Here is a 72089-nt window from a genome sequence, read left to right on the forward strand (position 1 = left end):
AAGGCCTATTCTACCCCGGACCTTCACGGATCCATAAGTACAGAAACACCTTTTTGTGTATGCATTGTAAACCAAAATATTATAAGAGCAACAGATACATATTTCACTGTGATTTAAGCAAGAAAATATGAAATTGTAATTTACTTGCGTGCTGAGTGAGTGAGTTAATATTTAACGTCATGTCGGCAATATTTCAACCATGTCGTGACGAGATGATATGTGCCAATGAAATTGAAAGCATGAAGAACGCGAAACAACATGCGAGCCACTCACTGACAGTGAGATCATCAACATGGTGCAGCCGACTGAAGATGGACAGGAAGAAGAGGAGGATTCCGAGGAAAGTGAACAAGCCCCAGTGCCACCAACTTCGACGGAGGCATCGAAATATCTGGACAGTCTGGTGACTTATTTTGAGACTATTGGTGATGAGGTGGCGCTTGGCAAAATCATCGATGTAAAGAACTCAATGAAAAAGGTAAACAGAACTCAAACAACAATGAAAGACTTTTTGTTATGAACCCTGTGACATTGTCATTGTGACATTGGACATTGGACATGATTGGTGAAAATGCGAACATTTATTGATGTGATGAGAAAACCATGAACATAACCAAGAAAGACTGCAATGTGTTTATTATTTATTGTTATCCTTGCATTAAATATACATATATACATTAAATGCTTATTTGTTTTATTCAGTGTCGTGTCTTGTTTGATATAGTAAAGGGAAGCAACTCTTGCTGAAATTCAGTAGTCCGGATGATCCGCAATACGGACGAATTTGCTGAAAAACACAACTGTCCGGATTATCGAGGCTTCACTGTATATTATAAAGACCTGTCGACGAAGGACAGTAAAACAACTAGAATATCACTATTAGGTTTAAAACTAGCGTACAAAGTTAAATGTACTACCACTATTTGGAGTATAGATCGCCAACGGGTAGATCGCCATTCTAGTGACACTTGCGAGCAGAGAGGAAAACGGAAAAAATGCCGAAATCGTCAGCATGACAATTGCGCCTGTCTGTGACACAGTGATCAAATAATAATTGTTGTGATTGTATGAACCACCACTGGCGGCCACATTAGTTCTTGGTGCAGGCACCCTTTGCACAGATAACATCTGCTAGTTTTACACTGGCCATCAAGAGTCGAAATGACAGTATCTGAATTCTCTGCCATGCCTCATGAGCCGAGTTTGCACAGTGCGATCTCTAATTCGATCATGCTCGATTGGGTTCACAGGGACCTTTGCGGGACATCGGAATGATTCGATGACACTGTCCTGCAAACTGACAATAACCGCAAACTGTGAAGTCTAGCCGTGTCAGCCCTGACTGATGAACGACTGGTAAGGGGATAATCAACGAAATGTGGCACGACGATGGTATTCACTACTAACCGTTGATAATGGTGACAGCCTACTGTCATGAGAACGCGCGAGTAGTCCTGTGGAACACCTCGTACGGTAAATGGGACCTCATATCCCTGCATCAAGCATACCAACAACCTAACAATTTTCTAAAAGTGTTGTCAATGTCAAGAATACTATTTTCGTTTTTAAATCAGTTCAGAAAACTGTAGTGCACATACTGCGTTCAGGAAACTTGTGTCCCCACGTGCTTAGCGATTCAACAGCACGTGAATATGCGACTCACATCATTTGAGATATCTTGTGAAGCACGTGCTTTACATGTACACTAACGTATGATAGGATATGATTATCGAACGTTAACCTCGGACTGAGGAGTTGCGAAATGCACGTTGTATTCTGGCTAATACTCTTCAGTAAAGTACCTGTTGACGATTAGAACCCATGTTCGCAGAGTAAGGTACCAGATCTTTAGCACACAAAGTACACGTAGACCCCTAAAACATAGAATTGTCATAATAGTATTTCATGGACTTGACTGCCAGATGTAATGGGAAAGACTAGGTGGCTAGGAGGATTAGATTGCTAACTTTGTGCTGGCTGTTCCATTCCGTGCATCCTCGCACGCGCATCTCGTCCACTGACACTGTGTCGCTTATAAGAATGAGATTCTAAGTGGTTTATTCGCAAAGAGATATTATAACCAATTATACGCATGTGGAATAAATCTGGACAAAGTATAAACTAGTGCAACATCTAGTATCGAGCATTTGCTCTAAAACGATTGAGATACGTACCTCAGTCGGAAAAACTTCTACAAAGTATTGCTAGAAAAATAGATTGTTTTCATGTGTTCAAAACAGAAGACTTTCTTCGAGATATCATTTAAAGCTATGACACTGCTGGGGTTACATATGTATCTATGGAGACTTAAGTTCCTTTTTCAATTTTGTTTCCGAAGTGCACGCTTATCCTTCTTGATACTAACACTTTGAGCCAGCATAGGTACTTCCGGGCCTTGCGACCCTTTTCCTGCTCCTCTGCTACGTTTTGAGAACGACACAGGGGAACGGGTCTGTTCTGAACAGTAGGACTGGTAAATAAAGTGGGTACCGATCCCCTACACTTCAACGTTACTGCCCCAGCTTGGGGGGTGGGGGGTGGGGGGTGCAGTGTGAATTCATAGGTAGAAGTACTACCAACGAACATTCCTAGCTCAGGCTTGATGAACAGTTGATACAGAGTTACCTCCCCTTACAGTGGTCACAGGGTTTGATTATAACTTGGATAAGTGAATCGTTAGCATACATTTTCGGTCTGTTCACCAACCAGCTTAATTCACAAAACGTCCTCTAACAGACAAGGAACTTATCTTTATTGATAATGAAACTTCCGATTAAAGTCCTTGAGGAGGCTATAAAACATGGAGTGGTGACGCATGAGGAAGCGTTTGATTATGAGTTGGCCATGTCATTTGATTGACAATCTAACACCTTGTCCAGTAGTAATCGTTGGTGTACTGTATGAAGTGTTTCTTGCACAATGATCTGATATATTCAACATAAGTGGAGGCAAAGCAATGTAATCACGAGTTTTTCGTTTAAACTGGTTGATCTCAGGAAGTAGAACCGACCATACTGAAATGTTAACTGCTATAAAATAAAACACGGAATAGTTAGAACCTGACAGATTGAAATACATGGAGGGTCATTTATATATATATATATATATATATATATATATATATATATATATATATATATATATATATATATATATATATTTGCAGAAAGTGGTTGCTACTGTGGCAGTGACATCAGAATGCCTGAAATCAGAAACATGCATTATGTAAACTGCGACAGGCTAACCGAGTGAGTGAGTGAGTGATGAGATTTTGCTTTATGACTGTTTTGTGACATGAACAATAAATTACGTCACAAAGCAGAATCTGAATTTGGGAAAATGCGCAACAGGTGAATATAGAAAAAAATTCTGTAACTAGGATAACAATAACTTAAAGTTTGGCAGTATCAGAGGGTTTTTTTATTATTATTATCATTTACTTATAGAAGCATAAACATTTATATATTTGTAATGCTGCTGTCACTAGATTATGTCAACCTTGGTTTGCTCTCTGGTGTATTACATCGGAATATATGCTGATTATCATGTACTGTATTTCCGCCTACTTTGTTATGTATTTAGATAGATGACATCTCCGTCTTGTGTGCCATTGCTGTTCAATCACATTCTAATCGTCTGCAGATTATGAGTGTTATTTATTTTCATTAAACCCTTGTCAGGCAGTTTCAATCACTCGCTCATGTGTGACTACAGTAAGCTGTGATATGATCTGGCACGCCAATCTTCACTCAGGTCTTGTGTTAATGGCTGGTAGATATACCTCTACGCAGTGGCTTGATTCGAAATGGTGTACATAACGATCTTGCTACAGGCCATGTTTCAATTTCTGGCAACGCGATGGTCGTGTCTGCTGCCGAGGCAGCACGCAAAAGATTTGTGACATCATACTACAGTTCTGAGTAAAAGAATTGAGTAACGAATTTAATATTTAGATCACAAGTACCTCTGTATAACCATAACAATGTATATTCGTTTAAACGAATAACAATTTGCACAAACATTGAAGTGTACCCCCGGTTATGCGAGATTTAAAGGACAAATGGCGGTGAGATTATGGTCAGTGCCGATATATAAATGAATGCACCAGTTCAATGACGAATTCAGCACAGATCACTGTTTGTATCTCTATAAATCCATACATTTATGGATGTGAAACCTTCAATCCGTATTTTGGGAACTATGGTCTTTGGATACTCTACCACTGACAATTTGCACAGCCTACCTTCTGCTATGCTATTCATCAATGGCACATGTCAGGCCACCCACGTGACACATGAGTGTACGTGTCTAATGGCTTCCGCATACATTGATTCATCTATACAACTGGGCTTTTGATCCTCACTGACAACCTCGACCATGACATTCCTTTCATTGAAAACAACTAGACACCCGACTGACCGTACAAGGAAGTGACGTCAAGAAGATGTAAACCAGTATGGACAGGGCACGGACTGGGAGATATACGGGGAGAAGCCCCTGAAAGAGCTTTAACTCAAAATGCACGTTCTTATTTCTTCTAAATCATCAAGGAAAGGATGAAAGAATGCAGTTTCCAAGCTGCTTTGTCGCAAAACCTTGACTTTATTTTGCTAATGAAACTGTATTTACACTGTTCACATTCTTACACAGATGACCTCCCAATACAGAAACTGTACTTTTAGTGGGTCTATTGCATAATAAAGATATTAAACCCGGCTTTCAACACATGTTTATGAGTCGATTCAGTCAAAATTAACACGTTGTCTCTGTACATTATTTGGACAGTTTGTAAAATACCTGATTGAGCTGATAGTAACTGGGAAAATATTTCTCCCTCTTGGTTTAATAATCATATCAAATTGCCGCTTTAGGTATACATTGTATATATGAAACAGGAAAGAATGCATGTCATCACATGTGACTGGCATGGCGTCCATTGGTGGACAGCATATCAACCACGGGACTGTCTGGCTTAGTTATTTACAATATGGAGTTACATGAGCTGGAAATTTCTAGGGAAAGCATTTAACATCAATCAAGAAAAATATTTGATTGTGATAGATAGTTGCTGACATCACAGTTGCCGCACTGAGTGGTGTGTAGTCTTAATGCTGTGTCATCGTTGGGGGTTAACTTTGTAGCTCAAACTGTAACATCAGAAGGACAGAAAAATTATCAGTGGCAGATTATGTCAGAAACATGTAACCGTGCTTGTTTATGGGAAGTACAGAGAAAACAACGTCTTTGGGAAGCATTTTTAACATTCATACATGTGCACACGGAAGGACGTTTCATTTATTTATAGTGGAGGTCCTCAAAGATGAACGTCTGAAGTAGGTCGATATATTTTAATTCTATACTCCATGCTCAGCTTAATTCTATACTAGACCTTCAGCAGTATAATTTGGATCTGGACCGTTCTCTACCAGAATCATGCCATAATAATTTCTTTGGAAAAGAGAATAGAGAAAGGACAACACACTAAGCAAGGGTCCTAGACAAAAATGTGGGATTTGGCGTGGTAAAAGCCATTGGTCATGAAACCAACACTTGTCGGTTGAAACACCTTTTGATGTGTGAGGTGTTATGTTAGCTGTTTCCTATATCCAGTTTCAGGTGGTTCTAGATGTGGTTCTATCAGAATACGTGTGTAGCTGTGTGAACTGATGACCTAATTGAGAACTCATAGCAGCCGGTTTGAAGAAAGACAGCGGATGTCTGATGTTTTGTTATAGTTGGTCAACGTTTTGTGTCAATGGTGCGACAACTAGACCGCCGTGATTTGTATTCCGACATGCATTTAGCCTACAAGTCGATTTGAGGTGTATGTGCCACTTCCCTTGAGGCAATGTTTTGTTTTTTCAGTGGCATTCTAGAAGTTGAAGAGATGACACAACTTTATGGACGATCAACTTCTGTATTTTAGCAATTGTGACGTTTCGGTATAGATGCTTATACCGTGTTCAAGCACGATGGCAATTGTTAAAATGTAGAAGCTGATCATCCATGAAGTTGTGTCACCTGCATGGCAATGTGATTTTAATCTGCATGGCAATATTACTTTAATGACATTACGAATTTTCACTTTGTAGAAATTCTGAATCTTGTACATGGACGAGTAAAGTGTAACGCAGTTTAGTATATGGGAATTGTCCACAATTACACTACTCAAATTATTGGGGCTATTTAATGCATACAACTAACCCATGTTACATCTTTGATGAGAAAAACAGTTACATAGTGTAGCTTAGACAACTATCTCATACTTGCATCAGTCGTTGAATAGATTTTGTCAGAATATTGGCGACGGAGCTCTACTGTCAAGTTTAGTCCAACTCATTATGTCTCTTTGTTCCAGACAATCTACGATTCGATAAGGCACACTCCTAATCGAACATCCAGTGTTAACCTTGCTAATTCCATATCATTCCTAGTTCATTTCAAAAACCTATTAGAGTTGCCCTCTCTGTAAACGAACCACTTGTTGAAAGTACTGACGAACATAGTTACTTAAGAAAAAGATAGTTGATCCAGCCACAGAAGTTAATATCCCTTTCTCTTATGACACACTGCGATGTCACATTTGTTTTTTGGAAGGTATGATGAAACCAGTTTTACTTTAGGGCTCGGAAACACGGAGCATCTGTAGCAATTGCACCGGATGTCTTCCCCGTCCGTTGCCAGGTACATACACAACTATATATGCCTATCCTAACATGGCGTGGCCATGGTCTAAATACATTTTTATTTCTGTTCTGCTACCAGCTGTACCATTTTCGTCAAAAACCGGTTACTATCACCTGCCCTGTGTAGTTTTCTGTAATGTCAGGATGAGTATATGACAGCGGACTTAGTTATCCTACATAATATCGACCCAAGTGCAGATACCCTGAACAGGAGCGATCGACTATGGCCTCTGTTTCTCAATAAAAATCTTAAGCATAAACTCGACATATATCTACCTTGTCTAGTGTTTTCATTCTTTTGAAGCCAAATATACCCATCAAAACTATAACTTGAGTATTTTGTTGCGTTTGGAAATTGTTCGTGCTCATGTGTACACAAGCAAAACAAAGACTATCCTATAATGGGGGTTTATTGTGTCTATTTTACAGATATAAGCATCAGATATAGAGCAGGGATCGCCGATATTATCAACTTTGCTTTCCTGTTCCAGTATCACGAAAGCATGTTCTTGGCGTTAGATTTGTACATGTGCACACATAAAACGTGAGAGTATGTAAACAAGCATACACCGTAGCAATAATCATGCATACACTATCTATTGCAGTTAAATTGAAGCGCTCAGAAGGTTTAAGCATGAGGATACACTCAGAACGGTCGATTTGTCTGATGAAACACCAAACGCAGATATATGTATGAGGGAATAAAACAATATTACGACACATACAAGAGATATTGAGAAGGAGATATTGCTGAAAACAGCATCGTCTTTCATGAAACGACGCACCAGATGCAACAATAGAGATCTGCAAACAAGTTGCTGTGTCTTGAATCTGGACTTTGGCTTCCATCCTTATACTGGAGTACCAAAGTAATAGTCCCCGGTTTGGTGGTACTTCGACGATCCTCCCCCCAAAGACTGGCTTCTATTGCGTCGATTGTCAATATGCAACGCTTTCAGAACCCGTGGATTGTAGGACTTGGGATCAGAAACCATTTTGAGAAATAAGCTCCTGCGAAGTCGTGCTCTCTGCATGTTGCATCTCTGATTGTCGAAAATAAGCTCGCTGTCAAATTCCGGAAACACTTCGTCATCGTCTTCACTGATGCTTTCCGAGCTTTCCTTCTCCGTATCTCGGTTGCTGTCGCGTTGATACACCAGAATCTCTGAAGCAAAGCTCCGTATCACGTCCCACGCAAAGTATATGTCCTTGTCATCAGCCTTCTCTGCGCAAATGGCGAATCGGATGACATAATGCTCATTGATGAGGGCGGGCACCATGTGCAGCTTACCAGAGTCATTCACAACCTTTAGTAGCTTCTGTGTCACGGCGTTGGGGCCCTGCAGCGAAGTTATCAAATGTAAGAGACAAAGTATTAAACGGTTTGATTGTTCTATATATTGTGTGATTGAAAGCAGTTGACAGCACTATTTCAGCTGTGCCGTCCGGAAGGAATGGAACCGGGAACACAAAGCGAACTTGTAGTTGAGCAGTGACTAATGTCCAAACAAAACTGGCCGTTCTATAAACAGTATCCTCGTTACAGGTTACGAAGACTTCTACCAGTACTGGTTACATATGCGTCGACATTATGTAGACTAGTATAGGGATTGCATAAGTATTCTGTCGAGATTATGTAGACTAGTATAGGGATTGCATAAGTATTCTGTCGAGATTATGTAGACTAGTATAGGGATTGCATAAGTATTCTGTCGAGATTATGTAGACTAGTATAGGGATTGCATAAGTATTCTGTCGACATTATGTAGACTAGTATAGGGATTGCATAAGTATTCTGTCGAGATTATGTAGACTAGCATCGAGAATGCGTATGTATTCAGTCGAGGTTGTGTAGACTACAACTTCGTCATGAGGAGGAAACTAACTACTCATTTTAAGTTGATTTTCTGTATTCTTACAAAAGTCGTACGCATACCGAAACAAACCTATTCAGACAATGACCTACCTTTCAGCCGATCAGAATTTCCTCGTGTGAAATGAAAATACCCACCACAAACAACTCCAGTTACAATGAAATCAAATTGCTTGTTTCATAAGAAAATTGTAACACCGTATTTCTACATTTTATGTGAAGGTTTAGGCAGCATACCCTGACTAAGAAATCACAGATGATGATGATGATGAGGTCGTAAAATGATTCACAATGAATCTGGCATACTGGTTACACCTGATTTGTGTGTTTTGTCTTATTTGGTGTAGTTCTGTCACGCACAATCTGTGAAGATCTGTGCTAGAATTGGTCTTAAGCAACCCATTCTTGTCGAATAAAAAACACTGGTTGAATTTCCTTTTCACTACGCTAAGTAAGACGTATGGGTGGGAGAAAAAGCACAATGAGTAACACACAAACACAACAGTACCTGTAACCGAAAACAAACCAAACCCATCGTCACTTCACCCATGATTTCAAAGCGATCGTCAGTCTCCACCAACTTCTTAAACAGCTTTGCAAGACGCACATGCTACAAGAAATAAATGTCAAATAACATTTTTTTAACAATCTAGGAAAACGTCAAAGCGGAACTGTGTCTCTCACCAGGATACACAGTTAACAGATTCGGGAGGTGGGGTAGCCTAGTGGTTAAAGCGTTCGCCCTTCACGCCGAAGACCCGGGTTCGATTCCCCACATGGATACAATGTGTGAAGCCCATTTTCTGGTGTCGCCCGCCGAGATATTGCTGGAATATTGCTAAAAAGCGGCGTAAAAATAAACTCACTCACCCACTCACTCACTCACTAGTTAACAGATTCAAATGTCGACAAAGACTGTCAGACACAAAAAGTCATCACTAAATACTCGTAACAGTAATTGGGTAAGGTCCATATATACCTTTGCAGTTTGTTTTTCAAGTGGGCAATACGTAGATTCTACATGAACGAGATAAAGTTTAAATGGTCAACACTTAACATTCAGCGAAAAGCTTGTCATGTTTGAGGAACCCAGTAAAATGTTATGTATTTTGTTCAAAACCGCGCGAAAAGATAAGCTGCCATTGTTGACGTTTTCTGATGAACGACCATTACTGACGTCGGGTCATCTGATATATGCAGCCAGGTGAGATAAGAAATCAATATTACCTGTCATTAACACGGGCATCGATACAAATCGCATTCATTTCTATATTTGTTGTCGATAAACCTGCAATATATCCTGTAACAACGGCATCGATACAAATCACATTCCATATATCCTGTAAATCAAATTTCCCTCATATCCTGAACGGAATCGAGGCATATCCATTTTAGCGTCACGCCCCTGCATACTAAAGAAAAGAAAAGTACGACTGTTGCACGCTTGAAACGTTTGATTATGACACAATCTCAAATGACATGTCAGTTCACATGAGATGCAATGAAAAGGGAAGTGTTAAGATCAGTGACAAATTTGAAGGTGTATGGGTAAGGGATCTTACAGTTTACTTGTATGGAGGCGCACCATACATACTTTATTTTCTGTGTATATGAATGGGCATACATATTTATATGGTATATGTTATGCTTAATCTACCCATCCATATACAGGCACTTCGCGAGACCTTAGCGCTACACATGTACGATGTCAAACGTTTCATAACTTCTCGAATGATCTCATGATTGTCAGTTGACAAGCGATACTCCTAGCAGGAAAAACAACCAGATTTGGCCATCCCCAAAGTAGCTATCTATTACGATTGCCGAGCATGTTTGTACACTTCGTCCGATCTAGTATTCATATTTGGCGGTCGGACAAATTGGCACCAGAACTAGTTCTTGGGTAAACGCTTGCTACATTCGTGGCCCACTCGTGTTATTCCGGAACAAGGCGAATAACGACTCCTACCCATCAGGAATCATCGGCGCATTAACATCAGAGCTACTTTAAACAGAAAGTCTAATTCCGATTGATGCCAATGGTACTAAATATCACCAGTGCCCTTATGTATTGTATGGCTGTTTTCCTTTTCGTTCCTATTTATGTACTTTAAAGACTTTAACACCTATCACTAAACGGGGGATGAAAATATTTGTTAAAACACATTGTTACGCAATTATTATAAGCTGTTCAAATTAAATTTACAATTGTTTATTTCTAGATAGGATTAAGCATTACAAATATGCAAATAAAATAATCCTTTCTTCAACAGCATTGAATCCAAAAGAAGATACTCCAAATTTATAAAAATATTTCTCAAACTGAACATTCACCATATTGCCTGGTGGATTTTAATATGAAGACACAGGAAAAGATATGATTGACCCCAAAAAAGTCAGACTGAAAATATCCCCAGAGTTCATAAGCCCAATGTTAAAGATTAAAGTTGATTAGTCATATATAGATATAATATTACTGTTTTGAAACTCGTAGCGATTTATAACCACATTTTCTCCAAATGTTGGAAAGCACACATTCGGTCTCCACATGAATCGTACAAGATAATTAAAATACATTCAACTGGACCCACCAGAGCCATTTTGTGTGTGCCAGCAAACGCACGTGCATTTATTTGAATCTTTCACCGTCAATCGCATCAATCTTATCAAAAACTTCACATGGGGCAACTCACTCCTGTTAGCTATGTTACTTGTTCTTTTAACATGACGATATACAATTTTCACGATTGTCTAAACAATGGCATAATGCCAAAAACGATTTATACACTCGGGATTGTTCTGATTAAAACACCGCAATCATTACCGCGTTTTGATTGGTTTGTCGTATTTTTGCACATCGAGACGGGGACACGTCTTCTTGGAGGTTACGAAAAGGGGCATAAGGGCATGAATGCGGTTGTCACTAGAAAACTGGTACCTGAGTCTGGTGAGTGAGTCTGTTTGTACGTCGCACTCAGCAATATTCAAGCTATATGGCGACAGTCTGTAAATAAGCGAGTATAGATCAGCAAATCCAGTGATCAACAGTATGAGCATCGATCTATACAACTGGGAAACGATGACATATGTCAACCAATTCAGCGAGTCTGACCAACCGATCCCGATAGTCGGTCAAGATACTTGAGATCAATTCTAACCCGCATCTTCACGGATAATCTGGAACCGGAAGTAAACTAGGTCCTGTCTCCCATATTGCATGTTGGGGCGCGCAAAGGGAGTCATGAACCAGCTTAGTAACGAAAGTAGCGCCTCGCGAGGTTTATTTGTCCTACCTTACGACACAGTGGAAGGGGGGAAGGTGGGTTGTCAGAAGACTGGTCAACCTACCTCTCTGATACGATGTTGGAGCCCCTCTAATCCATAGGTTCGAATAACGAACCACAGTTTTATGGCCCGGAATCGTCGACTCAGAGGAATGCCCCAGTGCTGTGGACATAAATAGTAAGAATACTCTAACTCGGCCATGATGTCAGTAAACAAACTGAATGCTTTTGGTCTCATCAATATCAAACAGTTAGTTGCAGCGGATGATGATAATCATAGGATGATGTCGAAATGGGAAGATGTATTTGCAAGGCAGCACAGCAACAATTTGGAAATGACAACAGATATGAGAAAAAATAGATGTGAAAATGATACGGATATATCAATGAAAATCAGTGATTACACCAAGCCCCAATTTCTCGAAACAAACTTAAGCCTGAATTTAGACAAGTTAGAGTTTTTACTCAAATTTGAGAACAAAAAATTTCTCAGAATGTTCTGAAATTGGTATTAAATTTAAAAATGTAGACAGTTTTTGCGAACAAAAATGTTTGGGTTTTGCGAACAAAATGTTTAAGTTGTAAGGGCTGTTTTATTCTAAAAATACAATTGAGTTAATATTTCAGCTGGTTCAAATTGTCGGTCTCAGTTTGATATTTTAGTACAGACTTATGTTTCTTTTGAGAAATAGGGCCCAGGTGTTCCTGCAAGAGGTAAACATGTCCTGTCTTAACGGTAGTACCCGCCATTAACGTTTTTTTTAAAAAAAAAGAAATGGAAACACTGTTTTGCTGGCACTGGACAGTTGTTCGGCGATGAGGCCTGTAAACACATTCCAGACAAGTATCTGCATATCACGTGCATATTGCGTGAGTCGTTACTTTACGGGTGGCAGCAGCATATCGGTTAGCGAAAGATACAAGGTAAAATAAGGGATGGTACTCAGAAAAAGGTGTCTTGTATTTTGCGTATGGTTTTGTTCTGTTCGCCTGCACACAGTCTGAAAGGGTGTACAAAGGCATTGAACAAGCAATAAAGAAACGAATTTTTAAAAAGAAGTAAAGACAAAGGCATTGAACAAGCAATAGAGAAAGGAATTTGAAAAAAGAAGGAAATGCAGACTCTGAAATCGATTGCCTTGTCCCCATGTTTATGTTGCAGGTAAAGAGGGTCCACGGTCAGAGCAGTTGTGAGTGCCTCGTTGTCCTTCACCCTGGGGATGATTGAAATAAACATAGATTACATCCACACATTCAGGATAAAATACAAGCATGAATAGTTCATGTCTCTTCACCAGACCTACGATTTCCAAATAAGTGTAAATTATACTGTTCAATGGGTGGAAAGCAATAATTATGCCTTAGCAAGTTCTACATATGATATAATTAGAGATGGCCAAACAATAATTATAATGACACACTATGTGCTGTTCATATCAGTATGAAAACCATTGAAGTGTGTTGACAAATCCAGGATACGTGAAATGTACTACACATTCTAAATATCCAAATGGACCTAGACTATGTACCGCGAGTACAAACACATTGGTACATAAAACATTAGTCCAAACTACAACGGTGGTACATGGGTCTCAATAAGATTGGTGAGTATATGTAGTTAGAGTTTTACAAGTAATGCATCGGTTCATGTTGACAACTGATGTACAAGTGATCAGATCAGTGCTTCGTGGCATCACACAGTGCATAGCTTTCAGAAAAGACAAGAGGAATCCGTCTTTCAGAGCGTTTCAAGTCAGTGAGTAATGTGTTATTTGTATAATTTCTATTTCCAGAGGTTTGGGACAATTTGCCCAAAACGAAAGTAAATACCATCTGAATAATGTGTCAGATGCGGGACTTCCTCATTGATACCATCGATATCTTTGTACACTACGGGGATCAAAGCTATGAGGTATACCTGCCCATGGGCATCTAGTGTGCACCTCTCTTTGCAGATCTGATTTTAAACATGTGAATTTGAATTTCTGTTTGAAAATTGGGTGCATCAATGACAAATATGACCTACGTTATAATTCCTTATTTTGACGTTTACAATAAGTTTCTGATTGTTTCAGGTGATCGGTTACCAAGCTGTTGCAGACATTTATGATGGGTGCCTCACATGTCGTGAATACCAGATGCTATCAGTATTTGATAGTGATTTCATAAACACATGCTTAATCATCATATCTCAAAGTGTCAGTCACTGGGTTTTCTGGTCCAGGCATCTGCTGGCATACCGACAGCTGTAATACTGCGGCGTCAAACAAACATATACTCATCATACAATTACAATTATAAAAGAGACTCCGACTTTTTAGCCGAAGTTGGAACCGTTTCGTTGTTTCTATTTTAACATTCGTTTCATTCTTCCTTTTACAGCGGTCGCATTTAAGTTGACAGTTTGTGAGTCTATCATCCATACAGGAGACATATGATTCTGTATTAGTGGACATGGTACGCGGTGTATTTGGTATACTGTAGTTGTGCTTCCGACGAATGTGGCCATTATACTAAAGCGCCTTAAAATAGTAACTGCCGTCGGTATAGTTACCTCCCTTCGTCCAGCTCTTGCCGTTAAATGGCCTCACGACCATTGGCCTTATCCAGTTAGCACTTCCTGACGTATTTCTTCCTTACACTTGTTTCTAAGTCTGTTATGCGTTTTGGTTAACGCCACACTCAACAACTTAAATACACATCATGACGGCAGTTTGTAAATAGATTCTGGACCAGTTAAATCAATGATTAACATCATGAGCACGGATTTACGTGATTGAGATATCACGATCTACCAAGTGTGCGAGGCCGAGTGTCAGACGCCTTTACAGCAAGCATGTTTTGCCACGACCAATCTTAAACCGGATCTTCACCTGCTTCTACTTACAGCGCACTCTGCAAAGCCAAGTGTACGCTGCACAGATGTTGGAGCGAGTGAAGACACATACTACACAATTACTACACTACACTACTTGCCGGGCGAAACTACTCGCTCATCATCGACAAGTTACTACGGGAAAACATGACGTTTACATCCGGTTTACCATTAAAACATTCGGACCTCGTGCTGTATCGAAGCCGTGCCAGAATTACGTTATGAAATACATGTGCTTTAACCTTTGACATCAAACCACACAACATCACCTAATGTCATGGCGTTAATAATTCGATGTTCTCGGCCATGGCAGCTTTGTAGTCAAAATCAATAAATGATGTGATCAGGTTTTTTATTTATGCTTATTCATTGAACAAGGATTCATTATAGAGAACTCTCCTGTTCATGAGTCTTCTCAGTTACTTGGCATTTTAGAAGAAGGTGATTTAAGCCACAGAGTTATCAAAGCGATACGAGATGGAAGACAGGGTTGAACTAATCAAGAATAAAAATGCACCTTCGGCTGATGGGATGAAATATCCTTGGTATTCGGCGGTAATGTTGTTTTTGTTTGTTTGTTTTTAAGTTGACGGATGGTAATGACGTCGGTGACAAGTTTACTAACGTCAGTTTGGTTGTTCAACTGTATAAGAATATGAATCAGTTCGTCAAATTTACTGCAACACGTAAATACATCCCGTTAGTGGCGTTACCTGATGTCTAAGTTCCACATTTTTAAGCCCACTTTTTGTATTCTGCTCCAAGTTTGTCGTTTATAAGTGCTCCCTGCACAGTCTGTATTCCTGAGTAAGTGCAGATCTGGGATAAACGAGATGTTTTACGTCCTCCTGGTAAACTGGCTCATCCTTCTTCTATCAACGAGGAATATATTTGTCGAACCCAAAGGGCATGGCACTTAATGTCACTGGAAAATGACTCGACAAGCAGAATCTTTTTTACAGTGTGGGTTCTACTTTGGCAATATGGGGAAGGTCATCCATGTAATGGAGGTGAGCAAGAGGCGTTGACGATTTATGTTGAGAAGATGCACGAAGATAGCCTACCTCGTGCTAGGCAAATGGCGTAATGGATATAGCAACAGTCAAATTGGTACATGAATCCCCTTGAAATATTCCTCTTCTAATAGAAATAACTTCTGGCGTGAGCACCTGACCTTGAGAATACACCTAAAGTTGAGTTAACCTGCAAGACTTCAGTCAAACAAGTAATCGATACCGCGTCGATATAGATCCGAATGATGTAAAATACTGACTTTGTGTAGAACAGACTGGGCAAGTAGGTTAATTAAAATCACTATCATCTCATCTTGGCGAGCCTTGCTTACGTCCATTCATTATAGTATATTACACTGCACTGTTGATACAATGTTTCTGTTTGGAAATAGGCGAATGTATTTCCTTGTCAAAATAATTTCGTTTTTAATGAATATATGTGTCACTTCAATAGATGTATACTATGTCATAAGTGCCACTTGTCAATTAAACACACACTGCACTGGTTTTGCATGCGACACTTTGCCTCTATATTCAAATACACAGCATTTGTACCACAAAAATAGTTTTGTTTTCCACTGTTTTAGAATGTCTGCTTTCATGCGCACAACGTATATGATCTACCAAAATAACAGAATAAACTCCAAATCAGCAATTCTGAATATATTATCCACTTGATAATGGTATGTGTCCATTTGAATCACTTCTGATCGAACTATTGTTTTCATCAGCGAAGCCATTAAGTGTCTGTAAACTGGCCCAGAGCTGTTTAGAAATCTGAATTAGCAAATAAACCTACCATAATAGGAAGCTAGTTATGTGCACACGTGCAAACAAAGATAGTCAGACTAGAACCCCTTCACAATTGTCAAAGAAACAGCTCAGGTGGTATCTGCCGGCATTTCTGGTCTTCACTAGAAAAGTGAATTGGACCTCACTGACAGTTCTAAAGATCTGCCACTACCTCTTCCCGTATCCTTCGCATCCTTTCCCCTCAGCAGTGGTCTTCATTTCCCAGACAATGGACATTCATAATCTCTTCTCACTATATAATCCAATTAGTGGACAAAGATGTGCGGTTCACAAACACCTGATACAGAAACTTTGCCGGGGACGTGAGGTTACTGACAATATTTGTGACTGTATTACACTTACCGTTAAGGTTCTGATTGGGAAACGAAGGGTAACCGATATGTGCAAGCAGTACACTTTAAGTTACGTTCAAGGTACTGTTTGGGAAACAACGTTTAACCTATATGTCCAAGCACTACAATTACCTTCAAGGGTTACAGATATGTGCAAGCACTACAATTACCTTCAAGGCACTGTTTGGAAAAGGAAGGTTAACCGATGGGTGCAAGTATTTCACTTACCTTCGAGGTACTGTTTGTGAAACAAAGGGTAACCGATAGGTGCAAGTATTGCACTTACCTTCAAGGTACTGTTTGGGAAACAAAGGGTAACCGATATGTGCAAACACTACAATTACCTTCAAGGTACTGTTTGGGAAACGAAGGGTAACCGATAGGTGCAAGTATTTCACTTACCTTCAAGGTACTGTTTGTGAAACAAAGGGTAACCGATATGTGCAAACACTACAATTACCTTCTAGGTACTGTTTGTGAAACGAAGGGTAACCGATAGGTGCAAGTATTTCACTTACCTTCTAGGTACTGTTTGTGAAACAAAGGGTAACCGATATGTGCAAACACTACAATTACCTTCTAGGTACTGTTTGTGAAACGAAGGGTAACCGATAGGTGCAAGTATTACACTTACCTTCAAGGTACTGTTTGGGAAACGAAGGGTAACCGATAGGTGCAAGTATTTCACTTACCTTCAAGGCACTGTTTGGGAAACGAAGGGTAACCGATAGGTGCAAGTATTACACTTACCTTCAAGGCACTGTTTGGGAAACAATGGGCCGGGTAAACGATATGTACAAGTACTACACTTACCTTCAAGGTACTGTTTGGGAAACAATGGGCCGGGTAAACGATATGTACAAGTACTACACTTACCTTCAAGGTACTGTTTGGGAAACAATGGGCCGGGTAAAGGATATGTACAAGTACTACACTTACCTTCAAGGTACTGTTTGGGAAACAATGGGCCAGGTAAACGATATGTACAAGTACTACACTTACCTTCAAGGTACTGTTTGGGAAACAATGGGCCGGGTAAACGATATGTACAAGTACTACACTTACCTTCAAGGTACTGTTTGGGAAACAATGGGCCAGGTAAACGATATGTACAAGTACTACACTTACCTTCGAAAGGTACGGTTTGGAAAACAAAGGGTAACCGATATGCGCACGCCGTGTTCGACCACGGTTAATTTGGGTGTTGGTTTATATGAGCTTCGGGTGTTGGTTTATATGAGCTCACCTTCTTCAAGAAGGTTTTTATTTTAGTCGAACACGAACGTTCCCAATCCAACGTGAATGTTCAGTCTATGGTTGTTTAAGGACTGTACTTCATATGCATCTTTGGCCACTAAGATATTTCGTCTGTGCCAGATGTTAAACGTTTGCTTCAGTTTAGAATTGCATCATTCTTTCCATGCTTGATGTCCCATAGGAATCTGGAGACAAGCTGATATTGCACCTACAACTGAGGCATATACTGGTCCTTGTAGCCGTTCTATCTGCTTCTGTCTGTACAAATAAACCAGTATTACTACTTTATTAAACGAGTTAACGACTTGGTATGAAACGAGTGAATGTGAGTTTGATACTTAATCTTCACGAATTTCATAAGCGAGTTTAGTATTCTGTTTAATATTCGCCAACTTCAATTGAGAGAAATAGCCTACAGTTTGGTGACTCAAAGCTTTCCGCGCGTCAAGCAAAGTCTAAAGTGCCCTACACACGACAAACTGAAAGTTTTGACAACGCATGTTGTGAAAACTTTATAACTTGTCATTCTCGCGTTTTCACACGTGTTGTCTCACTTTCGAGTCATGTAAGTGTGATGACTTCATAGATGTGACGTACATCATCATTCTTGCTCTGGCACTGCCTTGTGTTAACTTTGCTCTTCGTTCTAAAGTTGCTATTTCAAACACACGTCGTTTATGAACGTTGTGAATGACATACGTACGACTAAAATATATTCTTCCGTTATTATTTAAAACCAAGGTTGGCAAATAATTGCCGGTATAAAATATGCACTTGTTTTATATGCGAGTACGGTAACTGCTGCTAAGGTCTTCGCCGAAATACGTTGATATTTTCTTCCGCCTCTATTACAGGTGATGCGGCATTATGTAAGCAGACACTTCGTTTTGTGTATAAATGATACATATTCATTCGGTAATAAACAGAATATCATCTCCGTGTCCATGTCATGCCAAGTTAAGGACATTCGTATCTAAATGTCCCTATGTCCCTCGATCTCGTTCGGGAAATTCCAACAATCGTGTCGTAAACAATGTATGAAATGGTCGCTCATATAATACCCTCAAAATACCAGGGACATTAAAAGGGGATCTATCAGGACGCCTGTTTAAGGGACTGAGAAGACAGACAATTGCAAGGACGCGGAATCAACAGGTTAGCGGCTGAATTTGCCACCAAAAGAAAGCAACCCTATTCTAATTTGTTGTATTTCCCTGCGAAGGAACCTCAGCAAACGTGACGCCAGTTTGGTGACACCAGAGTTATTAAAAGCACAAGTGGCACCAAACCAACTGAAAACAATGCAGTTGTTAAGGGACCGGCACCAAGACGACATCCAGGAACTGGAATGCATTACCGACCATGGAGTGCAAGTATTAATATGCTCCTTGCTCAGGTCGGGTTCCTTTGTGTAGCTTTCATTACCATCATAAGAAATGTGACCCTAAAATTACACAATGCATTCGGGTACTTACCTCTGGATGATTAGATGACATGTGTCATATTCAGTACCTAACAAACAGCGGGGTGAATTAATACATAGTGCCGTTTAGGAAAGTTAGGAAGTTTAGGAAATTGTAGTATTTTCGTTGTGCTGAGTCCCATCCGGGATTCGAACCCAGGTCATTCCAGTCTGGTTTCTAATCGCCAGCACACACAGCCCGCGTAAAGTGTAGTGAGTGAAACCGCTACCAACCACAAAACAAAACTTGTTAAAAAGCTCCCTACAATAACTGTTTTATGTCAAAGGCACGCCATCATAGATGGAAATTTTACCATACATATTTTTAGCACTCTTGGTATGGAAAAAGATATAGTGTGTTCAGCGTTCTCATTCCAAAACAACCTCATCATTCCCTAACGTAAACGCGCCATAATATGGCACCCAACTGACAATGCCAGACCTCTACCGAATGCCTCAGAATTACGGCGCTAGTCACCAGCAACGTGTGAGCAGGGCTTTATATCAGCGATCAATAATAACCTGTGCACATATTCTCTTAAGGGGCATTCTCAGCCTCTGTGCTGTAGTGTTTGTAAGTGGTCCTAACATGCAAAATGAAAAAGCACTGGTCTGTGTAGGCATGTCATGTATTGTCTGGCAAAACGAATCAAGTGACTGTTGTGAGCACGCTGTCTGGCCACGTGACCATGGTCATCTCCATTTGTTACACACACGTATGGCCATGTTGGCTCCGCTTGGCCGAAACCAGTGTTCGCTTATTCAGACGATGGACATTTCATAGTATTATGTCATTTGGCTGTCACTGGATTTGAGGGAATTCATTATGTTCACTGGTATAAATCTGTCATCAAACTTGGTCGAAATGGGCATAATTTGTACAAAGAGCCAGCTCATTGCCACAAGAGATGGCATAAACCTATCATCAACTTTGGTCGATTGTAAATGCAGATATGGGTATACGTTGTACAAAGAGACAGCTTATTGCCACATGAGATGGTATAAATATACAGTCAACCTTAGTCGATTGTAAATGCAGAAATAGGTCTAATTTGTACAAAGAGCCAGCCTATTGCCACAAGAGATGGCATAAACCTATCATCAACTTTGGTCGATTGGAAATGCAGAAATAGGCCTAATTTGTACAAAGAGCCAGCTCATTGCCACAAGAGATGGCATAAACCTATCATCAACTTTGGTCGATTGTAAATACAGAAATAGGCCTAATTTGTCAAAAGAGCCAGCTTATTGCTACAAAAGATCCATTCCAGTCGTGCTGCAATACAATGTCATGTACATAGATACACTAAATGTTCACTCAGCGATAACCACAGTCTACCTTGGGCATTGATCTAGTGACATTGTTTTAGTGACAAATTAATATAGAATATATAAAATGTATGGAAACTTCATTTTTTATTCGCGATTAAAATATGTAGGAGATTTATCGGAGTCAAACAATGTTGATACGATAATATTGAATGTTTTGAGAGTGCATCACCATTTGCACTTCCTTATAACCATAGGTATTTGGAATGTAGTCGATTTTGAAAGGTGGTTTTTGTATGGCATGTAATGTGCATGTGTACGATTTTTATTTATAAAACAAACGATTAGAGACAAACACTACCAAATGTGTGATGCATGACAAGTGTCAAAATTAATGTTCTAAGTGATTTCCCGGCCTTCTTGAAAACTGTCAAAATCAAGAATGTACCTACTGTGTTGTGAACCTGCATATCATGAGTTATGTTTAGGGGTGGTAATGGAGGGAAATAGTGGTGCTTTCATAAGATGTCTGTCCTTGAAACGTTTGTCAACGTTTGCACTTCCTTTCAAATTGGAAGTCCAGGTTCCCCTCATTTTTAAGAGTATAGTTTACTCATACCTACCACATCAGTGAACAATCAAAGTTGACTTGCAGCCATTTGTTGGTGTTGAAATTAAGAGAGTTTGCATTCTGAAAAAAAAAAGTTTACTGGTTGTATGGAGATATATATAAAAAGGCCACTGATAGTGGCATATAATATATATATAATATATATAATTTCACACAACAGACAGATCTTATTGTAGCTCATGTCGTTTCTCACAGCTATCAATGCTTAAATATTAGTCACATACATACGCAACACCGATGTTTTTCGTTTTCAGAAATGGGTTGAAAGAGGGCACCCTGTGAGTGAATGGGTGATTTACAATTTTACTAGTGTGTCATGAAACAAATATATAAAAGAGAGCCCACACAAGTCTATAACATGTGGCAAGTCTAGATATCCATACCTTCAGGCAATGAAGACAGCGGCTCATTACATTCTATGTGTGTTTACTAGGCAATGCTTTTTCACGTAAAATATGTTCATTTCAGAGTCTGGTTGTTAATCTTCAATGTTACGTCACACCGGTTTTATTCCAGCCATAAATCTGCGAGACCAAGTCTGACCACATACATTTATTGCTTACAAAGTCCATAGGGGGCTTCTTGAAATACATATGTATTCATTATAGCATTACTACAAACCGAAAACGTCATGGCACTAAATCTAAAAAAAAGAAGTATCAAGCAAATTGTGGAAAACCTTGGTGTTTGTAGATGATCTCAAGATTGGAAGCCTGTGATGCGCCATATTTCCTCTATTGATTATTCTCAGCGTTATTCTTTAGTATAGGGGTTCTTCATTCATCTACAACAGTGTTTGCAAATGACAACAATGCCGGCTTGTGCTCGAAATAATCAATAACGGCGTGAGACGTATGGTGTTGCATACGGGTAAGAAGTAATAAATACCACATTCTCAATAGTTTGCTCAAGTCGTCAATTTATTCCCAACCCTTCATTACCTTGCCGGCGATTATTCTTTTCATCCCCTTTAATTCAGTTGTTTTTTGGAGTGTCTTGAGCTACATTTATGAAACCGTATTATTTGGCACAAGAATTGTCAGCCAATCTCATGCATATATTCATTTTCCAAACCACCATTTCAGGGCGATGACCGGGGAGGAATGAAACTACGCGGAGACCTGCCCTGCCTACGTGTTTTATTTTTTTATTTTTGTTCATTTTTTTCAGAAGGTTGTTACAACTCCACCTACTCGCGATCGGGCAGGTGCATTATCAGCAGTGTTACGACATAACGACGTAGAGAAGGATATGGTACAGTGAATGTGTCAAATCAGGAAATGTGTAAATTTCCTCGAATATTTAGGAAATGTGTGCATTTCCCGATTCACTCAGATTTATCCATTTCCTGAAATTTTCAGAAAACTTATAAATTTCTTGATTTGAGGTCCCTATTATAGACACATTTCATTTCCTGATATGAAGTTTTTGTTATATTTGCAAATAAAACAGGAGAATGGGCCAATCTATGCTAATTATTTAGAGCAAAAAAAATACACAGTCATCAAGCAATGATGTTAGGAGGATAATAATCAAACAATAATAAAAAAAGTTTTTAATCCGATTGGTAGGAAATGTGCTAATTATTTGAATATTGTTACAATAAAACGTCCTACTTGAATACCACCACAAATCTTTTTCAGGAATATTTCCAAGTGAAGCTTCTGAGTTTGGCTTACTACATTTATATCATTTTACGTGTCGAACAGTTTGCTTTAGGAGCTGTCAATTGAAACAGACATTGACATCAGGATGTCTTTTAATCAACAGACTCTGCTGGTTCCAGAAGGTTGTTAATAATTCTGTGGCTCATCCACACTTCGTGTATAGTATTTAACGAATAAACTGTCGTAGACAAAATGTATAGCTTCCGAATTTAGTGAATATTAACGCCCATGCATGTGACTTGTTGGTAGGTTGTTCCCCCTTTCTACACACAGTTTCATAATACAGATGGCACAGTTTTACTTGGCACGTGGAATTGAATCGAGTTATTTTCAGGGAATAATCGTATTCCCTCACACCAGTTTGACCATTTTGAGTGACACACGCATTGCTAGTTAATACAGACATCCATCGTCTATACTTAACAAATCAAAACCTTCTGAAAACTAAATTTTAAAATTTTACAGAAATCTATTTTTCAACTACATTCACACTAACAATTCTTACCTTTCTGTATCTCATTGCCGAATGTAATGTCGAACCAGAACATTGAGTTTCCTATCTATGCACCTAGTTATTTGGACATGCAGGCAATGATACGTATATCCAAAGTGAAAGTCAGATTCCTACATTGTTTACCATGACCAAAATCCGAAACACACTTAACGAATTCTGTTGAAAATCCACTTTACCCTTAACTTTAATCATTGGCACGGTCAGTTTTAAATAGTTTGATTTCATTTTCCTTCATACACCTTGTCAGTGTTTTTGATTCTGATTTCTTTGAAAGATTTAAACTTTCTTCATCCATTCCATTTTTATATATACGTTTCATAGAATTATTTTTGGGAAGTCAATATTCCTTCTTCCGTTGTATTAATTTCAATATTTTAAAAAAGTAGACTATGATTAAAAATCATAGTTTCAAAATGACAATTACGTAATTTTCCGATCGTCGTACAATGTAAATCTATACCTAATCTGAATGTTTTAGTTTTTTTATAACCATATCTTTTAAAGTTTGGCATGCTCCATTAACAGTGTTTCATCAACTTGTAGGTCAGTATGTAATGAGGCTTCCCAATCGTTTATTTCAGTAATCGTACCATACTTTCTTTCTTGTAACAAAAATATGATGTACCTCTCATTTTCATCACCAAGCTTTCCAAACATAGACAGTCGTTAATATTCAATGAGTGACGTCATCAGTACCTAATGTATTAACATCATGTATTTTATCTGTGTGTTCTTCTTTAGTTTCCTCAGTGATTGTTTTAATCACACAAATCAATTGTCCTTGAATTGAAGTCACAGGTAACCTTTGTTTGGGTCTTGCCGTTATTGACCATGACCTAGATTTTCGAACCACTCTTAGCACTAAGACAATCGTGGCGTAATGTTTAAGTATGGCACTTAAGATTATCTTAGCGCTAAGAGAGCTTCAAATTCTAAGCCCATGAAATTTCAAAACAGTCGTTTTCTCTCTAACATATATGTCCTAATTTCTTGCACTCTGTAGCATTCCACCATAAATTGGGACAACATTCTTTGCTATCCCCATCTCCGTTGTTTGACTACTGAATCTATTGGAGTGCGAATTTGGTGCATTAACTGGATATTAAAGTCATTTATTTCACGCTACAGTCTGTAGTGCTATGTAAGGGATGTGAATGAAAAACGTCATTTTTGTTTGCTTTGATTCTTTTTAACGCTATTCACGAAACACCCATTGTTTTGGTATACAATCTAATTTTTAGGGCTGAATGGATATTCTCTCCGGTTCACTGAGGTACTACTAGAAATCGACATGTGCTTGACTGATGTCACAAAACCCCATTAGGTAAGCCTGCTGGAGCGGTATAGATCAATGCAGGCAGCTGTTCATTGTACTAAGGCTGGGCCTAGATTTACAAAGCTCTTTTAGAGCTGTGATAATTGTAAGTGCCATGTATTAACGTTTGCGTACGACTATCTTAGCGCAAAGAGAGAGAGAATGTATTGATTGTGCGTTTGTATTTCCGACATGGAACGATTAGTGTGCGAAACAACTGAATTCAACAGAGGTTGTTTTCAATACGAAAATATAACACCCTTTTAATCAAGGACTGATTTTTACTGATTAGACAAATTCAACACATGTTTTCGATGTTCATTGACGTAATGCACTCAACGCATATAAACAAATTGTTTAGAATTATTTGGATAGAGGTTTGACATCTTAAATGACCTACACCCTTCCATGCAGTTAAAGTGATTCGATGTAACGTATGCCATCATTGATAGAACACTTTCTCAGTAGATTATATTCTAAAAATGTATTCTGTGTTCCTGATGCTCAGCAATGTACAAGCTGTAGGACTAGATGATTGAGTGGGTGGGATTGCTGATATTGTTTGCTGGAGATGTGGCGCCTCCAGAACTAGAATCTGTTCTTGACGAAGCGTAATCCCCCGATATTACATATGTTACATTCTATCACTTTCTGAAATGTGTGTTCCTAGAGGTATATTCCTTACTACTGTTGTCACGAAAGAACATTGCACATCAGTACGTACCTATACGATCTTATACTGAACAAAAAAGACTGCGCATCTGGAAAAATGGATTATTTAAAATAATTATAATGGGTAGCTAATATGAGCGATTACCATTAGGACCAGAGCTAGCCTGACACATCCGTCCATTCTTTTTCAGGCTGCACCGTGTGCGGGGTCGCGTGGCAACTCCATGAACCGAACCACCAGGATGTGTGCAGAACTTGCTGGTCATTAAAATGTTTATGACACAGCTTTCAAGTACTGAACAAGAGCGTGCAATGGCTTTGTTTTATATAGGTATGTTTTAACATGAAGGACCATATGTGAACTTTCATTTTTTCACTATTTAAAAAGTGGGCTTTAAGCCTCTTTTAGCAATACTTCAGCAATTTCACGACGGGAGACACCAGAAATTGGCTTCAAACATTGTCCCCATTATACGGTAGACGTTTGCTTGAAGTCCTTCACGTGATGATTATATCGGAGTGAGTGATTGAGTTAAAATGTAACGTCACCTCGGCAATATTCCAGTCGCATAGTGACGGGAAATGTTGTAGATACACAGTCAATAAATTCAAGTAATTAAAGAACCAGTCATCGACGGACTGTAAAAATAACTAAAGTATTACAAGAACAGTTAAAACTAGCTAGAATGTACCTTTCGAAGCAGAACTATATTAGACAATACCACGTACAAATTGGTTATTGATCACCAGCAACTGAAGGTGGATCACCATGCTAAGGGCCATGGGCACTTACAGTGCTTCTACTACCTGCATGGACCCCAGCTGGATTTACACTATCCCTTCAGCTGTTGGCGATTCTATTAGATATGGTCTCAGTCATTAATTACTTTGAATAAATTGCGATGAAGATGAAACAACTATGCAACTATGCCCTCAAGCGTTCAATTTATCCATTGCAGCAGGTGACTGCGTATATTCACAGCATCGTTTATGAATGCGACACACCTCAATCCCTTTCAGTAGATGTTGAAACTCTGGACAAATCATGGCGTTGCCAGCGTATGCTGCATCCACGTGGAGCCAAACATTTTCTTTGGCGCAGACTTCACCTATTTCTTGAATGTTATCGAAAGAGCAGCATGCTGTCGTACCAAGAGTGCCACAAACCTGAAGTAAGACATATATAGACATTTAAATACATGCACACGCCTCCAAACCTTTCTTTGTCTTTGGTTGCAAGTCTGTAGTCTAATTAGTACTAAATTCAATTTAATCATAAGAGGATTCAAACTTCCAAAACAGGAATGCTGGCATGTGTCTTAAGTCCACCTTACACTGAGCTGCGACACAACCCTCTTTGAGCGTTCTAAAAATAACCAGAACTTCAATCAAAACGTGTTTCTGTGCAACTGCTCCATCGATCTTTATGTCTTTGTTGTATGACCAAATGCACCTTTTGGGCATTTTCGTGGGGATCTTCGAGCTTCCTGTGCCCCGTTTTAGCGACGCTTGCCTCCCATGCACAACCATGCACAACCAACGGCAAATAACGAGGACCATTCACAGATACTTCAGTCTTCACGTTGATCTTTGAGCATTCTTTTTGCTGTCTTTGCCTATCCTTCGGCGATATATGGCGTCTGTTCATCATCGTGTATACATTGAGTATAAAGACGTGGTTATGTCAGGCAAACTGGAACCATCTCATTGCAACACATTTAAGCAATGAACTGCTTATGTATACAGATTCTTACAAGGTGGACAAGCGATGTGTTTTAAACAAAATAGCCATTGGAATCCTATAAAGACGCTTGAATGGACGCAGGAGATAGTCACCTGGTGAGTCGACCGCTGGTTGATGCAACACAGACGGTTGGAACTCGGGCACTACAACGAACTAATGCAATAATTGAGTCTTGAGGATGAAGGGTCATTCCAAATCTACCCCAGATTTGAGTCAGGTCTTTATCACAAATTCCTTGAAAGTGTTGGCCCAGGAATTGTCAAATGGAACACAGATTACTGAACAATTCCAGAGCCTGATCTGAAGCCCGCTGTGACTCTAAGGTTCCTTGTTGATGGCCCTTCATCTAGTTCAGCACGTCTTTGATGGCATTGTGAGACGGCTGTTCGCAAACTCGATGAAAATCAGAAGTACCAGACCTACTTATAGGTAGTCTGCGGTAACCCAACGGTGGCAGAAATGAGGCTTAGTGGACGCTGGGGAGTGCAGAGCCATTGCCATGGTCGCTCAAGGGATGGCGTTGTCGCCAAATGAAGGAACAGACATTGCTCAACGCACGCTATTGGTTGCTCAAAGAGTGAATAAGTTAAAGTTTTATCGTCACATCGGCAATTTTCTGGCCATATCGTGACGAGAGAACGTTATACAGCATTACAAAAAGTAAGAAATATATTCAACTGTTACAAACTCCTGTCGTCAAAGGAGTGTACACTAATGAGTCACAGTTTAAGTAAAACTAGATAGAAAGCATATAAAGTAGAAAACTGTTAATTGACAACACAACATGGGCCACAGGTCGCTTGCAGCTGAAGGTAGATCACCATACCAGGGACAATGGCGCCTTTGCTACCTGCATGGAAACTAGCTGGATTTACACCAACCCTACAGCAGCTGGCGTTTGTAGGACTACTACCTTTCGAATAGTTTTGCAAGTTTAAATGTACTATGAAACTTTAGGCACTTACATACCCTCTCTGGAGGACATTAATTTCACGATACATTTACTCCCTTTGAGGATACAGCCAAACATAATCACAGTTGAAACTACCATTTATCAAAATACCACTCAACTAAATGCAACACAATTTATCTAATACTTGTGTTTCTTTTTTAAAACAATTATAAAATGATAACTATTAATTAACGTAAAAATATCCTTAATTGTGGTTGCTCAAAAAGCGCACAAGGATGGGACAAACAGGCCAGAGGCATCGACCCAGTTGACGGATCTCTTAATAACATGGCGTCCTTTCGTTGACCGTTGTTCTGTGCTTCTGACTCCCATCAGCCTTTTCGATCGTCCTTTGTGAAACGTAACTCCTCGGCAACGGATCTGCGTTTGTTTTGAATATTTTCAATATTGCCACCGCTACCATGGCATTCTGTGCGGTCCAAAACGATGCATGTGCCTTCTGTGTGACCTCTGTGCGACCTTCTCAATCATTCTCCTTTCTTCAAGTGTTCTTTGAGTGTCCAAAAGCATCCTACATATTATTAGAAGGTACAGAATTGGCACACGGTCGCCGTCTGTGTACAGGGGTTATAACTAATGAAGCATACAGTGTACTGAATAACAATTTCTTGTATATTTCAATGATCTTCTTTTGGGCGTAGATTTTTACACGTAGAAACTTCTAGAAACCCGATGAAAAATGTCATTTTCTGTGTATAGAAACAGTATGAGGTTTCAGTAGTCGCTTTCATTTCAACCATTTATATACTATATTTACAAATTCAAAAGGTGATAAGCCTTATTAATTTCAATGAACCCATTTAATTGAAGCACAAAATCTTTAACATTGTGTTGAAGAGTGTGAAGTAAGTTTGACTTACGAAGAAAGGAATGAGACCCAACCGTCTATCTTCCTGTTGGAGAAAAACATATGATTAATTTTCTTTTCTTGTAAACATCATTTTAACCTCGCAATGTATCACATTTTCAATAACACGTATTCAAACGAGTACCTAATGACAACTCTTCGTTAATAATTAAACAAAACGCTACAAATGGTACTTCTGTTACCTGCTTAGTCTCTGCCTTAAAATATGGATGTTGCACGTCCACATCATAATCTAGTCATATTTGACCTTTACATCATACTGCCTGTTTGTTTCCTGAAACACTCATCAGAAATAGGCTGGCTTTTTCTTGTATCGGACATCCAATATCTCAGCTAAAGAGGACCTGGAATGATTAGCATTCGCCCCTATCTACAGAAACATACACAATCGAAGACCTCTTTGTAAAGATTTGTCGTGTCTTTTGTCCGTTCATGTGGTATCGCGCTTTTAGCACTATCAATTACCGGAGGAAGATTGTATCCTGGAGCCACCATCATGAACTGGTGAACTCTATGCTTTAACTCACCTCTATAGCATTGTCCAGAACTTGACCACGGAGGGAGTACTTTTCATCAACATCAAGCTGTCGCATCTTCACAAAACCTATCATCCCTGCCTTCTCCACACACGAATGTGCCTGGATTACACAGACAAAACACGAGGAATACACTGCACGACAGGATGCATTCATCTTTCTTCGTACCAGATAACATGAAGTCAAATTGCAAACAACACAATAACAAAAAAACAACAATGATACACGAAAATCCATTAGAAATGCATAGAACGTTTAATTTCCGCCATAAAAGAAGAAAAGAACTTGTCCCATTTGAAACTGTTTATCAAAAATGAAACTGGAGAAAAAGGAAACTCAGTCATTATGTTGAAGTCCTACAATATCTTCACAATAACATAGACGGGGGTCAGACTTAAATTTCACATGCGTTCAACACATTCACACAGTAAAAGTCAGTAAGGGGTCATTTGCGTCGAGCACAGTTACACAGTTACACGCCTTAGTCTCATCAATAAAATGCCCCTCCTCAAGAAAAATGTTGGTATCGGGGACCATATTCGTTGCACCTCTTGTACGATAATGGTGTTTGTTAGACCACGGAATCTGAGAAAAACAATTCCAATTTCAACTTACAAGTTTCGATGAATATGCCACAAGTTTAGAGAGTAATAATCCATCTTCGATGAAGGGGAATCGGTTTTTCAGTTGTCTCATAGCTGTGTGTCGTGCAGCTAGTAGTGCTACCAGTATGCATTCACTTGCGGAACCCTGAAATACAATTATTATATTTTTGAATTTACCTTTGACGTGCAGTTTCCAGTTTTTAAATAGATATTCAAATACATGTACTTGTCATACAATGTTCACCAAGGCCACGTAAAAACAATATTCAGTCACAAAAAGACTGAATGTGCGTGCAAAGATTATGAGAAATATTGATCTATGGGACTTACATTATATCATTACCTACGAGGGCGAAAATATCGGGGTATATTATCCTTATAACGGGTATGTACCACCCCAAAACACACAATCATCGCGACAAACAGTATGTATAGTCATGTGTATGGTCCTATCCAATCCATCCAACTGATGAATATATGTGCATATATTTTCTTTCAAATTTCGTTCTGGTTGGACTTGGTTCAAATCATTATCTGTGTATCCGATATGAGATTGGCTAATCTTTTACGCTCCTGGTGTATACATGTTTGTCCCACGCCCTTGATCCAACTTTTAGTCCATATATATATCACATACCTGAATTACACCGCCACCAATGCCACTTTCATGCAGAAATATACTGGGAAGGCCTATCATCTTTCCTGAAATGATAAGAGGTTTAGACTTGGTATACTTGCTTACATATTCGGACAAATGCTATAATTTATAAAGATCTGAAATGCGTCGGTGGAAGATCAAAGGCGTCGACAGTACTTTATCAGGCGCTTTGGATTAGGTCGCAATGTGTTAGCGTCACTGTGCCATTCTAATCTGCCCCCTCGTAATGGAACACTTTTGCATTAGGTCACCATGTAACCGACGTCACGATGACGTCAGTTGCCATCACCCTCGTACAGCCTCCCAAAGTAACCTACACCTTTGCATTCCGTTTCTTGGTTTTCAGTTAGGGCACTCAGCTAACATCACTGGTGGAGACGATACATTTATTTTTTTTCAAAGGGATAAAAAGTCTCATAGTTCGGCTCACAATTTACACCATACAGGTAACGTTTGCAATGTTTACATTTCCACAATGCAGTCGTTTAATATCGCTTGACTTGTCAGCTTCGTCTGGACGTGCTGATCAACGTGACGTTCATATTGCCCCATATCGATTACGTTAATCACAGATGTAACTAAAATAACTTAGAGAAGATAGTTAATCCGAACTTAAAGCGTCACCAAATTGTTTAGAATTAGTTGTTTTTCTGGTACCGTTCGCCTTAACGTAGGTGCGGCAGACACGTCAAAAGAACAGTGCGTCAGTTAGCCGTGTACAAGGATTCTTAATTTAGGTCATTGTAACGAGAGTGTATTATCATTGATTAAGTGATAGTTATCTTCTTGCATCATATATGGTTAATGACAGTAGCATTTTAGCGGCAGGCCTTTTGATAGCGCTCCAGTCTACTGGTTACTTCCTGTTCGTGAATATTCTAAGTGAACGATCATACAGCCAAGCCACAGGAACCCGATATCGCACTGTAGGTTAAACATAGACCATAGATATACACTCACGTCATATATATTAATAGAGTAAAGGAGCAGCAGCTGTCATATAGGATTGTCGTGCAGACATCGACTCGTTCCGATTTCAAGCTGAAATGCACGCTAAGAATTCGGTGACATTTTCAAAACTCTGTGCACGTACCTCTCAATTATACATGTCCCCACACATCCAGTCTGATTTCCACGACATAACACCCATTTTATTAACTTCAATACGTCCTCAAACTCGAAAATCAAACCAAACCACCTCTCGGGTGAACGTTATCACGCACTCGGGAAAGGGAATAACTTATAACTTTTGTCATGGCAATTTATTAACCGTAACGACGTGACACCGTCGTTTGTTTTCTGTCTAAGATTAATCGAAATTAAGCTTAGAAAATATCAATGTGTGCACCTTGGAAACGAAATAGGGCTCCCTCTACTACGATGTAGAGTGCAAACAAAGCACACTTTCGCCTTGAAATATTACAGTTGAAGAACGAGGAGTTTGCTTAAAACAAGCCTACCTGAGAACGTAACGATTTCTTCTCAAGTATATATCTGATATTATGTCTGCGGCCACGGATGACACACGTAGTAGGAGGTTTTTGTTTTTTTTCGCAATAATCATACTCTAAATAATCGTGTCTGGACCAGACAATCCAGTTATCAACCGCATGATTATTGATATACGCAGTTGGGATACGATGACGTGTGTAAAACCAAGTCGGCGACAGTGACTACCCGATCACGTCAGACACTCCATACACGATTAGGTTGCTAAAGACAGATTCTGTCCCTGATTTTCACGGGTGCAGGACCAGATAATTAATATCAATTCGTCAACGTAGAATTTCGTGTCGACACCAGCACATGTCATGAATGCTTAATATGTACGTGTGATTGTTTTTATCTAAAATTTCATTCAATTCATGTCGAAGTGGAGTAACATCAGGTACTGCTGCGTCCATATGATAGTGATCGTGTGCAGGCAATGTTGGTGTTTCTGATACAGATTATCACTATGTGAGCCCGTTGTCCCATTACACACGTACCCGTGAAGGTCCCGGGGTGAAATAGGCCTTCAGCAACCCATGCTTGCCATAAAAAGGCGACCATGCTTGTCGTAAGAGGCGAGTACCGGGATCGATTGGTCAGGCTCACTGACTTGGTTGACACATCTCATCGGTTACCAATTGCACAGATCGATGCTCATGTTGTTGATCACCGGATTGTCTTGTCCAGATTCAGTTATTTACAGACCGCCGCCATATAGCTGGAATATTGCTGAGTGCGGCGTAACACTAAACTCACTCACTAACTGACTCACTCACTCATTACACACGTCACTGGTTCTGCACTACGTAGTCACTACGTAGTATACTTTGTGAGAATTGAGACACTGAAAGGGATCGCAATACAGAGTGGTAATAAATCGCTGAACGACCTCCTTAAAGGTCGTCGAGTGAGTGAGTTTAGTTTTACGCCGCACTCAGCAACCATCAAGCTATGTGGCGGCGGTCTGTAAATAATCAAGTCTGGACCAGACAATCCAGTGATCAACAAACTTCGCATCGGTCTGCGCTATTGAGAACAGATGACACGTGTCAACCAAGGCAGCCAGCATGACCACCAGATCCCGTTCGTTGCCTTTGTGACAAGCATGGGTTGTTAAAGACCTACTCTACCCCGCATCTTCATGAGTCCTTAACGATCAGTTATGTGCAGTCATACTTGTTTAACATTCCAGCAAGGTTTGTGTTTCAGTCGTTCAGACTTTTTTGAGAAACACAAATCGTACGTATCTGTGTTAAGTATTGACTTACCGACCCAGTCTAGAGTTATAATTTCAAGTTCAGTGCAGGCAGGACTTGCAGCCTGAAACGCAAATAGGTTATTCATTATCTAGGCTCTATTGTCTATATAAACATGTCTAGTGCCACAATTCCTACACGGCATAGAACTTTCATCGTACATTTACAAAGATAAAGGTAACTGGCGCCATGTGTTGTCTAGTAATAGAAAACAGCAATGTGACCAGATGCTGTGAGTCGAGGTGACAACAAAAAAAACGCCTCCAACTATGAGGTCTTCACAGTAATTTCGCTATTACTTTTGCGCCACTCTATTACTGGCGCCATGTGTTGTCTAGTAATAGAAAACAGCAATGTGACCTGATGCTGTGAGTCGAGGTGACAACAAAAAACACGCCTCCAACTATGAGGTCTTCACAGTAATTTCGCTATTACTTTTGCGAAGCTCATCTTGCATATTTTCAATGTGATGCTTGATGAACATCCAAACGTGTAGCACATTTCAACTGTCCCCTGTTGCTATACTGCTGGAATATTGCTAAAACGCCATCATTATCCACATGTATTTCTTTTTCAATCATTATATATGCACAAGAATAACTGTTTCCTGAGGCTAGTTCGCCGACAATGGCGATTATCTACTTAAGAGCGTGGGTTCGAATATAGGATTCCACGCAGTCCAAAACAGCACTGCAAACAATTGTAATCCAATATTTATCGAATAATATGTCTAGTATGTGAGTGGTTGTCTTCTTCAGATATGTAGACCTTGTAACAAGATTGTGGATGGCACAATATGAGAACAAGTCGTTACGTGGTGAAATATTGAGCTGGAGAAGTATTTACAAGGAACAAATGATAAAAGAATAATACGGTAGTATTATAATACGTTGGTAACCACCAACCTGAACATTTTGTTTTGTTTTTTTCTTAAAATATGCCATCAAACTGTGTAATTTAGAATTTGGACAGTTATGGTCACATCACTGTTCAGAGTTCATTCCGCATTAAGATTCTGTGCGCTGATTTTAAGACACGTTAATGTAGCATCCTGAGACCTGTGTTTACCATTACATGATTGAGACCTCATACACCTGTGACCTGCGTTTACCATTACATGATTGAGACCTCATACACCTGTGACCTGTGTTTACCATTACATGATTGAGACGGTCACCTCATACACCTGTGATTCAACCATGAACGACCTTACCCATGAAAATCCAATGCAGCCGATAGCTGCAGACAGCATGTCCCCAAGTATAGACGGATAGGAGTTTCCGGCGGGGAAGTAAGCATGGAAATTCGGATGCTGCCAGTGTGTTATCTGAAAGTTAACAATAATGTGGAATCAATGCAGCATCATATCACTTCACCAGGCAGGTCCTCATGGTGGTATACTAACGACAGTGATATATTGTTCACTCTCTATAGATACTACAGGTAAATGTTAACTCCTACTTCAGTCAACAGTGCTAAACTAGATTTTGTAAAAACACATTTTTAAAGCTACTGTTTAAACGTGACCTGGTGTATTGTAAAACAAATTCGTAGTGTCGAAAAGATTATTGTCATGAGTTCAGTAAATGATGAAAATCAGTGGAAACTGGCGAATTCTTAACAAAATACTTAACACAAAAACGCAGCTGGTCACCAACGTCCGCACTAAAATGCGCGAGATATTTGCACATACCTTTGCAGTTATATGCATGATCAACGAGCAATTCACCTACATAAAGTTTGCAGTATGTTTGACCAAGTAATTGGAGAAATTCTCCTACATATTTCAATGTTTACGCAAATGTAATCCTCCTAATCTTAGGAGACCGATTAGAAACGCATCGCCGAGATAAAACGTTTAGTCTCCGTGATAAATGAAAAAAAGAAAATGTCCAAATTGACATTGAAACAGTTTATCAAAATTGAAACACATGAAAAAGCAAAGTCAGTCATTACTTTATGAGCGTTCAAATCACTCAACTGAAAACGGAAAAGGCTTAAGATTCGTAAAACTATACGCAACCAGAGTTCAACTGGTTTCTTTGCATGGGAAGCAGTGTTAACGCTATCCCCCGCCACAGAGCACATTTGAGTTATGTTTGCTCATATAGCAACGAATAATATGGGAGTAAATGTTATAATATAAATAAGAGTGGTATATAACACAGAGGGGAGAAAGTCTGTACGTTTGCTATGAGCAACAATACTTATACTTCATGAAACGTTTAGGTGTTTCTGAGAATCCTGATCTATATTTGGACCAACTCCGGACAGCGTTGAATAATAGATATCATGGGTACTCGTGTGTACAACACACAAGAAAAGGAAAAGAACCATTTATGGCAATAAGTTTCTGACAAACAGTATCCCAAATGCAGACACCATGCTCGTAATTAAACAGCATGGATACAGGTCAGTAGAAATGTAAACTAAGCAGTTACGGCGACAGTTTTCGAAATTATTTTCGATGTATTGTTTGGGTCAGGAATCTGGACATTTCAGATAATTCAATGCTTTTTTCTGCTTAACTACCAAAGGCACAACCATATCATTAAACAATTTAACCCCCAGCTAATTGAAACCCAAGCGTTAAGAACTCGACACTGCAATAATATTTCAATTTACATCAGGTTCCCCACCTTCCAGTGTCACAGGAGGAACTGTTTAAGATTCTTTCCCATTGTCTTATGCTGTCTGTCATTCTTACCGGAAAACGTTTTGATCGGTAAAACTGGCATGGGTGTATATTGTGAGTCACAAAATTGCCGGAAGGAGATAAAAACGTACCACGGTAACCACTACAAGAGGTGGAAAGACTTTAGAATAACTTTTCATTTCATACCATACAACTGGGTTTTGAGGTCACTGAGTCATTACTAATTTTTCACTGATCCCGGAACACATTTCTTTAGGAGGGGAATATCTGGGGCGACTGTTTCAGGTCTTAGTTTTCGTCCTTTTTGATTAAATTCTTTAAGCTATTGGTTAACAAGAGGGCGTTGCATCTGGAAATTCCTCTGCATTGATAGCCAACACTTCTTACTCCTATACACTGATGACCTTGAAGTTGTTTCAAAGAGAAAAGCAAACATAACAACATATTGTTGCGAATAAACCATTAGCCCACAAAACAGAAGGATGGAAACTAAACTACGGTTAAATTCTATTGCCCTGCTTGATGCTCTGTATAGGGATGGTCTGTGTCAGAGAGGTTTCCGTTTTGAACGTCGAAACAACATATCAGAGGACACAACGATAAACATATCTATTTCCATCGTACTATTGCCTCTACATTTCATGTCTTTATATCCGGATTATGTCACTGATCGTGGGCGGGCATCAAATGTGTTGAATCACATTACTTCCACCATGGTTCAGAATATTCGTCTGGTTCATCCAAGGACAAACGTCATCATGTTGATGGCCTATTATCTGACAAAGAAATCCCTAAAAGGTCACAGATTCTTGACCAACGATTTAGCGTCGCTGCTCCTGAAGATGGCAATCCCTTGTCATTTCTAATGACATCCAACTCTAAAAAAACGTCTAGGAGATGGCTCTATCATTGTGGAATGTGCACAGAGGCAGCAATCAGTTTATGGCCGGTCTTTGAAACTGTTGACACTAAAGTTGTCCTCTCAGCGTACAAGAAACTGATGTGTTGTCGCGGCACAATCGGGGAATAAGCGCGTTGTCTGTCAGATATGAGCGAGGAATTAAGGAAGTATAAATGAAGGAGTTACGGCAGTCAGACCTTTGAACCAAAACAAAATAATGAAAGTGTTAAAACAAACAACAACCTCTGAATTTTAAGCCTTGCAACGCTTACAAATTCTATCAAAGCCGGGCATTTCAACATTGGTGTGGACGTTTGTTCCAACTGCAGACCGGTGGGATAAACTCCAGCAATCAGTGAGTGAGTTTAGTTTTACGCTGCACTCAGCAATATTCCAGCTATATGGTCTGTAAATAATCGAGTGTGGACCAGACATTCCAGTGATCAACAACATGAGCATCGATCTGTGCAATTGGGAACCGATGACATGTGCCAACCAAGTCAGTGAGCCTGACCACACAATCCCGTTAGTCACCTATTAGACCCGTGAAGGTCCCGGGGTAGAATAGGCCTTCAGCAACCCATGCTTGCCATAAAAGGCGACTATGCTTGTCGTAAGAGGCGACTAACGGGATCGAGTGGTCAGGCTCGCTGACTTGGTTGACACATGTCATCGGTTCCCAATTGCGCAGATCGATGCTCATGATGTTGATCACTGGATTGTCTGGTCCAGACTCGATTATTTACAGACCGCCGCCATATAGCTGGAATATTGCTGAGTGCGGCGTAAAACTAAACTCACTCACTCACTCACTCACTAGTCACCTATTAAGGTAGTCGCCTTTTATGGCAAGCATGTGCTGCTGAAAGCCTATTCTACCTAACATTCACGGGTCTCCATAAGTCAGGGCATGGAATCAAAGCATGCCCAAACAGCACTGTATACTTCCGTTGCATTGTTGACCATGAAGGCACTGAGTGATATGTTATTACGTGCGCTCGCTGACTGGAACTGTGAGCATTCGACCTCAGAATGTACATGACTCAAACACGAATCACAGATTCATAAAATCAAAAATCTTCAAAATATTTCTTTTCTTGAAGCCAGAAAACTTTCGCCATAAAGAATTTAAATGCGAGTTCTTCCCTAAATTCAGTTGCAAAATCTATACAACATGCCAGACATCAACTTCTTGGGTTGCAAATCAGCTTCGGATTTCATGAAGTTAACGACTTGTCTCAACAACAGATTAACACTTTTTCCCAGACAGACAACTTATCACAATCCCTCAGTGACGTCGCATGTGAACCAGATTTGCTAAATGATAAAGGTGTATTAAATCGGTACACGCTGAAAGAAAGATTACAGATTGCCAGAGTTCTGCAGCTGTTTTGCGCCATCTCCTGTGGAGGTTCAAAATTAGTTCGGGGGCGGTGGGGTTGTCGGGTGGTGAAAACGTGCGCTCGTTATGCTGAAGACCCGGGTTCGATCAAAACGTTTTCCTAAGTTCGAATCTCCACTTAGGTACAATGTGTGAAGCCTATTTGAATGTTCGAGCCGTGAATTTGCTGTCATATTACTAAAAAACTCTACTCACTTACAACGAGCTTCACGCTTTGGAGTGAGCGAGTGAATTTAGTTTTACACCGCACTCAGCAATATTCCAGATATGTGGTGGCGGTCTTTTAATAATCGAGTCTGGGCCAGACAATCCCGTGATCAACAACATGAGCATCGATCTGCACAATTGGGAACGGAGTCAGTCAACCAAGTCAGTAGGTCTAACCGCCCGATCCCGTTAGTCACCTCTTACAAGCATAGTCGCCTTTTATGGCAAGCATAGGTTTCACACTTTCGACATGGAGGTCAGTCCTTCAATCTCAGTTCATGAGAGTGGACCCCACTAACGATCAAGAACTCCGATTAAGCTTCACTGAGTGATTGAGTTTAGCTTTACGCCGCAGCCAACAATATTCCAGCTCTATGAAGGCGGTCTATAAATGAACGAGTCAGGATCAGACAATGCAGTGGTCAACAGCATGAGCATCGATCTGCACAGTTGGAAACCGATGACATGTCAACCATGTCAGCTCAAAAATCACAAATCAGTGGAACTAAAGCATACTTTTCAAGATTATACAAGATTTTATATCATAAGGGTTGTTGGTTTTTTTACTTACAGGAAAAATGTTATTAAGAAAACGATCAAATTGGTATAAAATAGTATTATCCATACAACTACGTGTGTCCTCAAGAGCCAAACGTTTACTGTAGGTTCTTGATTGTTACAGGTAGTAATAATGGCGGCCCAGATCCTTCACTTCAAGCTGTAGTTATACGTGTGTTTTTACTCTCTGCTCAGCCAATGTTCCCCTTTATGTTCTCCACAGCATCTCATGACGCTCTCTGACCAGCTTCGCAAGTCCTGGGCCTAGATTTTCGAAGCTTCCTTAGCAATAAGACAGTCGTAAGTTAATGTTAATGAGTGGCACTTACGACTATCCTAGAGCGGTGGGAGCTTGGAAATCTAGGTCCTGTATAATCATGGGTGACTAGTATCAGCATGTGGAAGTAAACAGGCTCGCATTGAGATTGTATTTCAAACAACAAAAAGTGTCTTTTTAAAGATAATTCCAACCCCATACTCTTCCATTGCATACCTTTATCTCCTGAACGATTTTGTACCAGTCTGGGAGTGCCCATTTTCCTACCATTTTGAAAGCTCCAAGCTCAGTCATCAAGATGACACTTCTCTAACTGATCTTAATTTGTGTGAAATACTCTCATCAATCAAATTAAAACGTGAACTGTTCACACATGTTTCTCACCCTTACAATTACTTTTTGATGTATAAAACAAATTAGCTGATGATTGTATGTCTATGTTCTATCGCACACCATCGTTAAAAAACGATATTTTGGAACATCACCGAATGTGTTTCGACTTTTGATACACTGCCATCATCCCGGCATGCAAGTTTGTAGATAAAACTTGACATATCTAAAGTTTTAAAACAGTTCAATTAATGCATCACAATTTGTGGATGATTTTGATATTTCTTACCGAAGACAAAACAAATACTTTTGCGAGACGACTACAATTATGTTTGAAAAAAAAGATAAATGCGGTTTTTAAAAATATCTGTAACTAGATTGTCTACGTTTGTCGAAGATACAAACTACATAAAGACGCCAAACAATTTTTCTGACTACCGTATTAAAGTAGGGCATTAATTTCGATCACTATTTGACATTTCATTCTTGTATTAAATATTTAAAGGGCAACTGTCTGAAGTGCTTTCTCAGATGAGGAGGGGATCGGAAGACCTTCATCCATCAATGTTAAGCACTATCCCTTCTACACATGATTACGGTTCCATCATACGTGGTGGTGTTTGTAAAAGCAATCTAGAGTACTAGATTCTATTCGTTAAAAAGGTCTGATAATTTGCTATTGGGTCTCCAGAACATGCCCGATTCATCCTCTTTCACGTGGAATCCGTCTGTGTTAACATGCAGGTAGAGTCTGTTTGTAGAAAGAGCGAACCGATGATTTTCACTTCAAACAAAAATATAAATCAAATAAAGTGAAATGAGATTGCGAATTCTCATACTTTAAGTTTCCTCTTAAGTAAGAGGATTCGCAATCGTATTTTCACTTTATTTGATTTACGTTTTTGTGAACTCCATCGGTACGTTTTCACTGCAAACAAACTATAGGAAAAGTGCCTTAGTCCTCATGGTCCCATGTATGGTGGTTACAGGTGATCTGTAGCCCATTTGTACCATGTTCTGTTATCAGTAGTAATATAAAGTTTGATACAAAAACGTATATGATACTCTGGCTCGCTTTCTCGAAACTTCCGTAGCTGTACGAAGTTCTTAACCCCATTCTTAACACACTGGCTATGATCAAAGGTAAGAATTCTTTGGGCTACGAACGTTTCGAGAATAAGGGTCCTGGGCCCCGTTTCCTAAGATCTCATAACTTTTCTCGTAGCATTCGCACCTCTTATATTGTAGCATCGGAGATGCGAATGCTACGAGAAAAGTGACGAGATCTTGCGCTTACGAAAGTTTCGAGAAACAGACCCTTGATATTTAGCTGTTTTCGGACCCCTTTTTTATAATTATACATAGATTAAAATGATTTAAGTGTTTTTAATGAGTGCTATTATTTTAGTCACGATGTGGGTGACATAAATGTTGACTCCCGCACTCATTACACCTCACACATACCCCTGGCATTATCGCACGTTCAATGTCCTTCATGATGGCTGTAAAATTCTCCCCCTTTCTAGGCGCTCGAGATGGCAGTAGATCACGGAGGTAGCCCGGCTCCACTTCTGGTGTCACTCTCCTCAAGGATAAGGTGTCCATGTAATCAGCTATATAGTCTACCATCTCCTTCCCTCTGTCTCTAAACTCGGACGAATCCATATCTGCGAAAAGGGCATGCGTGAGTTAAGAGCAATCCCACGACATAAACAAGACCTGATTACTCATGCTAGCTAAATATCTGTCAACACTTTTATAGTGACATTATATACATAGAGAGAAACTACACAAAGGCCATTACGATATTATGTCATCTAATTAAATGAGTGAGTTTATTTTTACTCAGTATTATTACAGCTATATGGCGCCGATCTGTAAATAATCGAGTTTGGACCAGACAATCCAATGATCTACAGCATGAGCATCGATCTGTGCAACTGGGAACCGATGACACGTGTCAGCCAAGTCAGCGAGCCTGACCACCCAATCCCGTCAGTCGCCTCTTACGACAAGCGTAGTCGCCTTTTATGGCAAGCATGGGTTGCAGAAGACCTATTCTACCCCGGACCTTCACCAGTCAGTATAATTAAAATAATTACCGCCCAAAATATGCGATAAGAGCGCAAAGCCCATGTCTTCATACTGAAGAAAATGATTCACATTTTCGTACATGGGTAAGATGCGTGCGGATTTGTAGGTAGTGGTGTATACCGAAAAAGTAGTACCACGTAGCTCTCCTGCAAATATCTGAAACATTTTAACATGCCTAGAAATCATCCACATTAGAAGCTGCTGCCTGTCCTGATTATCACATACAGTCTGCATGAAACATTATGTCATCATAAAGATAACCCCCGTGTCTGTCTGTCTGTCTGTCTGTCTGTCTGTCTGTCTGCCTGTCTGTCTGTCTGTATGTCTGTCTCGTAGCTACATTTAGACAACAACAATTCTACAGGTGCAACTGTGCACCTTACATCAGTTCTCGGGGATCAGCATGGAGACCGTAGCGTTATGGTATCGGTGGGGTTGAGGGGTGTTAACAGCTAGTGCCAGTAATTGTGATTGGCAAGAACTAAAATGTTTTGAGGTCAACAGAGGGATTATCAGGGAATTTAGATGAATTACATGTTGATGAAGACGAACGAATACGTTGACGAAGACAAATGAATACCTTGATGAAGACGAAGGCACAGTTGAGTTCAAACGTCTTTAGTAGGTTACACAAAACATGACAAACAAATATAAATGAATGGGAAGATTGGAGCTCCAAGGGTGACAGTACCAAGGCAGAATTTTATTTTGTTAATGGCCCCTTTACCCTTCTTGCAGCAGAGCTACCCTGGAGTGACTTTTTAACACGATAAACCCATACATTGCTCGAGTCCACAGCAGTATATCTCTCAGAACAATATGAGTTACCCTGATCCACAATATGCCTTCATTCTTGGATGGAATGGAGCAGCACATACGATTTTGTCCGAATCCTCCAATTACGCTGTTCGGACTCCGCGATATTCTTCCTCGGATATGGAATGCCGTTTCTGGACGTTTAGTTATGTCAGTGTGACAGGTCTGCGTCAACGCTCTATGTCCACACTCGCTTCTGATCGTGTCACTGTGTTGTTCTCAGCTGTATACTTCTCTCGAGGGTAATACGGCCTGATGAGACTACCGGTTCGGGTGACTCTGCTACAAAGAGGAGTACGTCAGACCGTACTACCCGAAGTAGAAGCACACAACGTATTTGCCTGACCGTCTTGTTAAATGTACCAAATGTTACTTTATTCTATACGATGATCACTACCGACTGTATAACATGTAAACAAAATGGCGTCTGTCTCTCGACAGGTACGTGTTCTGTCCAGTGACCACTTCGACGTTATATTTCCGCAAGTGGATTTGGGCAATTGTGTGGTGATTGTAAAGTTGATATAGGGGCCTAAGATTGATTGTAACTAAGATTGCTGTGTGCAAGTTGGCCTTTGTCCGGGTCGAGGTGGCGCCAGTGCGGTATACCTTTGGAACCTCGTGTCTACATTGTTCTTAAAAGGTGGTTTGGAACCAACTGTCCCTATCCTGACACATGCCATGTATTCTTCACTGTCAAAATAAATCATGGAAAAAGAAACGCAAATGCATCATTCATTTTTAAAAATCTATTAATTACCTTTTGTGCTTAGTCATCAAATATGTAAAAAGGTGATGATAGCATCATTCATCACAGTTGCACAAGTAGAACATCGACTTTACCTGGATATGTTGTTTTGATGAGATTTCTTACAAGCACTGAAAGGACATCACCACAGAGCAACAGAAATCACCTTCCAGTTGAAATCATACAGCAAAGAGCATATAGAAAAATCCAGATTATTTTCGGAAATCGGCATTCGTTTTGAAGGAGTTTCGAGGTCTAATCACTAAGGCATGTCTTGCATGTGCAGGAATCATGACCACTAGGACTCCAATGGGGTTTTGTTCCGGTGTGTGTCTTAAGTTCGTTCATTGTTTGTCAGGTGGTTAATTATATATAGATAGAAGAACAATTAAAGATCTATTTAAGATACCTTAAAATCAATTTGCATTGTGAAGTGTTGTTTTTACTTTGAATAGGGTGAACCCACTTTGAAAATCATCATATTGTAAATGTGTTCATACATGTTTTCCCCTCTCTTCAGGGTACAGAATATCTTGTCAAGTGGCAAGGTTATCCCATTGAGCAGTCGACCTGGGAACCGGATCAGCACATTCCAGCCAGCATCCGACACTCGTACGACCACCCCGAGATCTCAGCTAGTCAACGAGAGGCCTTTTCCCGTGACGTTGGGCAGTTGTTTCAGTCACGATTGAAGACTCGGGGCCTTAAGGTTTCGGTCCCTTGTCATTTAAACGTGTTTCGGGCCTTGTTTTGGACTGACAGAGAAACTCTTCTAGGTAGAGAAGAACTAGAACATCTGTGTCTTCCATCCTACTGGTGGTATAACATTGACAAACACGGCGAAGGCACATGTGTTGTGTTTCCGGTCAGGGCTAAACCCTGCCTAAGACAAAGGACCAAGTACACCGTGCATGACGGCCGAATCACCAAGATAAGCATCCCTGTGGAGACAGTTGTGTTTCATGCTCACACACGAGCTTGCACCTTGGACCAGATCCTTCGTTAAACAAAAATCATTCCGGTATATGTACAATGTTTTGAACATTCACTGTGTTGAGTTGTTTGTTTCTTTGTCATTATCGTAATATATTTACATCCTAGAAATATCCAAAATGTCAGACAATCTGAGTAACTTACAGTTGAGTAAGCTCAAGGACACTGTTTCTCTGAAAGGTGAGCCAAGTCCATGCATCAACTCAAAATACCTCAGGAAAGATGAAAAATTCACAGTGTCTTTGCAAATGACAAATCTCTTCCATAAAAACTTAAACAAAGCAAAAGAACAGTATGACAATTTAACAATGGTTGATGTCCTCAACTCTCAGCTTACATACATCAAGATTCACCAAAATGATAGAATAGAGAACAGGCTAGCTACTCAATGTGGAATTGTGTGACGCAAATTGAAGAAAATGAAAGGAGGGAAACAGAAAATCAAATGTGAGCAAGACATATACACAATGGCCGTATTTGAAAGGGAGTTGTTCAAATCATCGGGAATGAATAATGATGAACGTGTGTCACAGTTTGACGGGAACAGAGTGGAGGTAGAAGCTCAGTGTGAGCAAATATGGTGCTCTTCAGCTGAAGACGCCATAAGCACCCCAGCTGATAGTGATAGTCTCACCAAGCGACAGTCTAGACGACGACTCACACACATTCGAGAGAAGTCTGAGAAAACACTGAAGTTTCTGAAAGAATATGGGTTAGCACCCAAACGACTAACATTGGGGAATGGTAATGCTGCCGATATCAACATTTCGTATGGCAAAGGTAGCTACTCCAAGCTACCAGAACATGAGAAGGAGACCCTTCGTTCCTTAGTTGTTGTGCTGGACAGGTCTGGAGTGAGTTCATCAGCGTATCATGAAATTGCCCAGTTGTTTCCAACGCTTCCAAGATCTCATTCCGTTATCAACATGAAAAATGACATGACAACATCCACAGAAGTGAAGCGAGTTCCAGGGAATGTGCCAGGGGCCATGCTAAGCTTCAAACATGAACTGCAGAAGAAGGTGGCACAAAAGCTGAAAGGCGATCCTAATCTGAAGCGAGTCACGGTTCAGCTGACAGGCGATGGCACCCAAGTGAGCAGGGTAACAAACTCTGTTGTTGTATCGTTTCAGCTAGTGGGCAGTGAAGAAACAATAGCCTCATTAACTCTGAGCACATTAGCTATTGTGAACTGTAAAGAGGATTATGGTGCTCTCAAAGCAAGTTTTCAGCCACTGGTGGAAGAGATTAACGATGTGATTAAAGCTGGATGCATTTATGTTGGTGAACATTCTATTGCAACAGACGTTGTGTTTTGTTCAGACATGAAAATGGTACTGACCGTACTGGGCTTAGGAGGCGCAACAGGACATTATGCATGTCCTTTATGCCTCGTTCACAAGGATGACAGGTATGACACATCTTTTGCAGTGGACTATTACTCTCAAGGAGAAATGAAAAGGACTCTTCAAACGATCCAGGAACATGCGGACAAAATAATGTATGGCGCCCACCAATACCCACTGCTGGACATTCCAGTGGAGAATTACGTCATTGATGAGCTCCATCTTCTTCTCAGGGTAACTGATGTTCTTGAAAGAAATCTGATCAGTGAGGCAATAAGGCTAGACGAGTCTCTGTCTTTTCAAAAGAAACCAAAGAAACACCTAGATGACCTAATACACTGCATCTGTAGCTGTGGGATACCATTCAAGGTGTGGGAGGACAAGGACTCCAAAATGCTAAAATGGACAACCCTCTCAGGTCGTGACAAGAAGACACTTCTCGCCAAACTGCCAGGACGATTCTAGGCCCCGAGACTGAATCTACAATATGTGCACTATGGACGATGTTTGGCGAATATTATGACCTCGTCACTTCTAACGATGCACGCATATCTGGCCATGCAGTGTTTGAAGCTGCCAAGTCCTGGATTGAGACTTTTCTCTCTTTGGCTCCTCACTCTGATGGCTATCAGAAAAGGAACATTACTCCCCACATACACTGCATGGTCTACCACGTTCCCAAAATGATTGACAGGTTTGGATCCCATAGGCCATTCAGCTGCCAAGTTGTGGAGAAGACAAATGATGAAATAAAAAAGATTCATCAGAGAAAATCTCAGAAATGGGATGCCACAGTTGACGCGCTGACCATTCGGAAGAGAATGGAAGACAACAGTCACTTAGCTAGAGAAAAGCGGCCTTACTGCAAAAGGCGACTTGAGTATTGGAAGGAAGAACTTGCAGAGGCAAGACAGGGCTAAGATCGTGAGAGAAATACACGATCAACCGTCTACACAGGTTGATCCTGAGGAAATGCCTGTGGCTGAGTTACGGGACATTCTAAAATCGCATGGCATTCATTCTAAATCAAAGAGCAGAAAGGTTTCGTTGGAAAAAGTTAAAAATGTACTGTAGATATTTATTAGATAAATGACATGCGTTGCACCCATATGCGCGTACTTTCATGCATTGTATTTTCATGTATTAGAAAGGCAGTGGACATTGATGTGTATATGCGTGTTATGAATCTCAGCAATGGTTGACAGATATTTCTGTAGTTTTCTTATGTCACAAAACACACCTATTTACTTATGTTACAGGAATATAAGAATTTAATGTGCCAGGAGGACATCCGGTCAAACAGTATGGAACAGGCTGAGAGCTACTGGACTGTGAGACAGGAGGTCCGACGTCAGACCCGTGCTACGTCGTCACCATGGCGCTCAACGTCTCCGTTGTCTAAAATTATCCACTTGATTGTATAGACAGTTCCGTCTTCTAAACTGATGCGAAAATGCAGTACTGAAATCTATTTGTGGACGAGATATGCATGTTTGAAAATACAACATTTTCGTAACAAATTTATCGGTTATGCGTCTCTTGGTTTGAATACAATACGTAAGAGGCGGCCATCACGCCTCTCATTAAAGGACAGAAAGCCCAAAGGTACTAAATAACTGTCCTTCATATCAAAGGCTCTTGAACGCATAAGATCGTGAGAGAAATACACGATCAACCGTCTACACAGGTTGATCCTGAGGAAATGCCTGTGGCTGAGTTACGGGACATTCTAAAATCGCATGGCATTCATTCTAAATCAAAGAGCAGAAAGGTTTCGTTGGAAAAAGTTAAAAATGTACTGTAGATATTTATTAGATAAATGACATGCGTTGCACCCATATGCGCGTACTTTCATGCATTGTATTTTCATGTATTAGAAAGGCAGTGGACATTGATGTGTATATGCGTGTTATGAATCTCAGCAATGGTTGACAGATATTTCTGTAGTTTTCTTATGTCACAAAACACACCTATTTACTTATGTTACAGGAATATAAGAATTTAATGTGCCAGGAGGACATCCGGTCAAACAGTATGGAACAGGCTGAGAGCTACTGGACTGTGAGACAGGAGGTCCGACGTCAGACCCGTGCTACGTCGTCACCATGGCGCTCAACGTCTCCGTTGTCTAAAATTATCCACTTGATTGTATAGACAGTTCCGTCTTCTAAACTGATGCGAAAATGCAGTACTGAAAGAAAGCCCAAAGGTACTAAATAACTGTCCTTCATATCAAAGGCTCTTGAACGCATTTGGCGGTAATGTTGAAGGATCATGCTTAATGTAACGAATATGAGGTTAATCGTTGTCTCAGCACAGAAATCGATCAAAACAATATGTTTTTGAGAAGTTGTCAAATTAGCATATGTAATATTATTTTAATGAGAAAGTGTGCCATTATGTATTCATACCTTTAGTTCCTGGAAGTCGTGATAACTTACACTTGTCAAAGGCGATACCAAATTTATACATACATATATTGTACTGAGGGGGATAAATGAGGCACATCATAAAAAAGGTCATAGATGCCTCATTGTCAAAACAGTACAAGATGTAGGAAATGATATCAAATGTCTCTTTAACAATATTACACGTCGGAGTCAACAGAAGTCAACTCCGCATTCTAATACATCAGATGGTTCCAAGTCATCCCAGACACATGAAGTCTGTCATTGACCTGTTGAAACGAGACGATTTTGTCTTTCTTTTTACGACAAAACTGTGTTTTGACCGCGTTGCCAATTGCACGAAGAGCAATCAAATCAAAGAGGAGCTTGGCGTTAAATTAATACTCCTGCCATAACTAAACTTCCTTCAAAGCAATCTCGTCCCGATAACGTTGTCAAGTAATATCACTGACGGCCACTTGCAGTGGAGTACGTCCAGTCGGAGTTATCGATACCCTGCCATGACCGACCCCCGCCAAATCAGTTATGCGTGGCCACAGTTGCATCTGTGATTCGTTCTCCGTTGCGACGTTAAATCCTCTGTCGACTCTCATGGAAGGACAAATTTAATCTTTACTCCATCTCACACACGCCTGCCCGTGACGTGGCGTTAATGATGGACTAACTGCAAGCCGCCTACAGCGGAGTCCGGTTGTCCGTAAATATAGACGAAAGGTGCTCCTGGATATCCATACATCGTTAACAATGAAGTGTTCTGTCTGAACACTTGCTGCGCAAAGGAATATGTTAGCAACACGTAGCGCAGTGTTATTCATGTGCCTCTCATCTCAGACTGTTGTGACTCTGGAGCGACCTGGTCGGCGTGCAGATTCCACGAGCCCAACGGCTTAAAATCTCTGCCGCAGTCTGCCAGTAGCAGTCTGACTCACACAAACAGGAACAACAACCTGCCGCTGAGTGTGACTAGATTCCAAAAGACCTACAGTCTGACCCCTTTCAGCAAGTGTCAAAAACGTCTACTTTTAAGGTGCGTTGTCAAAAAGGTATCTGAACAGTTAACGGCAGAGAAAGCATCAATGCATGTATAACCTCCTTCATTTTTCATGGTTAGGGCGGCTTGTGCGTGCAAAACAATAAAATGGCAGTTGGATTTCCACCTTGACAATTTGAATACCAGTTCCAGTGTGCAAGTTGCAAGCGTGGAATTTTAATCTCACTGCACGCGCTTGTTGATTTCCTGCCTATTCTTCCAGCCATTGAATTTTATAGAATTCATTTCCTAAATCGACCAAACGTTAATAGTGTTTACCAAGATATTGTTTCAGATGTTAAATGTTCATGGATATTCTATGACAAAGTGAATTAAAACAAAAATACCCAAACGGTAAAAGAGTACTGGAATATTGTCTTTCACTATGATATCATTTGGAATGATGTATTCAGGTAATTAGAAAGGAAATGTAAGTTTATTATAAGCTTTTAGATTTTCAGTTTATTAAATAATATATAAAAAGAAAGAATTACTGAAGATGAAGCTACTTGATAATGATACGTGCAGCGTTTGTAAAAGTACCTCAGAAATATTTCACACATATCCTTTGTGAATTAGGCGACTATGCTTGTCGTAAGAGGCGACTAACAGGATCGGGTGGTCACTCTCGCTGACTTGGTTGACACATGTCATCGGTTCCCAATTGCGCAGGTCGATGCTCATGTTGTTGATCACAGGATTGTCTGGTCCATAGCTGGAATATTGCTGAGTGCGGCGTAAAACTAAACTCACTCACTCCTTTGTGAATTAGTTAAATAAATCTGGCTTAATGAAGAACATGTTTTGAAATACATATCTCCAATGTAATGTAACATTTTCAAAATTCCTTATGTTTTGATTGTGCTGCAATGTTCAATATCATTATATCGCTTTTAATGTAACATTCTAGTTTTATTCATTTTTAAGGTTCTCGGCACAATATGGCTGCAACATATTAACTCACTCAAAGAAGGTAACTCATGACCTCACGAGGGTTAAAAACTTGTCTTCATAGATAGACTTCGTCATAATATGAATTCCTATACTGATTTTGATCATGAGCATATCCGCTCCAAGTGTTATCGTTGCCTCGAGCTCTAAAGCGTTGCTGCTCCTCACTCAAATTCAGCGGAGCATTTCCCCTTGTTCAAACTAACTGATCTTGATAGTATTATTTCATAAAGTGGGTGTCTGTTTGTGATGACAAATGAACGAACATTTGCTTCATCGTCACGTGATGAAGTTCTAACATGTACGTTACACCAAGAGCTGATCAGTGTACAATGTCGTCCACTTTTCACTTTAGAATTACAACAGTAACTAAGAATAATAATCCACATCTTAACAGAAAATTATAATTAAATGTTCGTTAGTGAAAAAATATACTACGGTCATGCACAAATTCGTCATAAGCTCCTGGAGCACTCTGTTCATTTAATAAGTGGGTTCTTGAGTTTGCCTTTTCATTCAGCACCACAAAAAGGTATGTATAAGCATTTATAATGCCATTTCAAGAAAGATGAGTTAGTGAGTTTAGTTTACGCCGCACTCAGCAATATTCCAGCTTTGTGGCGGCGGTCTGTAAATAATCGAGTCTTGACCAGACAATCCAGTGATCAACAAAATGAGCATCGATTTGCGCAATTGGGAACCGATGACATGTGTCAACCAAGTCAGCGAGCCTGACCACCCGATTCCGTTTGTCGCCTCTTACGACAAGCATAGTCGCATGGATCACTGAGGACCAATTCTACCACGGACCTTCACGGGTCTCATGAAAGGTGATGTACATGAGTACAAGTGAGGTATCGAACTTAAACCTTAAATGTTGCGCGGTATACTGTTTGAGGGTGCAGTATTTATGCATATTTGTAACTATTCTGAAACAATACACTATTGTACCAACGTCCACCTGGTATACAAACTGGGAATTCAACTGCCCATCAAGTAATTGAAACAAATCGTATGAGATGCCATATTCAAGATGGTAGAGACCAATGCTAATTTCTAATGCCTTGATCGTGGCTGACACTGAGGACGTACACACGAAGTTGAAATATGTGGTGATAATGGTTATGCAACCCCACATGGAATCAGGGATCGGTGTTGTGATAATTTCTGTTCATAACACCGTCCACTATATTGCTAATAATCTATTTTGCACATCACGACTATTTGTTAATGGCACATCATTAGGCAAAGCTTCTGGACTGGTCCGGAACAGAATTGAAGCCCCTTTAACTCTCAGAAGGGTATATTTTGGGGCATTGACTTACCAGTTGATGATACGCATTGTGAAGACAGCGGAATGTTGGGGAGTCATACTCTCATCGAACAATCCATTTATTTTAAAGTGGTTTTGAAAACCTCGAAGATATTCCTACTGATTGAGAATGCTTAAATACCTTCTGATATGAAATACACTTCTGAAGATTCACACGGCTTACTTGAGGAAATGTCTGGAAATTTTCTGAGATTCCAGTGAAAACTGCAAGAATTAGACTTCTTTTTGTCAGTGCACTACATCATGACAGAGGTTTCGAAAAACTATCTGAACTATTTTTTTTTTCAGGACAAGAAACGCCTGTAACTCCTTGGTGCCGCGGCTGGAGGAGGTATTAAAATTTAAGAGATCCGTCAAATTTTCCTTGCCAAAAGCACTTTGTCCCATCAACGATCCGATTGTGGATCATTTCATTTTCTGAAGAAAGAAAATGTAGTTCATTACCAAAAGGTTAATCAAGGAAAACAACCTTTCTGTATGTAATGTTCTACATTTAATAATGTTTTCCGATGACATATTTTTCTCTTCTTCTCGAGGTCTTATATTGGTCTTATTTATAGTTAACGTTACGTTCTATGCCGCCATTACCACATGAACAAATATTCTCAAGTGTCCATGGCAGGGCGTGATAACAACGCTGGTTTCTTTTCAATGTATGTCTGTTTTTTGTTAAAGGCAGGGCTGTTTCTGCCAGGTATTGCAGCAGTATCGACTCTCTTGACAAGAGCGGACTGATAATTATGAAATGGATCTTCACAGGTTTGTTCGGTGATGAATTCCATATGATACAAATGTAACACATCAATGGCAACACTCCTTTAGACATATTGAATCGCAATGTCTCAGTACACCGTAATGAGCAGAGTGATGCAAGTATTGATGTGTTTTTTGGCACATACCAGACAATGCATATAAAACCACCATGAGTGCCACTGACTGTCTGGGCTCGCCGCCTCATCGTTGTCGTCAACCACCTGATCACCTAATTTGGAATCAGGCTGCCACTCGTCTAATACTGCGGCGTCCTATTGCTGACAGGTCTGCGGTTAACGAAGATAATTCCCCATCTGACCATCATTATTATTATTATTGAAGCAGTGAAGTCCGACAGCCACAACCTGCTGTTATAGCTGCTAAAGAGGTTCCCAGAAGGGAATAAAAGCTGAGAGATTTTAGGAACAGAAAAGTGCCTTTAATTTTAATGACCCTTTGGGAGAGGCAAAAAAGTTAACAAGTTACATAATAAGAAGTTCGGAAAACAGAAATGTGTCTCATAGCTTTCTTTGGACTCCTGGTACCATGCGAAAGCTTACGACTCGTCTGTTTGTCCAGCAACTTATTCTTATAAGATCAGCTTATTATTTATAACAACAAGGGGAGAGTTGAAGAAAAGTATAATTGTTGAAGCTTACGATTACTGAATCTGTAGACCACCCCCTATATGAATATATCGTAGATATTATGAACAGACTACATAATGAAAACATTTGCTGAAAATTTATGTTGAGCCTCGTTGCAAACCACACACGTGGATAACAAATGTATGGAGAATTGCCTTCATGTGTCCTCAACAAGCCTTTGTTGTAACTTAAAATTTCCTAAAGAAAATAGTTTTTGTTGTACAATGCAATTAATGAATTCACGAAATAGTGGTAGTGAAGTTAAAGGGTATATGTTGTTAACGCAAACCGTCTTCAGGAACTTAAGAGCTAAGATGGAAAATAACGAAGTTGACGTTTTTCCCATGTGCAGCGTGATGGTCGTCGGATGACGTCAACGCTACCGTCATCTTCTGGTGGCCTCGGCGTGTTCAGTTGGTGAAGGGTCTTAGCTCACCAATGTCAATGGCATACCACTGACATTTGTTTTCCTGCTGGATAACAGCACTGACGATTCGTGCAGGGTGAGCAAATGTGTTATCCTGCAAGAAAAAACGTCCATCCAACACTCCTTGCAAACGGGACTGGAAACTTTTGAATAAGGTTTGCGCAATTTGATAGCAACATGTAAAAGAACCATTTTCTTCCCACAGAAGTTACTTGTCATATCTTCTTGCGAAACTCTGTTCTAGTACGACCATATTTCCCGGCTATCCTAAAATCATCCCTTCTATCTATCCACATCAGAACACGTGTTACATCGACTTAAATCCAACTTCACTAATACAAGCAAATGTGCGGCCACATATATCTATCCTCTGTCGAGGACTTGTTTTGATGTGACACACAAAACATTTAATGGCTGGCTTGTTCCGTGTCATCGATGACGATGGAGACGCCATTCTCCCGCCATGACATGACTGAGTTCTGTCTAGGAGAAACCCGCAGAGGATGTGGTTCTAGTTTTCAAGAAACATGCGGAAATTACCGAGGCCTTGATAATGATCACTTTAGAAACAACGGCGCTGATTGCGCCACTGAATTTGCTTCCAAATAATCATGAAACGTGAACACTTGCACCATGAAAGGACCGTATTAAAAACAGAGGTTCGTAGGAAGATATGACAGGTAAACACTGTGGGAAAAGAATGGTAAAGAGCAGCACAACAGGCGACCTCATGCGACTATCAGATTTATGTTTTCTAACATAATTCCTGTACCAAATCTAAATTGGCACACATCGTCGCTAACAGTGTCTGGTCACCGGTGGTTTTAATGACCTATTCACCGTCCTATATGTCATTCAGGAGGTGTCGTTAGTCAAACAGTAGCCGGCACAACTTTCGTATAAACCGCGCAAATGAAATGCAGATATCACAAAATCATAATGCGCTCGGCAAACCCCTTGGTTATTGAATTCCGTGAAGGGGTGCTACAAGATTTACATTTTGTGATGTGCGCATTTACAGTCTGAATTTTCAAGACCCATAAATTAAACTCAGTCGTCCAGGACAATTATAAACTCATGACTGAAATACTATATTTTATTTCTTCCCATGAAAACAACACGCCATCGCTACTACGAGTTAATTTATTTCAACCAGTGCAGGAAATGGTCTAAAGTGACTTTCAAAACCAATGTTTGTGATGTAAGGAAGTTATGTGAATAATCAGCTCGATGATATCCGTGTTCGTCTGGCTTCGGCGTGGAACCCAGCATCAAGTATTGAATTTTGGGTCAAGGTCTCAAATAGGCACTATGAAAAGGTCTTTCATACCAACTCACTGTTCAAAAGAAATGTTAGATACATTCTAGCTGTAATGGGTTTAAGTGCAGGACCATTTAAAGGAGGTCTATGGAGGGCCCCTCGCTGATGAGCCTCTTGTGTATATCTCTTTTATCTCACATATGCATGAAGATCATATTTCCGGCCTGGATATCCAGCCTATGGTCAGGCCTATTCGGAAAGCTTCAGAAGTGTGCATGTTTGGGGAATACTACCCTCTCTGACCCTATAACCTATGCTCTTGTCCTACCAATAGCTGGAATCCACTCTTCACATGTCAGATACTACCATAGTAGTAATACCGCCAACGATTTTGGCATCGTTATTTTATTGTGTTCTGCCAATTTAAACATATGCATAAGCCCATAGTACATTTTGTCACACTGTTCCTAACTGTATAACAATTAGTTTTCGTGTTTGAAAGCAAGGAATTCCACAGTTACTTTAAGCGTGCCAAGGTTGTTGGACGCAATCTGAAATTTGAGGTTGATTTTGTTGATGGCGATGTACTGGACGGTACAGCGATGGGAGTAAACAAGAAGTCCTTCACCAAGTCTGCCCAGAGTCGGTCCTTTGTGGAGAAGCTGTGTGACAAGCCACCGCATCGTGTGCACATGCCGTGTGTGGAACAGAACAGCAATCCAAGCGACTCCTTCGCCTGGATGAAGTCGTCTGGTCTCAAATGTGAAACTGAGGGCTTCCTTTTAGCTGCTCAGGACCAGTCACTTCACACTTGCAATCGACAGAATGCGATTCTTAACCTAAATGTGAACATGAAATGTCGACTAGGCCATAAATTCACAGAGACTGTCCAACCTCCTGTTAGTGGATGTCCTTCACTGGCACAAACAGCACATCTTAAACGAGATGATGGCATGGCTTACTGCTTTTATTATTGTCTCCGCCATGCCTGTGGCTTTGACCCCGAGATCATGTTCAGGGCGTCCTGGAAAATGATGCTTTTAAACTCTGGAATAGGCCAATATACAGCCTGTGACGAATTCCGGCCAACTAACCCGATCTTGTTCTTTTTGATAAAGACAATGAAATTATATATATCATTCACTTTTCTGTCCTCTTGACAGTAATGTCATTGGCAAGAATCGGGAAAAGCATAATAAATATGCGGACGTCGCCTTTGAAATGTCTCGCTTGCATCCCAAGTACACTGTCGTTAAGCTCGCAATTGTTCTCGGTGCCTTTGGTTTGGTACCTCGATCCTGAACTCGAGAGTGCCCGGGTTCTCCACCGGGAGCACAGCCCTTCTGACAATCTGGGTAATGCAGAAGGTTGCAGTGTTGGGGAGCCTTCATATCCTCCGAAAAGTTCTTGGCGGGTTCGACTAGGCAGTGTTTCCTAGGGGAAGTACCACTCGTTGTCTGGGCTGTGTGTAGAGGGGGCGAGGGCCCTGAGCTGATGATGAGCTTTACCAGCCTGACTGTGGCAGGATCACCCAAACCCTCTCTGCTGCATTACAATCTTAATCTGTAAAATAATAACAATGGGAGTAATAATAATAAGAGTCCTTGTAAAGCGCACAACTCCATGTGCTAGGCACATGCTCAATGCACATGACAGAAACATGAAATATATTACGTAAACAACAGAAAATTTACAAATATGTACTAAAATGGGGTAAAAGCATTGCTGGTACATAGTGAAGGTAAAATGAGTAGTTGTGGAGAGCTTTGAACGTGAGGCACAGCATTTTAAAGTCAATTATTTCTTGGACCCGGAGCCAATGAAGAGAAGTAAGGATAGAGGAGACACTGATGACGAAGATGAGCGAGTGACAGTACGAGGGGCATGATTCTGAATTTTCTGTAGCCGTCGGATTTGACTTTTGGAAATTCCACAGAGAAGGCTGTTACAGTAATTTATTGAGAAAATCAGAGAGTGAACTAGGAGTGCAGCAGTGTCTTCCGTGATGAGGTGACGGATATTTCCTATATTTCTAAGATGTAGATGACAGGTTTTACACAAGTAACTTATATCAGCTTCCATGGCGAGTCCCAAATCTATAAGACACCAACATCTTTTCACAAAGGGATTTCTGCATGTCCTACGGTGAATTGTGCACTTTGACAGACGGGCTTTGGTTGAAGCTGCGAGAGCTTCAGTCTTACTGTCATTTAATTTCAATTTGTTGTCCAGCATCCAGGACTTGACTCCAATTTGGCAACAGCCACAGATTGTTTTGTAGGATCTACATGAAAACTGTCAAGCAGCCTCGAGTCGTCTGCATATAAATACTTCACCACTTATTGTTCAGAGATGAGTTCACAGAGCGGGCGAGTGTAGAAAACAAACAGAAGTGGACCCAGCACGGATCGTTGCAGGACCCCGTAGAAATTTAAAAGAACACTATCAGACGAGGTTGCATTTTGGACCTGTACGAACTGAGATCTCCCAGTGAGATAAGATTCACACCAGTGCAGGACTGACCCATGAGAACCATATTCGCGTTGTAGACGGTTTAAAAGCACTCCGTGATCTAAATTTACTAACGTTAAGAAATATACGTGTCATCCGAGGGCCATATGAACAAAGTTTGAAATCTACGTATCATCATCACACACGTTTAAAGCGGTGATAAAATAAACGAACAATTTACGTGTTTAGGCGTAATTCATAGGTGTGTGAATCCGGCCATTGTTTTCAGGTGTTTTCTGTGTAACATAAGTAAGTGCTGTCATTCTAGGACATGCATTTCAATACGTTTGAAATCCAATAAGACCAGGGTTAGGTTTCTCATATATTTAGTACATGCTTAAATAGTTGTTGATAGGTAAATACAGTGTTACAAGACTTACAATACTTCAACATGAATTTCAATGGTTCTGTAATATAACTGGGACATGGGAATCGTTACAGAGGCCGACCACGCCATAATCTACTGAGATAATTAGAAATACATGGTGAAGTGATACCCATGACTGAGCACCACTATTAACGTACGCCTCTTTCTTGCCGTACACATGGTTCAAACACTGGGTCTATAGGCCAGAGCGAAATGTATGTTAGGGAGTGTGTTAGTCTGTCCCACAACCCCCGAACCACATTATTTTCCTTCCTACCAAGCCCCATCTGCAATGCTAAAGACATAAAAGAAACAGGTGTGCCTGCGTGTGTGCGTATGTGTGAGAGGGTGTGGGATGGGGTGGGCCTAGAGTAGGGGTGGTGGCGGTGGGATGGTTTTGTGTACTGATTGGTCTTTCTGATCTTGCCTATATGTTTTGTAATGGAAATTACATTTCAGTTTCAATAACATACATTACATACACTTCTTATCTTTGGACCCGTGAAGGTCCGAGATAGAATAGGCCTTCAGCAACCCATGCTTGTTATAAAAGGCAACTGTGCTTGTCGCAGGAGGCGACTAACGGGATCGGGTGGTCAGACTCGCTGACTTGATTGACACGTGTCATCGGTTCCCATTTGCGCGGATAGATACTCATGCTGTTGATCACTGGATTGCCTGGTCCAGAGTCGATTATTTACAGACCACCGCCATATAGCTTGAACAAACATATACTTCACAAACTCGGATCAGCAGATATCTATCATGAAAACAGTTTGTTGTGTTTTTTATGTAGGTGGGTTGAAACTCACCTTTATAAAGACCTATCGTTTCGATCACAAATCTCTTCATTTTACAGCTTTTTTTCCTTTTAACATGCTCACGTCAAAACTGATTAAAATTGTAACAGCTGATTAAAGACTAAGATAATAAATAGTATGCCATATTATCGTTACCATAACAAACCTGTGATATTTACCTAATGTAAGAGTAATAAATACAATGTTAGATATGGTAGTAGCACTGCAGGTGATACTTTAATACGTTGCTTCGGCGCTATCACTAATCACTGGGTGTCTAGACAATTGTATGTGTGATGGAGGAGATTTCTCAGTAATCTAAATCATGTTTGAAGCATGAAACCGGCAGACACCTGTAGAGGAATGCGAATGTCTCGTGTCTATAGAGGGATATAATGTGGGGAGGGATGACATGTACTTTTATCTTGCCTCGGTCATCATGATACGTACTGAAAGGAAATTTACAGCAATGCGACATCGTTTTATTTGTGTCAAATTTACTCGCAAGCTGAGTTTATGGAACATTAATTTAAACCGGCAATCAAGACGAATTTCACAAAAAGCACGGAGATTCAACATGCCTATACTATACTCTGCGAATGCACACGCCTGGACTATCAGGTTACAATCGGTAAACGATTATTTGTCATTATCATGTCTCACAGGCATTGCTTGTTATCGTATACGTTTGCGTTAGTGAAACAAATGTGGACAATTTGAACGTTTATGTATGGCGTTACTATAGCAAAGGTTACGCGGATGGATAAATAACATGGTACAGGCCCTGTGAGAATATTAAGGAAGTCCACATTCAGTTCAATAGTATTGAATTTCCAATTCTGTACTGTCACTTCTGTCAAAGTAGTCATGCGCAAGCAGAATAGACTTAAGAAACTACGTGTTGGTTTTTGTAGTGTATTTAGTCGAGCTCCAAGGGAGATAAATCGCTATTCTGCTGGGACGCTGGGAACACTTGCAAGGACAAAGGGGCAATGCATCGCCCTTGTCCACCACTGAACATTTCTTAATCCCTGGAAATATGCACCTCAGAAGATTTACCAACACCACAGACAACCCGTATCAAAAGCGAGGACAGTTTAACAAGACTTGCTAGCGTGCATAAAACTGCATAATACACTGAGGTGTTGCATTCATGTCGGAAAAACGTTTTCGGCCGCTGTCAGGTCTGAACTTCAACATGGGAGGCCTGCATCTGTGTCGGCCCAAAGGTCTACAAATTGTTTAGTCATAGGCCTACTGCCGATAACGGCAAATATATGTTGTAAGAAAGACATCTCCGACGGTGCAAATTACAGCAATGCAACATCACACTTACTTCCAGTTGTGTGGTATTTGCTTTCACAAACTTAGTTTGTCGATCGTAAACTAAAACAGAACTATAAGGACGAATTTCACATAAGCGGTGGCGGTCCAACATGGTCCAACATGCTATGGTATCCCCAGAGAACTCCCCCCCCTCAACTAATGTGTTATCCAGTCATAATCGCTGCATGATAAAATCTATTTTTCATATTCATTTCTCACAGAATATATAATTTGATATGACATTATTTGTTGTATGCTTTTGCTTCAGTGAAACAAATGTGGACAACCTTAAAGTTTATGTATGGCGTTATACCAGCGAAGGTTGTTGATCTGATGGCACTGTGAGACTATCAAGGAAGGTCACATGCAGGGCAATAATATTCCAATAACGTACTGTAACAAATATGTTACAGTATTGATGCGCGAGCTGAGCAGACGACAAGGGAGACTTTCGAGCACAGAGGGGCGAAGTATCGCCGTTTGTTCACCACTGAACCTTTTTAATCCCTCGAAACATGCACCCCTCAAGATTTGCCATCACCACAGACAAGGCGTAACTGATACTGGTTGCAAGAACGAGAGCAGCTTAAAGACATGATAGTAATACGTAATGTGTATTACTGCTTTCTTTGTCAGGATCTTTGGTGATAACAATAAAGTCACGCGGACGTTGGACCCGTGAAGGTCCCGGGGTAGAATAGGCCTTCAGCAACCCATGCTTGCCATAAAAGGTGACTATGCTTGTCGTAAGAGGCGACTAACGGGATCGGGTGGTCAGACTAGCTGACTTGGTTGACACATGTCATCGGTTCCCCATTGCGCAGATCGATGCTCGTGTTGTTGATCACTGGATTGTCTGGTCCAGACTCGATTATTTACAGACCGTCGCCATATAGCTGGAATATTGCTAAGTGCGACGTAAAACTAAACTCACTCACTCACGCGGACGTTGACTTCAAACGTTGTAACATGTGTGAAAATGAAATTATATGAAGCAAGTAATTCACATGATGAAAACATGATCATCTTGCTTGATCATAGGTAACATGAACAATTATATACATGTAACAAGTACAAAATACACAACAAGTACAAAATGCACAAATTGTAAAAGTGTTGTGGAAAATAAACTATTTTAACATGTATTGGCTTGTTTACCTGTTTGGGATCAATAAGGTAATTTCGATATTTGTGATAGATTTAGTAAATGGCAAAATCTAGATAGTCAGGTATTTGAACATGTTTACGAAGCTTTTATAATGTATGTGTTGTGAATGTATGTGCATTTACGAAAGTGTTAGGGTGTTCGGTATTTGTTGTGTGCTATGCCAGGTCTGTAAATATGTGCTCTGGTTTCATCATGATGTTTACATGTGTACCAAAATTGTGAAGGGACGTTAGTTTTAATTGTTTGCATGTTGTAGATACTGCTGGAGTCAATGTGTCCACCATGTCCTTCTAGTGTGACACACCTAGGGACCATACCTCTGGTATGTTTGTTATTGCATATCTCTCTCTATATATGTTTACAATTATCTATTGTATTATGTGTCACAGACAGTAAGACGTGTGCATGCTTCATATTGTATCCATCCAAATATATCTGAACAACTTTAATGCAGGTTGTCGTTATTACTAATGTAATTGTGTAGCCTGATGCTGCACTGGTTTCGTGGCCAGTATTGTAATGACATACAACGACCATATAAATACCTTATCTTCATGTAGGTCTAATGATATATACAATGCATATGTTATTCATACCTTTGTATGCAAAGCTTAAAGGTTTATAATGCTCTGGATATATTTATTGTTCTTATAAATGTTATTGTGTATTTCAGGGTGTAACTGATGAGGATAGTCATCATTAAAACCGAATCACACCCGTAGCTGTGTTGTCATCTTTGTTTATGACATAGTTGGTACTGCTATATTTAGAACACCTTAAACAATAATACAATTGTCAGTGAAAAGGTTTACATTGTCACAAGTCCATGATGTATTCAAAGTAACCATTGGGTCATGGTTTGGAAGTAGTTCCTATGCAAATTAGCCAAGTTTTAATGAGGTCAGGCCTGCTGTCTTCGCCTTGGTTTCCATTGGCTGAAGATGTGCAGCATCTTGATTGGTTGTGGAATTTAGTTGCGGAAATGTGGAAAATGTGAAGTTTGTTCGCTTGCTGTCTTTCTCCCAAGTGGGCAAGATGGTTTGAAAGTCATAGGAAGAAGATATTGACTTTGGTGGATTTCAGGTTAGTTATATTTGATTTTACATAAATGGAATAAACTACAAAAATATGTTTAATTGTTGAAAGGTTCATTCAGTATTTATTGTAGCTGAAGTAATGTATTTGGTGGAGTATATTTTAACTCAGGGTTGGAAGTTGTCAATAAGTTCACTTAAAATTGATTCAGATTAATATTTGAGTCCAAACAGAGAGTACGTTTACTTTTCTGGTGAGAATTAGCATTTTCATGCTAATTTACTGTAAGGCATACATATTTTAGGTCATTGGATCAGATGTGTAATTTTGGTGCCTCACAACATGTGGACAGTTTGATGCAAGTTGTTCCATAGATGGTAAGACAATCATTTCATTGTGTTTGGAATATGCCAAAAGTGTTCCATAATTGCATTTCTAAGAATCTCATTATGTAACTGAACCATTAATTTTGTGATGTCCATTTATTTCTTTTTGTGAGTTCTTTTTATATGTTCAGTGGTAGTGGAACCATTGTTATCTGAACAATGTGCAATGACCTGAATGTGATAAAACAGGGTTATTTTGACGGAGATTTATATATTCATATACATTGTTTCAGACTTGTGTTATTAGTCAACTACAGCAATAAATCCGAACTAAAGCCTCAGCGGAGCTTTGTTTTCTGTTGTCGAGCCATCCCCGTTACATACATACCCATGAAATGCCGTACAATACAGCAATATATATAAGGTGTGTAAACCTTTTGTAAATTTGAAACTTTACATGTGTTTCCCCACCTACGTAAATTCACATCTTTCCAACCCGAATGAAGTAGAACAAAATCGGAAATTTCAACACCCACAGAAATTCGAAGGAATACCCTGGAGATGCTGTATGATCATGTATTTCCCGGGGTATGTTTTGCAGTTCATGTCTGGAAATACTTGACAATCCGGTCATGGCATGAACGAGATGTTTGTACATACGAAGTGTACGATGACCTTACGTTTCAAAGGTTAGATTTGTATTAAATATAAGCCCCAAGTTAGGAAACATCTACAAACAAGTTAATCCGGTCATAGCGTGTATTTCCTACTATATCTACGTTTATTTCATCCATGTACTATCCGGCTTTTGGTCCTGTATTTATCGATGAAACAACACAGAGCACATGAAAATTAAAACCCACAAGCATATATTGGCACAATTACATCTTTAATTAAAAGTTTTTCCTGCGGGATTGTTTTAAGGCAGAGATTAGGTCATTCCCACAACGCGTCATGATATTTAGGAGATGTATGTGTCAGGTGAGTGAGTGAGAGAGTTACGATTTAACGTCACATCGGCACTATTTCAGCCATATCGTGACGAGAACATTCATCAACGAAAACGACTATTGTGTCCTTTATAAAACCTGTCAACGAAGGACAGTAAAACAACTAGGATATCACAATTAGCATTAAAACTAGTGTGGAAAGGTAAAACTGATATCGTTATATGGACAATACAGTATAAAAACAGGCTATAGATTGCCAACAACAGACGGTAGATCACCAGACTAGGGACCATGGGGACTTACAGTACCTTTGCTACCTGCATGGTCCCTAGTTGGATTTACACCATCCCCTCAGCCGCTGGCGATTGTAAGAAATTTTAGCCAAAATTAAAATAACACAAATACTACACTTAAAAGTCCTGGAAAGTATAAATTTACTTTGAAAATATTGGGACTTACGTACCCTCTCAGGAGGACAATTATTTTACATTACTTCAACCCCCGTTGAGGGTACAGCCACTAATGATCAATGTTCCTTATATACACTACCAACCATTAAAATACAACTATCTACAGAACATATCAATTATAATTCAACAAGTAAATCAATTTCCCTTAAAAATCCAATAATTAAATGAGTATTGACTGTGTTAAAAGGATCCGAAAGTGTTTTTACATTGAAATATTTATCCCTTATGATGGAGAATTCAACACAGTCAAGCAGAATATGCTTGCCCGTGGTTCTCTCATCACAAGGGATGCAAAATCGAGGATCCTCACCTTTCAACAGGTATGCATGAGTATATCTAGTGTGGCCAATACGACATCGTCGCAAAATAACCTCTTCAAATCTGGACTGACAACCCAAGTGGGTATAACCAATGTAAGGTTTTATTTCATGTAATTTATTGATACCCACTTGGGTGTCCCACTTCTTCTGCATCAGATCACGGATATAAGATCTAATTGCAGTTTTATAATCACTGTATGGAATAAGAAGTGGAGTCACAGATTTGTTGAGTGCTGCCTTCGCAGCAATGTCAGCCAGTGTATTCCCTAAAATACCTACGTGGCTAGGTAACCAACAAAAGACGATGTCGTAATGGCCAGTTGCAAGATCATTATACATTTCAATAATTTCAATTAAAAGTGGATGTTTGCACGACAAATTTTTAATAGCCTGAAGGCAAGAAAGAGAGTCTGAATAGATTATATATTGTTTACGTTTAGGGTGACTTTGAATATATTTAAGAGCCGTTAGTATGGTGTTTGCTTCAGCTGTAAAAATAGAGCTGTTATCTGGTAGTTTAGAAGATATTGTTCTGGATCGAATGACAGTGGCACAAGCCACTGCACCACCGTCCTTGGACCCATCTGTAAATAAGGGTTTGTAATTGCTGTATTTAGTTTTTAATTGATTATATTCTTGTTTATATTGTACTTCATTAGTTTCTGATTTTTTAAATGAAGTCAATGTTAGGTCAACTTGTGGCCTAACCAATTGCCAAGGGTATGTGTCAGGGTGAAAACCATGTCACTAAGTTTCTTTAAAACCTCAATCTCATTTGTCGGTATATATGCATTCAGCAAGCAGTCGGTGTATTCTCTCTTGTCCCAAACCCGTTCTGGCAGGACTCGCAATGGCGGATGTGATGTATGTACCTGTGCACAGGTCTTTCACCTTACGTGAGCAATCAGACACATGGTCTACGATTACAGAGTCGGACCTAGATCGCCGACAAAAGCGGATTGTGACATTAGACTACTGTCGGAAAAAATGGGTTTTTTTTCGCGTATATATTTACAATTTATGTAGTTAATATGTGAAACGGTGACGTGTCTCTTAAACTAGGAGCAACGTCGGTCTCAGTGGTAGGAAACATAGGAGAGGACTTTATTGGGGAGTGGTTAGTGCAGAAAGGAGCAATGCGGTTTTTATGTCCGAAGCGGCTTCTTTGGAACATACCATGGCTTCATGCAAATTAGTGTCCGATGATACTGTATTACAAAGGAGACCTTTTAAATGTCCATTATAGAAATAAACGTAGCTTTTCTATTAACGATAGCTGACGTAATTGTTTTTAGTACAATCAGTAACTGGGGAGAGTGTGGCAATACAATTGACATGTTTGGTTTCTAAACTGTCATAATATTTCTTAATCATGTTGACATGACACAATCTCTTTTGTTTACGATGACCAGGCGTCAGGACGACATAGTCTGTGTCGCTAACCTTTTTGTCAACAACATATAGACCTTGATATCTTGCTCTCAGTGGCTGACCTGGAATGGAAGTGAGTGAGTGAGTGAGTTAATATTTAACGTCACATCGGCAGTATTGCAGCCATATCGTGACGAGAGCATTCTTAAAAAAGGGAATCTATGTATATGATAAAAACCTGTCCACGACGGACAGTAAAACAACTAGAATATCACAATAAGAAATAAAACTAGAGCGAAAAGTTAAAATTATTATCCCTATTCAGACAATACAATATAAAAACAGGCTATATAGATCACCAACAACTGAAGGTAGATCACCATACTAGGGGCCATGGGGACTTACAGTACTTCTTCTACCTGCATGGTCCCTAGCTGGATTTACATCATCCCCTCAGCTGCTGGTGATTGTATGCAAGATTAGCCACAAATTAAAAATGACAGAAATACTACGGCTAAGAAAAAATGGAAGATCAGATTTCACTTCTAATGTTTTGGGACTTACCTACCCTCTCAGGAGGACAATAATTTAAAAAATGCAATAATTAAATGAGAGCTAACATACCTCGTATACCTCGTATGGCCAATGCGACATCGTCGCACCATGACCTCATCAAATCTGGACTGACAACAAGTATAACCGATATTAGGTTTTATTTCATGGAGTTTATTTATACCTACCTGGGTGTCCCACTTCTTCTGCATCAGATCACGGATATAAGATCTTATTGTAGCTTTATAATCTGAGTATGGAATAAGAAGTGGTGTCACAGATTTGTTGAGTGCTGCCTTGGCAGCAAGATCCGCCATTGTGTTACCAGAAATGCCAACGCGACTAGGTAACCAACAAAGGACGATGTCGCACTGACCAGTGGCAAGATTATTGTACAATTCAATAATTTCTATTAAAAGTGGATGTTTACAAAAAAATATTTTTAATAGCCCGAGGGCAAGAAAGAGAGTCTGAATAGATTAGATAATGTTTATGTTTAGGGTGTCTTTGTATGTATTTAAGAACCGTTAGTATGGCGTTAGCGTCTGCTGTAAAGATAGAGCTATTATCTGGTAATCTAGAAGATATTGTTCTGGATCCAATAACAGTGGCACAAGCCACTGCGCCACCATCCTTGGACCCATCTGTAAATAAGGATTTATAATTGCTATATTTATGTTTTAGTTGATTATATTCTTGTTTATATTGTAATTTGTTAGTTTCTGATTTTTTAAATGTGGTTAATGTTAGGTCCACTTGGGGCCTAACCAACTGTCAAGGTGGAGAAGAAAGAAGACGGAAGGGAGCTATGTTCTCCAGCTCAATGCCGGCCGAAGAAAGAAATTGTTTAATTCTATGTCCTAGAGGCGGAACAAGAGAAGATTGTTTATTGTATAAATCCTCATAAAGGGGATTGAACACGCAGGTATATGCAGGGTTAGATTCATTGGAGTATAATTTAGTAATATATTGTAAAGACAAATTTATTCGGCGTTGTGTAAGAGATTCATCAGCCTCAACGTAGAGACTGTCAATAGGTGAAGTTCTGAGGGACCCAAAACAAAGTCTTAGACCTTGGTGATGGACAGAATCTAATAGTTTCAGGTTGCTTTTGCAGGCTCCACCATATACAATGGAACCATAATCAAGTTTGGATCGTACCAGTGATCTGTATAAATGAAGGAGGATAGTTTGATCCCCTCCCCACTTAGAATTGGAAACATACTAAACAGAGTGACAGACAAAATACTGCCATGTGGGACACCCTGATCCTGAGTATAATGGCCAGACAGGGTTGAACCCGCTCGGACTTGAAATTGCCTGTCGTTTAAAAAGTTGGATATAAATTGAGGCAGGCGGCCTCGTAATCCAAAGTCATGTAAATCTTTTAAAATCCCATGTTTCCATGTCGTGTCGTATGCTTTTTCTAGATCGAAAAAGATTGACACAGCATGTTGTTTAGTAATTATGGCACTCTTAACAAAAGATTCTAAACGCACTAAATGATCGATGGTACTTCTGTTTTTACGGAAACCACATTGTATATCTGTTATTAGGTTATTAGTCTCCAAATACCAAACAATTATTATTAATCATGCGTTCCATGGTTTTGCAAACGCAGCTTGTTAGTTAAATTGGTCTATAATTCGATGGATCAGTATGATCACGTCCAGGTTTAGGGATGGGTACAATTATGGCATCTCGCCACGAGGGGGGAAATTTTGCAGTTGTCCAAATGTGATCAAATATATGTAAAAGTGTCTCTAAACAGGATTCTGGCAAGTGCTTCAGAAGTTGATAATGAATGCCATCAGCTCCGGAAGCAGTATCGTGAGCTTGATCAAGAGCAGTATGAAGTTCATGTATTGAAAAGGTTTCATTGTAATCTTCCCCATTCTCTGAAGTAAAATTAATATATTTCTTTTCCTGCTGTTTTTGATATTTTTGGAATTCAGGTACATAATTTGATGAGGAAGAATGTTTCGCCAAAGTCTCACCAAGTTTATTAGCAATATCTGATTTATTAGTCAATAACTGATTCCCATCTTTAAGATGGTGAATACTAGATTTAGAGCCCTTACCTTTTATTTTCTAGATCATGTTCCATACCTTTGAAATTGGCGTACGTGAATTTATTTTTGAAACGTAATTTTGCCATGACTGCCGTTTATTTTGTTTAAAAGTACGCCTTGCTTTAGCATTTAAAATTTTACATTTGTTTAAATTATGGACCATAGGATGGCGACGGAAATACTGTTCAACTTTCTTCCGGGCCTTCCTAGCTTGTTTGCAGTCAGCAGTAGACCATGGTTTACGTATGTGTGGATTTGAAGAGGACTTCGGGATACATTCATCAGCTATTTGAAGACGTTCTTTAGAGAAGATTTTTATCGGATCAGAAACATCAACAAAAGCATCAGGTGTTGGTTTTGCAGAGCAGCGAATTTCATACATATCCCAGTCAGCTTTAGCAAAGTTCCATCATGATGATGGAGGGCATCAGAAAGTGTCACAGATTTTAGAATGGTAGGAAAATGATCACTTCCACAGAGGTCATCGTGGACTGACCATTCGAATTCTGTAAGCAAATTAGAATCAACTAGTGATAAATCAAAGCACGAATACGTGCCAGTGGCAGGATGTAAATACGTGTGAGAACCATCATTAAACATGCACAAATCATTATTCAAGGAAAACTCTTCAAGTGCTTTGCCCTTGGTATTTGTATCATGACAACCCCAAACTGGGTTATGACCATTTAAATCACCCATGATAGCACATGGCTTGGGGAGCTTGACCAGGAATGGGAAGCAAAACTAACACTTTCTCACAAGTGAAATTTCTCTTTTGACTTTTTGTCATAGTTCAGCTTCATTTTCTCTTGTGAAACTTTCAAGTTTCGTCTGGCCAACTCACTTGCTTTTAATAGCCTGTCCCTAAATGTAGACACATAGTCTAAGAGATTGATCTCAGGTCTGTCATTGAGCCATTGTTCTTTTAAGTGTTTTAGTGGCCCACGCACACTGTGACCAAACACACGCTCAAAGGGGTTAAACCCTAAAGTTTCCTGAAACTGACTCTCTGACAGCAAACAACAACAAATGCACACCCTCATCCCAATCTTTCTCTGTCGCAAAACAATACGTCTTGATCATATTCTTCAAAGTTTGATGAAACCTTTCTAAAGCTCCCTGTGACTGTGATGATAAGCACTAGACTTAACTTGCTTAATACCTAACTGGTACATAGCTTGTTGAAACTCCTTAGACATAAAATGTGAGCCCTGATCAGACTGAACAACATCTGGCAAAGCAACTAAGGTGAAAAACTTGATCAAAGCTTTGACAATCACAATCACAACAATCCTACGAAGCGGAATTGCTTCAGGAAATCTGGTAGAAGCACACATGATTGTGAGTAAATACTGATTACCAGACTTAATCTTAGGTAGTGGACCATCACAATGAACAATAACTCTACTGAAAGGTTTCTCAAAAGCCGGTGTAAGTTTCAAGGGAGCGGAAGGAATTTTCTGATTTGGTTTTCCAACAATTTGGCATGCATGACAGGTTTTACAAAATTCAGCCACATCATGTCTCACACTGTGTCAAAATTTTCTCACAAGTTTTGTTCACACCCAAATGACCTGCCATGGGACTTTCATGGACCAATGAAAATACACGGTTTCGAAATACGTTTGGTACCACACTTTGATGGTACAATTTCCATTCATTCTCCACAGGAACATCCGGCGACCTATATTTCCTCATCAGAATACCATCCTTGTAGTAACAACAAACTGGAACCTTGCTAACCTCCTCAAAAGAAACAGCTTTACTAGCCAACCTCTGCACTTCAACATCCTCACCCTGTGCACTAATAAGCTGCTCTCTGGAAAGAATGTGTTCACCACCTGACAAACTCTCTGACTTATCGAGAAGTCCTGAAGAGCTACTACTCTTTGAAGATAAGTCATCTGTCTCCACCTCACACAAAGAATGATCCATAAATATACCTGACAAATTATGAATGGTATGCCGTTCAACATTACACGAGTCACTGCACAAGAAGGAAAAATACCCGGAAATTCATCCTCCAACTTTTCAGTACTAACTGAACTCTCCGGCGAAACAGTGACAATTGGATCAGCGCCAACTTTAGCCCCATAAGATCATAACCGATCAACAAATGGACACAGTCAAGAACATCAACTTTCACCTCACCTGAAATCATATCTGAGGTTAAATTAACAAAATGGAGAGGAGCAGAAGAATTGCCACTTATACCCTGAAGCAAAACATCTGAATTAGCTGAAGAATCAGAAAAAGACAAAATGTCCTTCAAAATCAGAGACTGAAGAGCTCCAGTATCCCTCAAGATAATAACGGGCCGTGGGGTAGAATTATCTCACATAAGTGATACAGAACCCTTACACACAAAGGGCAAAAACTCCTTCCGAACTACAGAATCTGGAGATTTACTCTCACAGACAAAACTCTACTCAGAACCACCTGGAAAGAAAGGCTTAGGTGCGATGGACACAAAAGCATTTGGGGAACTTGTAGCCTGATTTCTAAACTGGAGTTTGTAACATGCAGGCACCAAATGACCTGGCTTCTTACAATACGCACAAACAGGATCAGAACCAGAGGTAGTCATGGGCTAAGACTGAAAAGTATGTGACTGCTTACCACTAGAATTTGAACCTGTTCTAACGCCACTGTAACCTGCATGTCCTGAAGTCTTAACCGGGGAAAAGCCCTTTTGGCCAGAAAACTTTGTATTATCCGGAGACTTAAAAGAACTCTTGTGGGTAAAACAATAATCATCTGTCAATATTGCTGCCTTATGTAAGTCATCAACCTTTTGTTCATCCAAATAGGTCTTAAGGTCAGCGTAAACACTTGAAATCTTCCATCAACAATAACTGTCTCAAACCATCAAAATCTGTGACCTCCTTAGACCCACACCACCTATCAAACAATGTTTCCTTTTCTGTAGCAAACTCTACAAAAGTCTCATTGTACTCCTAGGCCAAATGTAGAAAAACCATCAAAATCATGAAATACGATACCCCGAGCCTTATCACCCACACTGCATAGCTGGTGTGTGTAGGACACCAGTGCCTGTCACACTCCATTAGACAATGTGCTTTATATAGTCTGGTTCATAATTATTGAGAATTTTTCTTCTTACTTTGAGCTATCCTAACACCTCAACTGATTCACTGATACTTAAAACTAAGTAATGGTGTAAGGGAGATAACGCATCTTGGCCTACTGAGTATAGTACAATTAGAGTTACCTCCCCTGAATTTGTAGCAGACGTCATTTTCCTCAGCACTGTCAACAATGTCTGCTGAAGATAAAAGAAGGTTGATTTTTGAGTTGTGTAATCACGGAATTGATGATGTAAATACATTGGCAGAGAGAACAGGAACTCCTCTTTCTACTGTGTATAGGATTAGGAAGAATTTTAAAGAGGGAAAGGATTTTGGGCACCAGAAAGGAGCAGGGAGACCCAGAAAAATGGACTTCTCAGATCGCGTCCGGCTGGGAATTTTAGCGTCTAAAAAGCAAAGGGCAAGCATCTCCAACATCAGGTATGAAATGATAGAAAGGGGATCAACAGTTGTATCAAAATCTACAGTTAGAAGAAATTTGATTGATCTTGGATGGGAGAAAAAGACTGGAATTCCTTCTCCTCTCATGAAACAAGAACATAAAGACAGGCGTGTTAAGTGGTGTTTGGCACATGAAAACTTTGACTGGGAAAATGTGATTTTTACTGATGAAAGCTCAATATGGGTATATCCCAATAATGTGAAAATATGGACAAAGTCTGCGTCAGCACCGTTGTATCGACGACCTAAATACAGCCCAAAGTTTCATGTATGGGGAGGGATATCCTTATTAGGAACGACCCCGCTGTGTGTGTTTGAGGGAAATCCGACAAATCAAC

The 72089-nt window shown here is 39.9% G+C and overlaps 1 protein-coding gene across 1 annotated transcript; it reads right to left on the bottom strand.

Annotated features, from left to right (window-relative positions):
- Window positions 1–7537: 7537 nt before the first annotated feature.
- Window positions 7538–41790, bottom strand: LOC137268833 (aromatic-L-amino-acid decarboxylase-like). The gene is made up of 13 exons (XM_067803401.1): window positions 41590–41790; window positions 35008–35121; window positions 33807–33858; window positions 31027–31091; window positions 30400–30534; window positions 29776–29886; window positions 29241–29273; window positions 26669–26830; window positions 21488–21555; window positions 12967–13057; window positions 11908–12006; window positions 9068–9169; window positions 7538–8026 (listed from the first exon to the last, which is right to left on the bottom strand). Exons 1-13 carry the CDS (start codon window positions 41788–41790, stop codon window positions 7538–7540), a joined length of 1722 nt encoding a protein of 573 aa, XP_067659502.1.
- Between the last annotated feature and the right edge of the window lie 30299 nt (window positions 41791–72089).

The sequence above is a fragment of the Haliotis asinina genome, chromosome 16, assembly GCF_037392515.1.
Source record: "Haliotis asinina isolate JCU_RB_2024 chromosome 16, JCU_Hal_asi_v2, whole genome shotgun sequence".
Lineage (NCBI taxonomy): Eukaryota > Metazoa > Mollusca > Gastropoda > Lepetellida > Haliotidae > Haliotis > Haliotis asinina.

What these genes read in the sequence shown, in the direction of transcription:
- LOC137268833 (XM_067803401.1), bottom strand. Translation starts at nt 41,790, where the DNA reads ATGGATTCGTCCGAGTTTAGAGACAGAGGGAAGGAGATGGTAGACTAT. An exon ending in TTGGTGGCGGTGTAATTCAG is followed by an intron (nt 30,535 to 31,026) that starts GTATGTGATATA and finishes ATTGTATTTCAG; the next exon opens with GGTTCCGCAAGTGAATGCAT. An exon ending in ACAAGGCAATCGATTTCAGA is followed by an intron (nt 12,007 to 12,966) that starts GTCTGCATTTCC and finishes TTATGTCCACAG; the next exon opens with CACTGGGGCATTCCTCTGAG.